Here is a 68134-nt window from a genome sequence, read left to right on the forward strand (position 1 = left end):
CACAGAAAGAATATATTTTAGTTTTTGACACCACGAACGGTTGGATGAAGTAGAGAGGTGATGATTTTGTAACTTAACAGTGCAGAATGAAAGACAGATTTGTTGAATTAGTGCACTTCAACCAATTATAGTTACTGTTCACGAATTTAAATAATATACGATTGAACCACTATACACAAACTTCTCTGTCACACTTAGTTCCATGTAACAGATATAAGCTAATAAAGCAGGAGGATATAAACAGACTCAGGGTTCAAACTTACAATTTGATGATTAACTGCCAAAAGTTCATACAACTGAGTTGAGATGAGATTCACTCACATCTTTTTTCACTCAATATAATCTACGCATTATATTTTCAGGATATTCTGTCTAGACGAGAACGTTCATCACTAGTGTACCCTTACATACATAAACACAACTGAATTAATTCATTGAGATCACTGGAAATGAATTAGTATGTGATTTCATAAAACCTGTTTAATTTACCAATATGTCTTGTCAGTTATCGTCCATATCTAGTACACTCAACACTTTAACGTTTGTACGGTCAGTCTTTATTTATTTACCAGTCACGAAACTCAACTCTATTTCAGAAGCATGAATGTTGTATACTTATTTAATTTTGTGTTATACCTCATTATTATCAGATATGTACGTGTTTTATTGTCGAATATTCCTACCTATCTATATTACTGGACATTCATGTATTAATTACAACAATATGGAAACAGATTTTGTTTTTAACGATTAACAACTCTTTCGTTCGACAGTTTGCAGGACATTCTTGAAGATATATATTATTGCCATGATCGAGGAGACCTGTTTGAATATCTGGGCTACCTGTTCCTATCACCTGGATATTTCAACAAGTTATCTTTTCGCTTGTTTGTTTTAACACATCATTATGCCTATCAGTTTCACAAGCTTTTCAGGTGCATTTGTAAAAAAGTATACGCATATTTCACTGTACAAGTTACAAAAGAGCCCAATCACAGACAACGTGGTTGCTGGCAATATACATCGTAAATAATATAACTTATTCACATATTGTTAAGAACGGGAAATTAAGAAGCCCAGACAATTACGAAAGCTATTTTCTTGGGACGTTATTGCATTTCATTCAAAACCTGTAAAACACTTATATTTATTTTTGTCCCTATCTTATTCTACATAACACGAGCTTTCGCTCTATGTATCATTCACTAGCATACCCTTTTTTGTTCCAAAAATATTGTAATTTAAACATTATATTTTGCACTATATTTTCTACCCTAATTCCCTGTTTCGGGCATAACTGTATTTTTCCAAATTATCGTACGTCGTGGTCAAGATATGCACTTATTTATTCATGTACATTTTTGTAGTAATCGGAATTCAGAGAATCCAGAGTTTAGTGTTCCAACTGTCTTGTCTTCTTTCACTTGCGTGCTTGCCAACCAATCAGGATTTAGAATAGTTCTCTCTACCCCGATCGAACTCACGCGTATTAGACTCAAGGTTAAGCCACTCAGCCTAACGCGTCAAGGTCATAATTTAGACTAGACAGACCAAGGTCAAGTCATAACAAGTATCACGGGGTAAAAGCGATTCAAGGTCATAACAACTGGCGACGAAGAATTTTGTTTTTTCTTTCCTATATTGATTGATCCAGTACAAAATGCCTGTATCATTGGACGACCTTAAAACTATTCTTCAAATGCAGCAAGCACAAAATGATGCAAATCAGACGAAGCTTTTGGATGCATTGGCACGAATGTTCTCATTACAGTCGTCTTCAGCTTGTCAATCAGATAAGCATGAAAGCATCATAAATTCTATTTCTGAATTCCAGTATGATCCCGAAGCTAATGTCATTTTCAGTTCGTGGTTTCACCGTTGTGAAGATATTTTCCGCGTTGAATGCTCGCATCTTGATGACGCAGCGAAAGTCCACTTACTCTTAAGAAGACTGGGAACACAGGAATATAATAAATATGTGAATTTTATCTTACCGCAAAATCCAAGAGAGGTATCATTCAAAGACACAGTTCAGATTCTATCTGATATTTTCGATGAACAGTCCTCATTATTTAATACTCGCTATAAATGCTTCCAAATAACGAAATCTCCAGAGGACGATTATCTCACGTATGCCGGGAAGGTAAATCGACAGTGCGAACGCTTCAAAATAAACGAAATCACAGCGGACCAATTTAAATGCTTGATTTTCATGTGGTCTAAAGAATGAAGAAGATGCAGATGTCCGTACCAGAATGTTGGCACGCATTGAACAAGAACCAAATATGACATTACAAATGGTCACAACCGAATGTCAGCGGTTACTTAATCTCAAGCATGACACTGCGATGGTGCAACAGAGGGTTAAACCTTCCGGTTCTGATTCAATTAATGCGCTCCGATCCGTAAAATCATCGAAACAAAACTGTACAAGCATGAAACAACCTGCCAACCCCCCATCACCATGCTGGTTCTGTGGAGCATGGCATTTTGCAAAATTCTGTCCGTTTAAGAATCATAAATACCGCAAATGTCATCGCATTGGCCACAAAGAAGGTCATTGTCCGTTAAATAAACGCAAGACTAAACATCGTAGTGAAAATTCAAAGCAACGATCAAACAGTCAAATTAAAACCACGTTTGCAACCTTTAAAGTTGAATTTAAAAGTAGGCGGAAATTTGTAAATTTATTAGTAAATGAAAAACTTATACGACTTCAGTTGGACACTGCTTCTGATGTCACGTTGATTTCAAAAAACACATGGTACAAGTTAGGATGCCCATCCATCCGACCGACGGAACATGTCGCCCGAAATGCGTCAGGAGACATAGTAAAGTTGACAGGAGAGGTTCTATGCAATGTTCAACTTATGGGAAGTAAATTTACAGATGTTTGTTATCTAACAAATCGACACGATTTAGATCTATTGGGATTAGATTGGATTGCACATGTTGATACTTTGAATAAATTATTAGATGAGGTATGTTCTCATGTTTCCTATGAGTCTATCCAAATCCCTAATGATATTTCTAAATCAAATGCCTCCGACGAATCATCCTCTCTGGATATTAACGAATTAAATGCTTCTGATGAAACATGTTCTTATGATCTTTCTGAGTCAAACAATTCAAATGTTATGTGTTCTCACCATGTCAAATCAAATACCGCCGATTCATTACCTTCTCATAAAATTTCCAAATCGAATACTTCAGACAAAGTATGCGATGGTGAAACTTCGGAATCTCATGTACTTCTTTCTAATGTTATGTCTACATCAAAGTCTTCTGCTTCCTCTCAATTGTCGTCCGTATCTTACATAAATCATCTTCGACAAAAACATGCATGTGTATTTCAAAACAAACTGGGCTGTTGTAAATTCACCAAAGTATCCTTATCACTAAAGGAAAATGCAAAGCCCATTTTCAGACCGAAACGACCAGTGCCTTATGCTGCTCTGTCAGTCGTTGACCAAGAATTGGACAGGTTAGAAGCACTAGGTGTTATTGAGCCAGTAAATTGTTCATCGTGGGCTGCACCCATAGTGGTCGTGAGAAAAGCAAATGGGACTGTTCGCATATGTGCTGATTTTTCCACTGGTCTAAATAATGCTCTAGAAGATCACACGTATCCACTTCCCATACAGGAAGATTTATTCATCAAACTAAATGGAGGAAAGTATTTTGCTAAAATTGACCTGGCTGACGCATATCTCCAGATAGAAGTTGATCCAGCCTCCCAACCATTACTGACGATTAACACCCACAGAGGTCTTTACCAATATAAGCGTTTACCTTTTGGTGTGAAACCAGCACCAGCTATCTTTCAACAAATAATGGACACTATGTCGGCTAATTTGCCAGGAGTCGCTGTCTATTTGGATGATGTAATCGTTACAGGTTCCAGTAAGTCCGAGTTATTCAATCGACTCGATACTGTTTTAACCAAAATATCTGAGTGTGGATTCTATCTAAAAGAAGAGAAGTGTACATTTTTCATGAACTCGGTGAAATATCTTGGTTTTGTTTTCGACAAGAATGGACGACGCCCGGATCCGGAAAATGTACGAGCTATCCAAAATATGCCTCCCCCATCGAATGTAGCAACTCTGCGTTCCTTCCTTGGTCTTATCAGTTATTACAGTAATTTCTTGCCACAATTGCATCGCCTCTGGGCACCCATGAACCAATTATTATCCAGTAATGTAAAATGGAATTGGTCCACTAAGTGTCAAAAATGTTTTGATGAAGTGAAGTCATTATTAACGTCGGATCTACTTCTTACATATTTTGATCCCTCGCTGGAAATCGTTGTTGCTGCAGATGCTTCTGACTATGGTATCGGTGCCGTCATATCCCATAAGTTTCCAGATGGAAAAGAAAAGGCTATCGCACATGCTTCCAGAACATTGACTTCAGCAGAACGCAAGTACAGTCAAATTGAGAAAGAAGGATTGGCATTAATTTTCGCAGTAAAAAAGTTTCACAAGATGCTGCATGGCAGAAAATTTACCTTAATCACTGATCATAAACCCTTATTATCAATTTTCGGATCTAAGAAAGGTATACCAGTTTATACCGCAAACCGCCTCCAACGATGGGCTACAATGCTATTGGGTTATGATTTCGTTATCAAATACAAATCTACCTCTGATTTTGGCCATGCTGATGCATTATCGCGCTTAATAAGCAATCATAAGCTTGAAAACGAAGATACTGTTATCGCTTCTATATCAGTGGAAGAAGATGTAAGCAGAATGTTGTTTAATTCAACACAAATTCTTCCAGTGACAGCTGCTCGAATCGCTGAACACACTCGCCGCGATCCTATCTTAAGACGATTATCTACATTTATCCAGCGTGGTTGACCCCCACGTATAACATCTCATGAACTGAAACAGTATTATCAACGACGCCAATCTTTATCCATCGTAAATGACTGTATTATGGTTGCTGATCGCGTAGTGGTTCCGTATAACTTACGCTCACTCGTCCTGAAACAACTGCATACAGCCCATCCAGGTACTGGAAGAATGAAAGCTATTGCTCGAAGTTATGTATATTGGCCTAATATCGATGAATACATCGAAGATTTCGTGCGTGCGTGCGTGCGTGCGTGCGTGCAGAAAATGTGCTGAGGTTTCTAAGTGTCCACGAAAAGCTGAACTACATTCCTGGCCATCTCCAGAAGAACCTTGGTCGCGTATACATGTTGATTTTGCTGGCCCATTCCAGGATACGTACTTTCTCGTTTGTGTTGATGCTTATTCAAAATGGCCGGAGATTTTTCCTATAAATCAAATCACTTCACAACAGACTATCATGAAGCTACGGCAGTTATTCTCCCGTTTTGGAGTTCCAGATGTTCTCGTGACAGATAACGGCACTCAGTTTATTTCTTCCATCTTCTCAGATTTCTGCAAGAGGTTTGGAGTCAAACATGTCCGTTCACCTCCGTACCATCCACAATCGAATGGTCAGGCCGAAAGGTTTGTAGATACTTTCAAAAGAGCGCTACTGAAGGCAAAAGGGGAGGGGAAGATAGAGGAGATTCTTGATGACTTTCTCTTGGTCTATAGAACAACTCCAAACCCATCAACACCAAACCAAATGTCCCCAGCAGAAATTATGTTTGGTAGAAAAGTAAGAACTGCTCTCGATGCCATAAAACCACAGCAAGTAGACATCGGAAAAAGAAACAGAAAGATGGAAAACCAATTTGATCGCCATCATGGGGCAAAACGCAGAATTTTCCAAAGAAATCAAAAAGTATACGTCCGCGATTTCCGATATTCACCTCCACAATGGACCAGTGGACGCATACTTAAGAGACAAGGGAACGTAATGTATGTGGTGGAAGTTGAAGGACAGAAGTGGACACGCCATGTCAACCACATACTGGAAAATGCTGGCACTTCACAGAAAACCGAGAAATTAGACTCAATGTGGAGAATCATTCTGGACAGTTTCGACATAAAATGCTCAGCAACTCAGAAGACTGCGCAACATGAACAAGGTCCTATTAGGAAAGCATCACGGAAACGCAGAAGACCAGATATTCTACAGGTAGACCCAAAGAGGAGAACATACGTTTCCGAAGGAAGATATCAATGATGATATCTCAGCACTTACCTGTATATAGTAACTAACCATATATTTTTTTTTTTTTTTTAAAGGGGAAGGTGTTATGAACGGGGAATTAAGAAGCCCAGACAATTACGAAAGCTATTTTCTTGGGACGTTATTGCATTTCATTCAAAACCTGTAAAACACTTATATTTATTTTTGTCCCTATCTTATTCTACATAACACGAGCTTTCGCTCTATGTATCATTCACTAGCATACCCTTTTTTGTTCCAAAAATATTGTAATTTAAACATTATATTTTGCACTATATTTTCTACCCTAATTCTCTGTTTCGGGCATAACTGTATTTTTCCAAATTATCGTACGTCATGGTCAAGATATGCACTTATTTATTCATGTACATTTTTGTAGTAATCGGAATTCAGAGAATCCAGAGTTTAATGTTCCAACTGTCTTGTCTTCTTTCACTTGCGTGCTTGCCAACCAATCAGGATTTAGAATAGTTCTCTCTACCCCGATCGAACTCACGCGTATTAGACTCAAGGTTAAGCCACTCAGCCTAACGCGTCAAGGTCATAATTTAGACTAGACAGACCAAGGTCAAGTCATAACAAGTATCACGGGGTAAAAGCGATTCAAGGTCATAACAACTGGCGACGAAGAATTTTGTTTTTTCTTTCCTATATTGATTGATCCAGTACAAAATGCCTGTATCATTGGACGACCTTAAAACTATTCTTCAAATGCAGCAAGCACAAAATGATGCAAATCAGACGAAGCTTTTGGATGCATTGGCACGAATGTTCTCATTACAGTCGTCTTCAGCTTGTCAATCAGATAAGCATGAAAGCATCATAAATTCTATTTCTGAATTCCAGTATGATCCCGAAGCTAATGTCATTTTCAGTTCGTGGTTTCACCGTTGTGAAGATATTTTCCGCGTTGAATGCTCGCATCTTGATGACGCAGCGAAAGTCCACTTACTCTTAAGAAGACTGGGAACACAGGAATATAATAAATATGTGAATTTTATCTTACCGCAAAATCCAAGAGAGGTATCATTCAAAGACACAGTTCAGATTCTATCTGATATTTTCGATGAACAGTCCTCATTATTTAATACTCGCTATAAATGCTTCCAAATAACGAAATCTCCAGAGGACGATTATCTCACGTATGCCGGGAAGGTAAATCGACAGTGCGAACGCTTCAAAATAAACGAAATCACAGCGGACCAATTTAAATGCTTGATTTTCATGTGGTCTAAAGAATGAAGAAGATGCAGATGTCCGTACCAGAATGTTGACACGCATTGAACAAGAACCAAATATGACATTACAAATGGTCACAACCGAATGTCAGCGGTTACTTCATCTCAAGCATGACACTGCGATGGTGCAACAGAGGGTTAAACCTTCCGGTTCTGATTCAATTAATGCGCTCCGATCCGTAAAATCATCGAAACAAAACTGTACAAGCATGAAACAACCTGCCAACCCCCCATCACCATGCTGGTTCTGTGGAGCATGGCATTTTGCAAAATTCTGTCCGTTTAAGAATCATAAATGCCGCAAATGTCATCGCATTGGCCACAAAGAAGGTCATTGTTCGTTAAATAAACGCAAGACTAAACATCGTAGTGAAAATTCAAAGCAACGATCAAACAGTCAAATTAAAACCACGTTTGCAACCTTTAAAGTTGAATTTAAAAGTAGGCGGAAATTTGTAAATTTATTAGTAAATGAAAAACTTATACGACTTCAGTTGGACACTGCTTCTGATGTCACGTTGATTTCAAAAAACACATGGTACAAGTTAGGATGCCCATCCATCCGACCGACGGAACATGTCGCCCGAAATGCGTCAGGAGACATAGTAAAGTTGACAGGAGAGGTTCTATGCAATGTTCAACTTATGGGAAGTAAATTTACAGATGTTTGTTATCTAACAAATCGACACGATTTAGATCTATTGGGATTAGATTGGATTGCACATGTTGATACTTTGAATAAATTATTAGATGAGGTATGTTCTCATGTTTCCTATGAGTCTATCCAAATCCCTAATGATATTTCTAAATCAAATGCCTCCGACGAATCATCCTCTCTGGATATTAACGAATTAAATGCTTCTGATGAAACATGTTCTTATGATCTTTCTGAGTCAAACAATTCAAATGTTATGTGTTCTCACCATGTCAAATCAAATACCGCCGATTCATTACCTTCTCATAAAATTTCCAAATCGAATACTTCAGACAAAGTATGCGATGGTGAAACTTCGGAATCTCATGTACTTCTTTCTAATGTTATGTCTACATCAAAGTCTTCTGCTTCCTCTCAATTGTCGTCCGTATCTTACATAAATCATCTTCGACAAAAACATGCATGTGTATTTCAAAACAAACTGGGCTGTTGTAAATTCACCAAAGTATCCTTATCACTAAAGGAAAATGCAAAGCCCATTTTCAGACCGAAACGACCAGTGCCTTATGCTGCTCTGTCAGTCGTTGACCAAGAATTGGACAGGTTAGAAGCACTAGGTGTTATTGAGCCAGTAAATTGTTCATCGTGGGCTGCACCCATAGTGGTCGTGAGAAAAGCAAATGGGACTGTTCGCATATGTGCTGATTTTTCCACTGGTCTAAATAATGCTCTAGAAGATCACACGTATCCACTTCCCATACAGGAAGATTTATTCATCAAACTAAATGGAGGAAAGTATTTTGCTAAAATTGACCTGGCTGACGCATATCTCCAGATAGAAGTTGATCCAGCCTCCCAACCATTACTGACGATTAACACCCACAGAGGTCTTTACCAATATAAGCGTTTACCTTTTGGTGTGAAACCAGCACCAGCTATCTTTCAACAAATAATGGACACTATGTCGGCTAATTTGCCAGGAGTCGCTGTCTATTTGGATGATGTAATCGTTACAGGTTCCAGTAAGTCCGAGTTATTCAATCGACTCGATACTGTTTTAACCAAAATATCTGAGTGTGGATTCTATCTAAAAGAAGAGAAGTGTACATTTTTCATGAACTCGGTGAAATATCTTGGTTTTGTTTTCGACAAGAATGGACGACGCCCGGATCCGGAAAATGTACGAGCTATCCAAAATATGCCTCCCCCATCGAATGTAGCAACTCTGCGTTCCTTCCTTGGTCTTATCAGTTATTACAGTAATTTCTTGCCACAATTGCATCGCCTCCGGGCACCCATGAACCAATTATTATCCAGTAATGTAAAATGGAATTGGTCCACTAAGTGTCAAAAATGTTTTGACGAAGTGAAGTCATTATTAACGTCGGATCTACTTCTTACATATTTTGATCCCTCGCTGGAAATCGTTGTTGCTGCAGATGCTTCTGACTATGGTATCGGTGCCGTCATATCCCATAAGTTTCCAGATGGAAAAGAAAAGGCTATCGCACATGCTTCCAGAACATTGACTTCAGCAGAACGCAAGTACAGTCAAATTGAGAAAGAAGGATTGGCATTAATTTTCGCAGTAAAAAGTTTCACAAGATGCTGCATGGCAGAAAATTTACCTTAATCACTGATCATAAACCCTTATTATCAATTTTCGGATCTAAGAAAGGTATACCAGTTTATACCGCAAACCGCCTCCAACGATGGGCTACAATGCTATTGGGTTATGATTTCGTTATCAAATACAAATCTACCTCTGATTTTGGCCATGCTGATGCATTATCGCGCTTAATAAGCAATCATAAGCTTGAAAACGAAGATACTGTTATCGCTTCTATATCAGTGGAAGAAGATGTAAGCAGAATGTTGTTTAATTCAACACAAATTCTTCCAGTGACAGCTGCTCGAATCGCTGAACACACTCGCCGCGATCCTATCTTAAGACGATTATCTACATTTATCCAGCGTGGTTGACCCCCACGTATAACATCTCATGAACTGAAACAGTATTATCAACGACGCCAATCTTTATCCATCGTAAATGACTGTATTATGGTTGCTGATCGCGTAGTGGTTCCGTATAACTTACGCTCACTCGTCCTGAAACAACTGCATACAGCCCATCCAGGTACTGGAAGAATGAAAGCTATTGCTCGAAGTTATGTATATTGGCCTAATATCGATGAATACATCGAAGATTTCGTGCGTGCGTGCGTGCGTGCAGAAAATGTGCTGAGGTTTCTAAGTGTCCACGAAAAGCTGAACTACATTCCTGGCCATCTCCAGAAGAACCTTGGTCGCGTATACATGTTGATTTTGCTGGCCCATTCCAGGGTACGTACTTTCTCGTTTGTGTTGATGCTTATTCAAAATGGCCGGAGATTTTTCCTATAAATCAAATCACTTCACAACAGACTATCATGAAGCTACGGCAGTTATTCTCCCGTTTTGGAGTTCCAGATGTTCTCGTGACAGATAACGGCACTCAGTTTATTTCTTCCATCTTCTCAGATTTCTGCAAGAGGTTTGGAGTCAAACATGTCCGTTCACCTCCGTACCATCCACAATCGAATGGTCAGGCCGAAAGGTTTGTAGATACTTTCAAAAGAGCGCTACTGAAGGCAAAAGGGGAGGGGAAGATAGAGGAGATTCTTGATGACTTTCTCTTGGTCTATAGAACAACTCCAAACCCATCAACACCAAACCAAATGTCCCCAGCAGAAATTATGTTTGGTAGAAAAGTAAGAACTGCTCTCGATGCCATAAAACCACAGCAAATAGACATCGGAAAAAGAAACAGAAAGATGGAAAACCAATTTGATCGCCATCATGGGGCAAAACGCAGAATTTTCCAAAGAAATCAAAAAGTATACGTCCGCGATTTCCGATATTCACCTCCACAATGGACCAGTGGACGCATACTTAAGAGACAAGGGAACGTAATGTATGTGGTGGAAGTTGAAGGACAGAAGTGGACACGCCATGTCAACCACATACTGGAAAATGCTGGCACTTCACAGAAAACCGAGAAATTAGACTCAATGTGGAGAATCATTCTGGACAGTTTCGACATAAAATGCTCAGCAACTCAGAAGACTGCGCAACATGAACAAGGTCCTATTAGGAAAGCATCACGGAAACGCAGAAGACCAGATATTCTACAGGTAGACCCAAAGAGGAGAACATACGTTTCCGAAGGAAGATATCAATGATGATATCTCAGCACTTACCTGTATATAGTAACTAACCATATATTTTTTCTTTTTTTAAAGGGGAAGGTGTTATGAACGGGGAATTAAGAAGCCCAGACAATTACGAAAGCTATTTTCTTGGGACGTTATTGCATTTCATTCAAAACCTGTAAAACACTTATATTTATTTTTGTCCCTATCTTATTCTACATAACACGAGCTTTCGCTCTATGTATCATTCACTAGCATACCCTTTTTGTTCCAAAAATATTGTAATTTAAACATTATATTTTGCACTATATTTTCTACCCTAATTCCCTGTTTCGGGCATAACTGTATTTTTCCAAATTATCGTACGTCGTGGTCAAGATATGCACTTATTTATTCATGTACATTTTTGTAGTAATCGGAATTCAGAGAATCCAGAGTTTAGTGTTCCAACTGTCTTGTCTTCTTTCACTTGCGTGCTTGCCAACCAATCAGGATTTAGAATAGTTCTCTCTACCCCGATCGAACTCACGCGTATTAGACTCAAGGTTAAGCCACTCAGCCTAACGCGTCAAGGTCATAATTTAGACTAGACAGACCAAGGTCAAGTCATAACAAGTATCACGGGGTAAAAGCGATTCAAGGTCATAACAACTGGCGACGAAGAATTTTGTTTTTCTTTCCTATATTGATTGATCCAGTACAAAATGCCTGTATCATTGGACGACCTTAAAACTATTCTTCAAATGCAGCAAGCACAAAATGATGCAAATCAGACGAAGCTTTTGGATGCATTGGCACGAATGTTCTCATTACAGTCGTCTTCAGCTTGTCAATCAGATAAGCATGAAAGCATCATAAATTCTATTTCTGAATTCCAGTATGATCCCGAAGCTAATGTCATTTTCAGTTCGTGGTTTCACCGTTGTGAAGATATTTTCCGCGTTGAATGCTCGCATCTTGATGACGCAGCGAAAGTCCACTTACTCTTAAGAAGACTGGGAACACAGGAATATAATAAATATGTGAATTTTATCTTACCGCAAAATCCAAGAGAGGTATCATTCAAAGACACAGTTCAGATTCTATCTGATATTTTCGATGAACAGTCCTCATTATTTAATACTCGCTATAAATGCTTCCAAATAACGAAATCTCCAGAGGACGATTATCTCACGTATGCCGGGAAGGTAAATCGACAGTGCGAACGCTTCAAAATAAACGAAATCACAGCGGACCAATTTAAATGCTTGATTTTCATGTGGTCTAAAGAATGAAGAAGATGCAGATGTCCGTACCAGAATGTTGGCACGCATTGAACAAGAACCAAATATGACATTACAAATGGTCACAACCGAATGTCAGCGGTTACTTAATCTCAAGCATGACACTGCGATGGTGCAACAGAGGGTTAAACCTTCCGGTTCTGATTCAATTAATGCGCTCCGATCCGTAAAATCATCGAAACAAAACTGTACAAGCATGAAACAACCTGCCAACCCCCCATCACCATGCTGGTTCTGTGGAGCATGGCATTTTGCAAAATTCTGTCCGTTTAAGAATCATAAATGCCGCAAATGTCATCGCATTGGCCACAAAGAAGGTCATTGTTCGTTAAATAAACGCAAGACTAAACATCGTAGTGAAAATTCAAAGCAACGATCAAACAGTCAAATTAAAACCACGTTTGCAACCTTTAAAGTTGAATTTAAAAGTAGGCGGAAATTTGTAAATTTATTAGTAAATGAAAAACTTATACGACTTCAGTTGGACACTGCTTCTGATGTCACGTTGATTTCAAAAAACACATGGTACAAGTTAGGATGCCCATCCATCCGACCGACGGAACATGTCGCCCGAAATGCGTCAGGAGACATAGTAAAGTTGACAGGAGAGGTTCTATGCAATGTTCAACTTATGGGAAGTAAATTTACATATGTTTGTTATCTAACAAATCGACACGATTTAGATCTATTGGGATTAGATTGGATTGCACATGTTGATACTTTGAATAAATTATTAGATGAGGTATGTTCTCATGTTTCCTATGAGTCTATCCAAATCCCTAATGATATTTCTAAATCAAATGCCTCCGACGAATCATCCTCTCTGGATATTAACGAATTAAATGCTTCTGATGAAACATGTTCTTATGATCTTTCTGAGTCAAACAATTCAAATGTTATGTGTTCTCACCATGTCAAATCAAATACCGCCGATTCATTACCTTCTCATAAAATTTCCAAATCGAATACTTCAGACAAAGTATGCGATGGTGAAACTTCGGAATCTCATGTACTTCTTTCTAATGTTATGTCTACATCAAAGTCTTCTGCTTCCTCTCAATTGTCGTCCGTATCTTACATAAATCATCTTCGACAAAAACATGCATGTGTATTTCAAAACAAACTGGGCTGTTGTAAATTCACCAAAGTATCCTTATCACTAAAGGAAAATGCAAAGCCCATTTTCAGACCGAAACGACCAGTGCCTTATGCTGCTCTGTCAGTCGTTGACCAAGAATTGGACAGGTTAGAAGCACTAGGTGTTATTGAGCCAGTAAATTGTTCATCGTGGGCTGCACCCATAGTGGTCGTGAGAAAAGCAAATGGGACTGTTCGCATATGTGCTGATTTTTCCACTGGTCTAAATAATGCTCTAGAAGATCACACGTATCCACTTCCCATACAGGAAGATTTATTCATCAAACTAAATGGAGGAAAGTATTTTGCTAAAATTGACCTGGCTGACGCATATCTCCAGATAGAAGTTGATCCAGCCTCCCAACCATTACTGACGATTAACACCCACAGAGGTCTTTACCAATATAAGCGTTTACCTTTTGGTGTGAAACCAGCACCAGCTATCTTTCAACAAATAATGGACACTATGTCGGCTAATTTGCCAGGAGTCGCTGTCTATTTGGATGATGTAATCGTTACAGGTTCCAGTAAGTCCGAGTTATTCAATCGACTCGATACTGTTTTAACCAAAATATCTGAGTGTGGATTCTATCTAAAAGAAGAGAAGTGTACATTTTTCATGAACTCGGTGAAATATCTTGGTTTTGTTTTCGACAAGAATGGACGACGCCCGGATCCGGAAAATGTACGAGCTATCCAAAATATGCCTCCCCATCGAATGTAGCAACTCTGCGTTCCTTCCTTGGTCTTATCAGTTATTACAGTAATTTCTTGCCACAATTGCATCGCCTCCGGGCACCCATGAACCAATTATTATCCAGTAATGTAAAATGGAATTGGTCCACTAAGTGTCAAAAATGTTTTGACGAAGTGAAGTCATTATTAACGTCGGATCTACTTCTTACATATTTTGATCCCTCGCTGGAAATCGTTGTTGCTGCAGATGCTTCTGACTATGGTATCGGTGCCGTCATATCCCATAAGTTTCCAGATGGAAAAGAAAAGGCTATCGCACATGCTTCCAGAACATTGACTTCAGCAGAACGCAAGTACAGTCAAATTGAGAAAGAAGGATTGGCATTAATTTTCGCAGTAAAAAGTTTCACAAGATGCTGCATGGCAGAAAATTTACCTTAATCACTGATCATAAACCCTTATTATCAATTTTCGGATCTAAGAAAGGTATACCAGTTTATACCGCAAACCGCCTCCAACGATGGGCTACAATGCTATTGGGTTATGATTTCGTTATCAAATACAAATCTACCTCTGATTTTGGCCATGCTGATGCATTATCGCGCTTAATAAGCAATCATAAGCTTGAAAACGAAGATACTGTTATCGCTTCTATATCAGTGGAAGAAGATGTAAGCAGAATGTTGTTTAATTCAACACAAATTCTTCCAGTGACAGCTGCTCGAATCGCTGAACACACTCGCCGCGATCCTATCTTAAGACGATTATCTACATTTATCCAGCGTGGTTGACCCCACGTATAACATCTCATGAACTGAAACAGTATTATCAACGACGCCAATCTTTATCCATCGTAAATGACTGTATTATGGTTGCTGATCGCGTAGTGGTTCCGTATAACTTACGCTCACTCGTCCTGAAACAACTGCATACAGCCCATCCAGGTACTGGAAGAATGAAAGCTATTGCTCGAAGTTATGTATATTGGCCTAATATCGATGAATACATCGAAGATTTCGTGCGTGCGTGCGTGCGTGCAGAAAATGTGCTGAGGTTTCTAAGTGTCCACGAAAAGCTGAACTACATTCCTGGCCATCTCCAGAAGAACCTTGGTCGCGTATACATGTTGATTTTGCTGGCCCATTCCAGGGTACGTACTTTCTCGTTTGTGTTGATGCTTATTCAAAATGGCCGGAGATTTTTCCTATAAATCAAATCACTTCACAACAGACTATCATGAAGCTACGGCAGTTATTCTCCCGTTTTGGAGTTCCAGATGTTCTCGTGACAGATAACGGCACTCAGTTTATTTCTTCCATCTTCTCAGATTTCTGCAAGAGGTTTGGAGTCAAACATGTCCGTTCACCTCCGTACCATCCACAATCGAATGGTCAGGCCGAAAGGTTTGTAGATACTTTCAAAAGAGCACTACTGAAGGCAAAAGGGGAGGGGAAGATAGAGGAGATTCTTGATGACTTTCTCTTGGTCTATAGAACAACTCCAAACCCATCAACACCAAACCAAATGTCCCCAGCAGAAATTATGTTTGGTAGAAAAGTAAGAACTGCTCTCGATGCCATAAAACCACAGCAAATAGACATCGGAAAAAGAAACAGAAAGATGGAAAACCAATTTGATCGCCATCATGGGGCAAAACGCAGAATTTTCCAAAGAAATTAAAAAGTATACGTCCGCGATTTCCGATATTCACCTCCACAATGGACCAGTGGACGCATACTTAAGAGACAAGGGAACGTAATGTATGTGGTGGAAGTTGAAGGACAGAAGTGGACACGCCATGTCAACCACATACTGGAAAATGCTGGCACTTCACAGAAAACCGAGAAATTAGACTCAATGTGGAGAATCATTCTGGACAGTTTCGACATAAAATGCTCAGCAACTCAGAAGACTGCGCAACATGAACAAGGTCCTATTAGGAAAGCATCACGGAAACGCAGAAGACCAGATATTCTACAGGTAGACCCAAAGAGGAGAACATACGTTTCCGAAGGAAGATATCAATGATGATATCTCAGCACTTACCTGTATATAGTAAGTAACCATATATTTTTTTCTTTTTTTTAAAGGGGGAAGGTGTTATGAACGGGGAATTAAGAAGCCCAGACAATTACGAAAGCTATTTTCTTGGGACGTTATTGCATTTCATTCAAAACCTGTAAAACACTTATATTTATTTTTGTCCCTATCTTATTCTACATAACACGAGCTTTCGCTCTATGTATCATTCACTAGCATACCCTTTTTTGTTCCAAAAATATTGTAATTTAAACATTATATTTTGCACTATATTTTCTACCCTAATTCCCTGTTTCGGGCATAACTGTATTTTTCCAAATTATCGTACGTCGTGGTCAAGATATGCACTTATTTATTCATGTACATTTTTGTAGTAATCGGAATTCAGAGAATCCAGAGTTTAGTGTTCCAACTGTCTTGTCTTCTTTCACTTGCGTGCTTGCCAACCAATCAGGATTTAGAATAGTTCTCTCTACCCCGATCGAACTCACGCGTATTAGACTCAAGGTTAAGCCACTCAGCCTAACGCGTCAAGGTCATAATTTAGACTAGACAGACCAAGGTCAAGTCATAACAAGTATCACGGGGTAAAAGCGATTCAAGGTCATAACAACTGGCGACGAAGAATTTTGTTTTTTCTTTCCTATATTGATTGATCCAGTACAAAATGCCTGTATCATTGGACGACCTTAAAACTATTCTTCAAATGCAGCAAGCACAAAATGATGCAAATCAGACGAAGCTTTTGGATGCATTGGCACGAATGTTCTCATTACAGTCGTCTTCAGCTTGTCAATCAGATAAGCATGAAAGCATCATAAATTCTATTTCTGAATTCCAGTATGATCCCGAAGCTAATGTCATTTTCAGTTCGTGGTTTCACCGTTGTGAAGATATTTTCCGCGTTGAATGCTCGCATCTTGATGACGCAGCGAAAGTCCACTTACTCTTAAGAAGACTGGGAACACAGGAATATAATAAATATGTGAATTTTATCTTACCGCAAAATCCAAGAGAGGTATCATTCAAAGACACAGTTCAGATTCTATCTGATATTTTCGATGAACAGTCCTCATTATTTAATACTCGCTATAAATGCTTCCAAATAACGAAATCTCCAGAGGACGATTATCTCACGTATGCCGGGAAGGTAAATCGACAGTGCGAACGCTTCAAAATAAACGAAATCACAGCGGACCAATTTAAATGCTTGATTTTCATGTGGTCTAAAGAATGAAGAAGATGCAGATGTCCGTACCAGAATGTTGGCACGCATTGAACAAGAACCAAATATGACATTACAAATGGTCACAACCGAATGTCAGCGGTTACTTAATCTCAAGCATGACACTGCGATGGTGCAACAGAGGGTTAAACCTTCCGGTTCTGATTCAATTAATGCGCTCCGATCCGTAAAATCATCGAAACAAAACTGTACAAGCATGAAACAACCTGCCAACCCCCATCACCATGCTGGTTCTGTGGAGCATGGCATTTTGCAAAATTCTGTCCGTTTAAGAATCATAAATGCCGCAAATGTCATCGCATTGGCCACAAAGAAGGTCATTGTTCGTTAAATAAACGCAAGACTAAACATCGTAGTGAAAATTCAAAGCAACGATCAAACAGTCAAATTAAAACCACGTTTGCAACCTTTAAAGTTGAATTTAAAAGTAGGCGGAAATTTGTAAATTTATTAGTAAATGAAAAACTTATACGACTTCAGTTGGACACTGCTTCTGATGTCACGTTGATTTCAAAAAACACATGGTACAAGTTAGGATGCCCATCCATCCGACCGACGGAACATGTCGCCCGAAATGCGTCAGGAGACATAGTAAAGTTGACAGGAGAGGTTCTATGCAATGTTCAACTTATGGGAAGTAAATTTACAGATGTTTGTTATCTAACAAATCGACACGATTTAGATCTATTGGGATTAGATTGGATTGCACATGTTGATACTTTGAATAAATTATTAGATGAGGTATGTTCTCATGTTTCCTATGAGTCTATCCAAATCCCTAATGATATTTCTAAATCAAATGCCTCCGACGAATCATCCTCTCTGGATATTAACGAATTAAATGCTTCTGATGAAACATGTTCTTATGATCTTTCTGAGTCAAACAATTCAAATGTTATGTGTTCTCACCATGTCAAATCAAATACCGCCGATTCATTACCTTCTCATAAAATTTCCAAATCGAATACTTCAGACAAAGTATGCGATGGTGAAACTTCGGAATCTCATGTACTTCTTTCTAATGTTATGTCTACATCAAAGTCTTCTGCTTCCTCTCAATTGTCGTCCGTATCTTACATAAATCATCTTCGACAAAAACATGCATGTGTATTTCAAAACAAACTGGGCTGTTGTAAATTCACCAAAGTATCCTTATCACTAAAGGAAAATGCAAAGCCCATTTTCAGACCGAAACGACCAGTGCCTTATGCTGCTCTGTCAGTCGTTGACCAAGAATTGGACAGGTTAGAAGCACTAGGTGTTATTGAGCCAGTAAATTGTTCATCGTGGGCTGCACCCATAGTGGTCGTGAGAAAAGCAAATGGGACTGTTCGCATATGTGCTGATTTTTCCACTGGTCTAAATAATGCTCTAGAAGATCACACGTATCCACTTCCCATACAGGAAGATTTATTCATCAAACTAAATGGAGGAAAGTATTTTGCTAAAATTGACCTGGCTGACGCATATCTCCAGATAGAAGTTGATCCAGCCTCCCAACCATTACTGACGATTAACACCCACAGAGGTCTTTACCAATATAAGCGTTTACCTTTTGGTGTGAAACCAGCACCAGCTATCTTTCAACAAATAATGGACACTATGTCGGCTAATTTGCCAGGAGTCGCTGTCTATTTGGATGATGTAATCGTTACAGGTTCCAGTAAGTCCGAGTTATTCAATCGACTCGATACTGTTTTAACCAAAATATCTGAGTGTGGATTCTATCTAAAAGAAGAGAAGTGTACATTTTTCATGAACTCGGTGAAATATCTTGGTTTTGTTTTCGACAAGAATGGACGACGCCCGGATCCGGAAAATGTACGAGCTATCCAAAATATGCCTCCCCCATCGAATGTAGCAACTCTGCGTTCCTTCCTTGGTCTTATCAGTTATTACAGTAATTTCTTGCCACAATTGCATCGCCTCCGGGCACCCATGAACCAATTATTATCCAGTAATGTAAAATGGAATTGGTCCACTAAGTGTCAAAAATGTTTTGACGAAGTGAAGTCATTATTAACGTCGGATCTACTTCTTACATATTTTGATCCCTCGCTGGAAATCGTTGTTGCTGCAGATGCTTCTGACTATGGTATCGGTGCCGTCATATCCCATAAGTTTCCAGATGGAAAAGAAAAGGCTATCGCACATGCTTCCAGAACATTGACTTCAGCAGAACGCAAGTACAGTCAAATTGAGAAAGAAGGATTGGCATTAATTTTCGCAGTAAAAAGTTTCACAAGATGCTGCATGGCAGAAAATTTACCTTAATCACTGATCATAAACCCTTATTATCAATTTTCGGATCTAAGAAAGGTATACCAGTTTATACCGCAAACCGCCTCCAACGATGGGCTACAATGCTATTGGGTTATGATTTCGTTATCAAATACAAATCTACCTCTGATTTTGGCCATGCTGATGCATTATCGCGCTTAATAAGCAATCATAAGCTTGAAAACGAAGATACTGTTATCGCTTCTATATCAGTGGAAGAAGATGTAAGCAGAATGTTGTTTAATTCAACACAAATTCTTCCAGTGACAGCTGCTCGAATCGCTGAACACACTCGCCGCGATCCTATCTTAAGACGATTATCTACATTTATCCAGCGTGGTTGACCCCCACGTATAACATCTCATGAACTGAAACAGTATTATCAACGACGCCAATCTTTATCCATCGTAAATGACTGTATTATGGTTGCTGATCGCGTAGTGGTTCCGTATAACTTACGCTCACTCGTCCTGAAACAACTGCATACAGCCCATCCAGGTACTGGAAGAATGAAAGCTATTGCTCGAAGTTATGTATATTGGCCTAATATCGATGAATACATCGAAGATTTCGTGCGTGCGTGCGTGCGTGCAGAAAATGTGCTGAGGTTTCTAAGTGTCCACGAAAAGCTGAACTACATTCCTGGCCATCTCCAGAAGAACCTTGGTCGCGTATACATGTTGATTTTGCTGGCCCATTCCAGGGTACGTACTTTCTCGTTTGTGTTGATGCTTATTCAAAATGGCCGGAGATTTTTCCTATAAATCAAATCACTTCACAACAGACTATCATGAAGCTACGGCAGTTATTCTCCCGTTTTGGAGTTCCAGATGTTCTCGTGACAGATAACGGCACTCAGTTTATTTCTTCCATCTTCTCAGATTTCTGCAAGAGGTTTGGAGTCAAACATGTCCGTTCACCTCCGTACCATCCACAATCGAATGGTCAGGCCGAAAGGTTTGTAGATACTTTCAAAAGAGCGCTACTGAAGGCAAAAGGGGAGGGGAAGATAGAGGAGATTCTTGATGACTTTCTCTTGGTCTATAGAACAACTCCAAACCCATCAACACCAAACCAAATGTCCCCAGCAGAAATTATGTTTGGTAGAAAAGTAAGAACTGCTCTCGATGCCATAAAACCACAGCAAATAGACATCGGAAAAAGAAACAGAAAGACGGAAAACCAATTTGATCGCCATCATGGGGCAAAACGCAGAATTTTCCAAAGAAATCAAAAAGTATACGTCCGCGATTTCCGATATTCACCTCCACAATGGACCAGTGGACGCATACTTAAGAGACAAGGGAACGTAATGTATGTGGTGGAAGTTGAAGGACAGAAGTGGACACGCCATGTCAACCACATACTGGAAAATGCTGGCACTTCACAGAAAACCGAGAAATTAGACTCAATGTGGAGAATCATTCTGGACAGTTTCGACATAAAATGCTCAGCAACTCAGAAGACTGCGCAACATGAACAAGGTCCTATTAGGAAAGCATCACGGAAACGCAGAAGACCAGATATTCTACAGGTAGACCCAAAGAGGAGAACATACGTTTCCGAAGGAAGATATCAATGATGATATCTCAGCACTTACCTGTATATAGTAAGTAACCATATATTTTTTTTTTTTTTAAAGGGGAAGGTGTTATGAACGGGGAATTAAGAAGCCCAGACAATTACGAAAGCTATTTTCTTGGGACGTTATTGCATTTCATTCAAAACCTGTAAAACACTTATATTTATTTTTGTCCCTATCTTATTCTACATAACACGAGCTTTCGCTCTATGTATCATTCACTAGCATACCCTTTTTTGTTCCAAAAATATTGTAATTTAAACATTATATTTTGCACTATATTTTCTACCCTAATTCCCTGTTTCGGGCATAACTGTATTTTTCCAAATTATCGTACGTCATGGTCAAGATATGCACTTATTTATTCATGTACATTTTTGTAGTAATCGGAATTCAGAGAATCCAGAGTTTAGTGTTCCAACTGTCTTGTCTTCTTTCACTTGCGTGCTTGCCAACCAATCAGGATTTAGAATAGTTCTCTCTACCCCGATCGAACTCACGCGTATTAGACTCAAGGTTAAGCCACTCAGCCTAACGCGTCAAGGTCATAATTTAGACTAGACAGACCAAGGTCAAGTCATAACAAGTATCACGGGGTAAAAGCGATTCAAGGTCATAACAACTGGCGACGAAGAATTTTGTTTTTTCTTTCCTATATTGATTGATCCAGTACAAAATGCCTGTATCATTGGACGACCTTAAAACTATTCTTCAAATGCAGCAAGCACAAAATGATGCAAATCAGACGAAGCTTTTGGATGCATTGGCACGAATGTTCTCATTACAGTCGTCTTCAGCTTGTCAATCAGATAAGCATGAAAGCATCATAAATTCTATTTCTGAATTCCAGTATGATCCCGAAGCTAATGTCATTTTCAGTTCGTGGTTTCACCGTTGTGAAGATATTTTCCGCGTTGAATGCTCGCATCTTGATGACGCAGCGAAAGTCCACTTACTCTTAAGAAGACTGGGAACACAGGAATATAATAAATATGTGAATTTTATCTTACCGCAAAATCCAAGAGAGGTATCATTCAAAGACACAGTTCAGATTCTATCTGATATTTTCGATGAACAGTCCTCATTATTTAATACTCGCTATAAATGCTTCCAAATAACGAAATCTCCAGAGGACGATTATCTCACGTATGCCGGGAAGGTAAATCGACAGTGCGAACGCTTCAAAATAAACGAAATCACAGCGGACCAATTTAAATGCTTGATTTTCATGTGGTCTAAAGAATGAAGAAGATGCAGATGTCCGTACCAGAATGTTGGCACGCATTGAACAAGAACCAAATATGACATTACAAATGGTCACAACCGAATGTCAGCGGTTACTTAATCTCAAGCATGACACTGCGATGGTGCAACAGAGGGTTAAACCTTCCGGTTCTGATTCAATTAATGCGCTCCGATCCGTAAAATCATCGAAACAAAACTGTACAAGCATGAAACAACCTGCCAACCCCCCATCACCATGCTGGTTCTGTGGAGCATGGCATTTTGCAAAATTCTGTCCGGTTAAGAATCATAAATGCCGCAAATGTCATCGCATTGGCCACAAAGAAGGTCATTGTTCGTTAAATAAACGCAAGACTAAACATCGTAGTGAAAATTCAAAGCAACGATCAAACAGTCAAATTAAAACCACGTTTGCAACCTTTAAAGTTGGATTTAAAAGTAGGCGGAAATTTGTAAATTTATTAGTAAATGAAAAACTTATACGACTTCAGTTGGACACTGCTTCTGATGTCACGTTGATTTCAAAAACACATGGTACAAGTTAGGATGCCCATCCATCCGACCGACGGAACATGTCGCCCGAAATGCGTCAGGAGACATAGTAAAGTTGACAGGAGAGGTTCTATGCAATGTTCAACTTATGGGAAGTAAATTTACAGATGTTTGTTATCTAACAAATCGACACGATTTAGATCTATTGGGATTAGATTGGATTGCACATGTTGATACTTTGAATAAATTATTAGATGAGGTATGTTCTCATGTTTCCTATGAGTCTATCCAAATCCCTAATGATATTTCTAAATCAAATGCCTCCGACGAATCATCCTCTCTGGATATTAACGAATTAAATGCTTCTGATGAAACATGTTCTTATGATCTTTCTGAGTCAAACAATTCAAATGTTATGTGTTCTCACCATGTCAAATCAAATACCGCCGATTCATTACCTTCTCATAAAATTTCCAAATCGAATACTTCAGACAAAGTATGCGATGGTGAAACTTCGGAATCTCATGTACTTCTTTCTAATGTTATGTCTACATCAAAGTCTTCTGCTTCCTCTCAATTGTCGTCCGTATCTTACATAAATCATCTTCGACAAAAACATGCATGTGTATTTCAAAACAAACTGGGCTGTTGTAAATTCACCAAAGTATCCTTATCACTAAAGGAAAATGCAAAGCCCATTTTCAGACCGAAACGACCAGTGCCTTATGCTGCTCTGTCAGTCGTTGACCAAGAATTGGACAGGTTAGAAGCACTAGGTGTTATTGAGCCAGTAAATTGTTCATCGTGGGCTGCACCCATAGTGGTCGTGAGAAAAGCAAATGGGACTGTTCGCATATGTGCTGATTTTTCCACTGGTCTAAATAATGCTCTAGAAGATCACACGTATCCACTTCCCATACAGGAAGATTTATTCATCAAACTAAATGGAGGAAAGTATTTTGCTAAAATTGACCTGGCTGACGCATATCTCCAGATAGAAGTTGATCCAGCCTCCCAACCATTACTGACGATTAACACCCACAGAGGTCTTTACCAATATAAGCGTTTACCTTTTGGTGTGAAACCAGCACCAGCTATCTTTCAACAAATAATGGACACTATGTCGGCTAATTTGCCAGGAGTCGCTGTCTATTTGGATGATGTAATCGTTACAGGTTCCAGTAAGTCCGAGTTATTCAATCGACTCGATACTGTTTTAACCAAAATATCTGAGTGTGGATTCTATCTAAAAGAAGAGAAGTGTACATTTTTCATGAACTCGGTGAAATATCTTGGTTTTGTTTTCGACAAGAATGGACGACGCCCGGATCCGGAAAATGTACGAGCTATCCAAAATATGCCTCCCCCATCGAATGTAGCAACTCTGCGTTCCTTCCTTGGTCTTATCAGTTATTACAGTAATTTCTTGCCACAATTGCATCGCCTCCGGGCACCCATGAACCAACTATTATCCAGTAATGTAAAATGGAATTGGTCCACTAAGTGTCAAAAATGTTTTGACGAAGTGAAGTCATTATTAACGTCGGATCTACTTCTTACATATTTTGATCCCTCGCTGGAAATCGTTGTTGCTGCAGATGCTTCTGACTATGGTATCGGTGCCGTCATATCCCATAAGTTTCCAGATGGAAAAGAAAAGGCTATCGCACATGCTTCCAGAACATTGACTTCAGCAGAACGCAAGTACAGTCAAATTGAGAAAGAAGGATTGGCATTAATTTTCGCAGTAAAAAGTTTCACAAGATGCTGCATGGCAGAAAATTTACCTTAATCACTGATCATAAACCCTTATTATCAATTTTCGGATCTAAGAAAGGTATACCAGTTTATACCGCAAACCGCCTCCAACGATGGGCTACAATGCTATTGGGTTATGATTTCGTTATCAAATACAAATCTACCTCTGATTTTGGCCATGCTGATGCATTATCGCGCTTAATAAGCAATCATAAGCTTGAAAACGAAGATACTGTTATCGCTTCTATATCAGTGGAAGAAGATGTAAGCAGAATGTTGTTTAATTCAACACAAATTCTTCCAGTGACAGCTGCTCGAATCGCTGAACACACTCGCCGCGATCCTATCTTAAGACGATTATCTACATTTATCCAGCGTGGTTGACCCCCACGTATAACATCTCATGAACTGAAACAGTATTATCAACGACGCCAATCTTTATCCATCGTAAATGACTGTATTATGGTTGCTGATCGCGTAGTGGTTCCGTATAACTTACGCTCACTCGTCCTGAAACAACTGCATACAGCCCATCCAGGTACTGGAAGAATGAAAGCTATTGCTCGAAGTTATGTATATTGGCCTAATATCGATGAATACATCGAAGATTTCGTGCGTGCGTGCGTGCGTGCAGAAAATGTGCTGAGGTTTCTAAGTGTCCACGAAAAGCTGAACTACATTCCTGGCCATCTCCAGAAGAACCTTGGTCGCGTATACATGTTGATTTTGCTGGCCCATTCCAGGGTACGTACTTTCTCGTTTGTGTTGATGCTTATTCAAAATGGCCGGAGATTTTTCCTATAAATCAAATCACTTCACAACAGACTATCATGAAGCTACGGCAGTTATTCTCCCGTTTTGGAGTTCCAGATGTTCTCGTGACAGATAACGGCACTCAGTTTATTTCTTCCATCTTCTCAGATTTCTGCAAGAGGTTTGGAGTCAAACATGTCCGTTCACCTCCGTACCATCCACAATCGAATGGTCAGGCCGAAAGGTTTGTAGATACTTTCAAAAGAGCGCTACTGAAGGCAAAAGGGGAGGGGAAGATAGAGGAGATTCTTGATGACTTTCTCTTGGTCTATAGAACAACTCCAAACCCATCAACACCAAACCAAATGTCCCCAGCAGAAATTATGTTTGGTAGAAAAGTAAGAACTGCTCTCGATGCCATAAAACCACAGCAAATAGACATCGGAAAAAGAAACAGAAAGATGGAAAACCAATTTGATCGCCATCATGGGGCAAAACGCAGAATTTTCCAAAGAAATCAAAAAGTATACGTCCGCGATTTCCGATATTCACCTCCACAATGGACCAGTGGACGCATACTTAAGAGACAAGGGAACGTAATGTATGTGGTGGAAGTTGAAGGACAGAAGTGGACACGCCATGTCAACCACATACTGGAAAATGCTGGCACTTCACAGAAAACCGAGAAATTAGACTCAATGTGGAGAATCATTCTGGACAGTTTCGACATAAAATGCTCAGCAACTCAGAAGACTGCGCAACATGAACAAGGTCCTATTAGGAAAGCATCACGGAAACGCAGAAGACCAGATATTCTACAGGTAGACCCAAAGAGGAGAACATACGTTTCCGAAGGAAGATATCAATGATGATATCTCAGCACTTACCTGTATATAGTAACTAACCATATATTTTTTCTTTTTTTTAAAGGGGGAAGGTGTTATGAACGGGGAATTAAGAAGCCCAGACAATTACGAAAGCTATTTTCTTGGGACGTTATTGCATTTCATTCAAAACCTGTAAAACACTTATATTTATTTTTGTCCCTATCTTATTCTACATAACACGAGCTTTCGCTCTATGTATCATTCACTAGCATACCCTTTTTTGTTCCAAAAATATTGTAATTTAAACATTATATTTTGCACTATATTTTCTACCCTAATTCCCTGTTTCGGGCATAACTGTATTTTTCCAAATTATCGTACGTCGTGGTCAAGATATGCACTTATTTATTCATGTACATTTTTGTAGTAATCGGAATTCAGAGAATCCAGAGTTTAGTGTTCCAACTGTCTTGTCTTCTTTCACTTGCGTGCTTGCCAACCAATCAGGATTTAGAATAGTTCTCTCTACCCCGATCGAACTCACGCGTATTAGACTCAAGGTTAAGCCACTCAGCCTAACGCGTCAAGGTCATAATTTAGACTAGACAGACCAAGGTCAAGTCATAACAAGTATCACGGGGTAAAAGCGATTCAAGGTCATAACAGATATCGAGCCCTGAACTGCTAAGATTTAATTGGGAGCCACTTAATATTTATCGCAAGAATCGATCAAGAAATAAGAAAAAGAAACATGTTGAAATAATTTGTGCTGAGAATTCTACAATGTACCCCATAAGTAGTCTGTTGACCCCAGTTGTTTGGTAAAAGTCCAATGACACCCAGTAAAATACATACAATTGACGAAAATAATTTATTTTTAAAAATTAATGATAATTGCACATAGAGAAGGGAGAAATGTAAGTAAAGAAAAAGAGTGGATTTTGTTTAATCAATCTGTATTATACACTGATATATGAACTCAGGCATGAAAGGATTCGTTTTTCATTATCATAATCATAATAATCACTGTTATATCGCACTCAACGGTTTGATTCCCATTAAACGTAAACTTGAAGCAAGTACATTTCTAGACGCTAGAAAGATGAACAGACGTATCTGAAGAAGTAGATAAAGACAAGATATATATATATAATGAGTGCTGGTGGGCGGCCTTTGCTCCTCCACGAGGAGTAACAGGCGTAAGTAAAGTATATATATATATATATATATATATATATGTAATGAGAAGAATCACAGTTAATTATAATTTAACAAAGCAAACTACAAATTAGAACAATCTATTACATTTATTTAAAGCGAAAAATAAGTCATTGAAGTTAAGGTCGTTCTCACAATGATTTAAATACTTAACTGATGTGTTATCTCTTTCTGTTCTTTTAGTCGATCAAGTGATACATATGAAAGAGTAATTTTAACTGAAGATTTCACTTCAACCCTTAACTTTATTTATGCTTTTCATCCAGTATGTTGAGTTGCACAACACTGACATGTTCATAGTTTTAAACGCTTAAAACATTTAGTGGAAATATTCAGCATACACACTCACTAAATCTATGAAAAAATGGTCAACAGCGCCTAGATACAATACAATTATTGAACATTGAAAATGATATTAAACAACCTCATCCTACATTTTATACATAATCCACCAGTTATTAATTGGTTAATTTGTATTGTTATGTCAAATGATAGGCGGTTACAGATATAACGTTTTCAAATATAAGTACCATTTTTATCTTAGAATCATATTAAATCCTTCACATATTGCGAAATTATTCACATCTAATTTCAATACTTATTATTATTATTATATAAACACATAAACATTGGTGCAAGGAGGCACCAAGTAGATACGCGCCACATAAATCATTCGATGTGTGAGAGCTGTGATACTGCCCGGGTGCCCAAACCGAACCAGGTGGTTTTCTTACAGGGCCACACACCGAGCCTCTGATCTAAAGGTCTAACCCACAAGGCAGTGGAGCATCGTGAGGAGATGCAGTCCCATAGTAGCCGGTGACCAACGATTGGTTCATACGCCATTTGTTCCATCAGGATACTGGAGACCATGTGCACCATTGGTTTGGAATCCAGTTAAAGCGCCGGACATTCGATTTTCATCCTCTCAATTTCGTAAACAACACCGGTGCCACGAGAAGGCAATGTGCAGGACTTCCTGGCAGAGGCTGTATAAGCGTGGCCGTATGAGAGCATTTAGAGAGGGAGTGCGGGCCCACCCCACTCTCGGCCATACCAGGGCATTTTATCTTGGAGACTTAGTAGTAAGTCAGTTACTAATCAGGAATTACGTTTCAGATATCATTACTTTTTCCACATATATTATATTATGGTTAGCAAAAATATTCGTACTGTTCAGAATACTCTAAATAATCACCTTAGTGTGACGAATTACTGTTGTGACAATGAAAAGGAATCTCAGCATGTAACTTAAGTACACGTTTAATATATTTGTGGCTTTCTGAGATACATGAGAGTTAATTATACTTACTGGTTGTTAAAACTGAAGCCAATGAAGAGGAGTGTTGAAACTTATGATCTACTAACGTCAGTAGATGATTAAAACATTTTGTATTTCAGTTGTTATCCTAACGGTTGATAAGGAATTTAATTATTTTTAATAATAAACTATTTTCCGAAGTGATCTAAATACATTTATACATTCGTAAATGAGTATATGCGACTAGTTACAGCATCGCTTTGATTAATATGTCAATCATGCCTCCAAATGTCCTGGTACGGTAGAAAGTGGGAGAGTCAGCTCTCCATCGCGAAATGCTCTCCCATGGCCACGTGCATACACCCACTGTCCTACTTACTGCCTTATCGCGACATTACTGTTTGCGAAATTGAGAGGACGATAAACAAATGTCCGGCGCTTTAATCGGGTCGGTGGATATGAAGGATCCACCAAGGAATTTGGAACACCCTAGTTCCAAACCAATGGTCACATGGGTTCCAGGATCCTTAAGGAATAAATGGCGTATGAACCACTTGTTGACCACCGGGACTGTATCTCTTTACGTTGCTCTACTGTCTTGTGGATCAGACCTCTAGGTCGAAGGCTCTGAGTGTAATTCCCTAAGAAAACCACCCGCTTCGGTTTGGGCAACTGAGCAGTATCCCAGTCCCCACACAAATCGAATGATTCATGTGGCGCATATCTACTTGGTGCCTCCTTGTATCAATGTTTATGTGTTTAAATAAATATAAATATGTCAATTATATAATGAAGATGAATTTGATTAAGTATGCATAAGCACTGAATATTTTCTAACTCTTACAGACTATGACTTTGAACCGATTGAACAGAATTACTATGAGGCAGTGTACCAATGTAAGTTTTGTTCGATTTGTTTCAATAGTGACGTTCTACCGTTGCTACAATCTTACGTATTCGATCAACATAGTAAACAGTATGTGAACGAAATGGACTAATTTCATACAAGATGAAATGAACTACCAGTATTGTAGATTTCTCTGCTGATTACCAAAATTTAATGATTTGTCTAACAATGATAAAGAATTAAATTGATTATTCTATTGATATTCATTTCTATCCTTTTGAAAACATTTGAACAAGTTATTTTATTCTAGTCGATTATTTTACTATTAAATTATTATGTACTCACTAGTGACTAACTTCAAGATGGATTTCCTGGAAATTTAATGAGAATCCGTGAGCAGTGTAGTTCAACTGTATCTGTTGTGAGACAGTTACTGACTGACGACAATCATGAACGGTCGCGTAATATCGTGGATTTGTGGAAGTCAGACATTAACACCGTTAGATGTCGGTTCAGTGTTCGCATGAGAGATCGAAGGTCCTGGATTCGTGTCCTGTGTACGGGATCCTGGATGTGCACTGCTCACCAGTCCCCTACTAGGAGGAAACGGCCATCCAGAGCTTCCACATTTTCAATGGTGGTCTAACATTAATCGACTTATGATATCAATCTGAAGTCAACAATCTCCACAACCCTATACTGATATTAAATATATGTTTAATGATGACTAGTACAGGTTCAGACATATGTCAAGACCCAAACAGTTGTCAACAATGATATTGATTGATTGTCAACGCTTTATCACGAATTGATTAAAGTTGAGAGTGTAACGTTGGACGCCAACCTAATGATTAATATTTCGCTACGAGAAGTGAAAGTTCTGGATTTGACCTGTGAAACAGTCGAGAATATGTACTGATGAAAAGTTCCTAACTATGATGAAACAGATGTTTAGTGTTTCCTGATTTTCAGTAATACTCTATGTGAAAACAATCTGTGACAAATATAACCTACATATATTTGGCCAACTGATTAGGGGTTTCGTCCGCAGAAATTTATTCATTTGATGGCTTAGATTTTAATTTCATGAGAAAATTGTCACAATTTAACGAGCTCTGTTACGTCACTAATGTTTTTTATACCAAGTTAATTGTTTCCTTAGTTCTAAAACAGTTCTATTAGAGGGGGAGTAAAGAACATAGCAAAAGAAGAATTAAACAGATATCGATCACACTTACTAGTTGATCTTCTTTAGTTGTGCATGCCAAAACTGGTAAATGCTTCCAAGCTGAGTTTACATCAGAGCTGTAGAAAAATGGTATGAAATATGGACAAAAACAGTAAACAAACTTTAATTGAAGGAGGTTTGTGAAGATTAGTTAAAATTACAGGTTGTATTCGTCACAGACTAGCCTTTATTATAGTATTAATGAAAATCAGGGAAATAGACAAGTGTTTTATCTTAGTATAGGTTAGACAACTGACGGAGCTATAGGTTCACGCTGTTAAGAAGTCTCATACTAAGACTAAAAAGCCATCCAGTCTCCATGATTTTCAATGATAACCCAACTGAGACCAGTTCACAAAGTATGTAACTCATAAATAAAAGGAATTGTTGTTGATAAAAAGCTGATTATTGATAAATTTTCCATGCACACTGAATGAAGCGGATAACTCTATGGGTTAGACCAACCTACTATATTACCCCGATAGTGTACACAAAGCAAAATCAAACGGTCTTTTGCTTGAAAGCTTTTACCGTATTTAACATAACAGAATATTCAGTCAGTCAATTGGCCATAAATAACACAGAACCTGACACATATGTTGACGGCCTTTAGCTGTCGAACAACATAAACACCGCGAACTGGGTAACGCGTTGACGTTCCAAACGAAATGTATTGGTTTTAAGTCCTGGGTAAGCATCAACATTGGTATGCAGGTATCCAAATGACCATTCTCAGATAGGTAGAAACGCACGTCCTAGGGTCTACTGCTAACCACATTCCACCCATTCTATCTATTTTAAAATATACTTTAAAAAATAGATATATTTTGACGTATGAGATATAGGAGACTTACGTAAGTTGTAATGCATATTGTAGTACGTAATGTGGCTCGTATTTTGAATAAGCAGTACGAAGCATAGTAGAAAATCTATCAATAAAGGATAGGTGATAATACAAATTAAAATGAATAGTATCTAGTCAAACAATTAACCTAGTAAATCATAAAGAACTGATGGATCTTTGAATCTGCCCTAGAATCTTCAGTCCATTAGTTTGCTTAAGTAGGCTAGAGGACTTTAATTATAAGTGTCTTCGGATCATTGGGCATGAATCATGGGATGATAAACTGAAGAATCCTAAGGTTAGGTATAGGGTAGTAGATGGAAATGGAAAATAGGCTGATAATATTGCGAATCTCCATCGACCGAGGTATTCGGAACATGTGTTACATATACCTGACAATCGCCTACTTTGACCGAAACGTTAGCTGATGTAAAGGTAAGTTGTAAGGAATCGAAGTGAGCAGCACAATAGATAGGATGACTGTATATGCACAAACAACTATTAAGTTTTATTGTGGATTTGTTGCTATCATGTTCGTTTGAGAAGAGGAATACAGTTGAGAAGGGATGATGAATAACAGATAAGTCCTATCAGCGTTTGTAAGGGTTCTACGTACAAAGGTTATAGCGATCAATTAATCATCATCGTAATAACAATTTAACAGCTTCATAGTTTTGTTACAATGAAATCAAGGTATCAGAGACCCTAACTACACAGCTGTTAGATTTTCGAAAGTGAAAATGAGGAATACCACTAATCACATACACACGTATCATATTCAGTCTTGTGGTATACTACTTTAAAATATAGTTAATGATAATATTGTTTACATTGTCAGCTTTTACTATCAACTAGATAACATTTAAAAGCAACCTGACCTGCACAAGTGATCAGCCAGTTTTACAAAAGATTTTTCATTAATTGTTGTTGAAGGCCACTCTTTAAATTGATCAAATTCATGAATAAGGTGATCCATGTCAAACACAATTGATGTTGGATCACTGCTATTAACCTTGAATGGGAATAGACCGGACGAAATTGAACGAGATTCTAGGCTTTAAATAAAAGGCAAGGAAGTCGAAGTAATAATAATAATAATCAAGCGAATATCACTTTTCATTAAATTATTGGAAATGAATGTATCTCTAGAATAATCTATGTTCAGTCGACTAATTTGGTCTATTATCATTTATTTATTCATTTAAACACAAACATTGGTACAAGGAAGCACCAAATATACATACGCAGCCTTTGAACTAGAAGTCGAATCCACGAGGTAGTGGAGCAATGTTGGGAGATGCAGTTTCATGGTAACCGATGACCAACTATAGGTTCATATGCCTTTAGCGACCCTATATCTGACCCCATCTACATCGTATGGACAGTTGTTGTCAAAATATACATCCTGGCTATTCTCGAATATAATCATCCACTTTGACCGCGTTAGAGAATAACGGAATTAAATAAGTCAAGTATGAGAATGAATTTCAAATAAATACATTTTGTACAACCATTGGTCCAGGTAGACGATCAAAGGTACGAAGCAAAACGAAATGATGCGCGGTGGAGAAGGCATGTGAGCCAACTCCATTTATTCAAGCGTCAATCAATATTTATAGCCAGATAAAAATAAGTTGCGGACATGAGATGAATAGAATAAAAAGTGCGCTCATATAAAAACAGTCAAGGTTGATAAGTGAATAATTAACAAAATCAAGACGTGACTCAAGAAGAAAGGATGAACTGGCCTATCCTGAAGGTAGAATAAGTTATGTGGGCTTAACATAGTAACGGACACTAGATGTCTTTTGTTCCATCAGGACCCTGGAGTTCATATGCACCATTGGTATGGAATCAGGGTTTTCCAACTCCCCTAGATGGATCCTGCATATCCACTAAACCCGGTTAAAGCACCGAACATTCGCTTTTCATCCTCTCAATTTCATAAACAACAACGCCACGAGAAGGCACTAAATAAGACATCCCTGGCAGTGGCTGCGTACGCGTGGCCACGTGAGAGCATCTCGAGGAGCTGACACTCCCCACTCTCTGCCGTACCAGAGCATTTAGAGGTCTTTATCATTAGATAAAAACTTACTTTTGTTGCAACGTGTGTGTGACTGCAGGTTATGCTAAGCAGCGTTTATTTATCGATCGCTTCTGTGACAGTGGACACGTTAACACGTAGCGAATGACCTAGTGCCCCGATTGGCCCTGCTTCGCTGTCTGTCCAGAACACAAGTCACAGCCTCTGAGTTATGAATCATTGTATTTCAAACATACTCTATTTATATACCAAACAAACAAACCACATCGTACCATAAAATACAGAACAACATTTACACAATATTTGACAAGTGAAATAAACATCGACCAATGGGAAATGTACATTTAAGGTCCAAGGCCACCGTAGACTTAACACGATAGTTATTGGTATATTTTCCCGACTATCCTAACACTTTTCTATAAGAGTTGCTATTGTATGTAAAAGTAAAGGTAATACTGATTGACTGAAATATTCCAGGAATCCTGAGAGATCAAGTCAGCTACCAACGAAGTATGGTGTTGATGGGATTATCAAGATTAGTGGTAAACAAACACAACAACTCCACTTTCTATGGTCGGATTAAGAAGTGATTAAATAGTCCGCAATATGAAATGGTATAAGTAGACAAACATAAGGAGATTACACCAATGAAGTTTTATGTCAATCAGTTAGTTATAAATAGTGTAGAACCTGAGCAAATATGTGCATCAGTTGCTAAACCATATCAACACAGAAAGATGAAAATATCAAGAAAAATGCGAGAGTAGTAGAGAATTACCAATGTCATTAGAAAAGATATTAGGCATAGAAAATATGATTCGTGAAGAGAGAATGAATTTGTGGAGTCAAAAATATAATTTTGAAACTCAAGATATGAGAGAAGACAAAGAATGGATGTATGTTTGTGCGATTCAGACTGATTCTGAGTCACATAATCCAACGTCTGTAATCATTTGTTATGATAGTTCTGCGGACACTAACCAGGAAAACTAAACTCAGGTCAGTTGTCAACTTCTTTATGGATTTAGTCAATCATAACCAACGTAGATCTTAACACACATGTGACCTATTTTCCCATGACAAGAGTAGTGTACAAATGTGCTCAGTCTTTGATTGGAGCTATTATGCGGACTCCAACTACTTCATACACCGATGTCACGTCTGAGTTTAGCCATGCTCTTTTATTTACTAGTTTTCTATTCGGAGGTAATTATTAATCTTTTCACTTAAAATATATCGCATTAGATTAGTCAATTACACCAAATTTATTTTCGAATACATACCTGCATAGTCTTGCATGACAATATTGTAGAGTTAATCCGCATAATTCACTTACAGCTGACGATTTCAACAAATGACTATTTTTCATTGTTGTTGATGATGATGTTACTGGTAAACCAAGGAATGTCTGTAAATTAATTGGTTTTTGACGTGGATAAGCAAACATTGTTGTTACCAAACATGTTACACCTAAATGATCAGCTATTTCATTTTGACATAACAATGGTGGATTAACTGATTCATTTTGGGTTATTCGTGTATCTAACGAAGGGAAAGAAAAATCAAACAAAACAATACAAAACTAATAAGCAGAGATGGATGATGACTAGTAGTGGAAAACAGGACATCTAGAGAGACTATTATAAAATAAAATGAGGATGTTGACTATCGATCGTACAATGATTCATTTTTAATGGGGACAAATATTATTAGGCACTTACAACACGGTGGATTGGTGAGGACAACACTCATCAATGTGAACGTAAGAATGAAATGACTGTATAAGTGTAAGTGTAAAAGATTTATGAGATGGAATGATATTGCAGTTTTTGTTAAAGTTAGAACTTAGGTTGGGATTTGTAATAACTGTATAAATGAATTCATCAGCACATTTGTGAGTGGGTAGTCGGATGTGTCCCCACTGTTATATTTGGAGAGTCTTTTGTGCTATGTAAGTATCCACTTTGTTGAGTACGCAGCCTCACTGCTTTACGTGATAATCGGGAAACACTGCAATTCCTCGACCTTACTGTTTATACCGAGGAAACAAGATCCACTACAATTCTCATAACGTGAAGTTAAAACACAGAAGACTGGTGCGATGAAGATTTCTTGACTCTCCAAACAAGTCCCTAAAATTACGTAATCATTACGTGACCGAAACAAGATTACTTCTATACTAATTTTTACACACACGTTTAAATCACACACATATAGGTGGAAATGCATAGGCTTACGATAAAACCACACTGAATATAGTTCACCTAAATTGATACACAGAATATAATTGTTACACTGAACGAGTTCACATTTCTTACATTGAATAAAAGTTGTACTGAATTGATGATACAGGAAAATATTGATTTAAGGTTAGGTTGGAATTAGAATTAGAGTTTGGTGTTGAAGAGTTAGGATCAGGATATAAGATTAGGATTCAAGGTATGGATTTAGAATTAGAATTGAGGTTCCAGTTTAGGGTTAGTGTTTGATGTTAGCGTTAGAGTTAGGATGTGTTTTAACTAATCTCGAATCCTAACCTTAAACTATAACAGTTACAAACCTACAATCAACTTGGAGATGTCCAACAATCATTCAAAATATTCAAAGCAAATTCTTTAATTTCATAAGATAGTTCATTCATTTAATCATATTTGCTGCTTTCGAATTAGCTGAATTTTACCGTAAATCACTGTACAAGTTGTACAAATTCGGTATTCTAATTAAACATTACTGCAATGAACAAATAACATTATAGCCTTTTAATATGATTGAGAAGAATTATAAGGGCCCTAAACATTTCGATTTTAATTTTATTGGAGAATGAGTGACGTAAAAAGGGATTTTCGTCAGTTACTTATAATATCAAATCAACTTTACAAAAGTACTTTGTATAGAAGTATGTCAATTAATCTAAGAGTTTAAGACAATTATCATCCAGCCACATTAGCAATTATCACACGATCAAATCTTGTTGATTCATTCATCTACCGATTAACATTCTACTCATATTTGTTTTATTAACTCTAAACTGGTTCATCATTAAGCATTCATCCTAACCTATAACATCATTTCATTAGAGCCGAAATTAATTAAACAATCAGTGAAAACAAGGAAACAATGAATAATTGTGTTACGTTTAAATTAGGAAAACTTTTTAATATTATACTGTTGATGAGAAGTTTCCGACGAGGATGGAAGTGTAATTGCGGCATACTACTTAAAATTGAATGTTTTCACTGTTAAAGATACTGTTTAACAATTAGGAGGAGGGGAAGAAACTTATTCCATGAGTTATCTTGGGTTTATACAACAGTTTGCAATGAAACCTAACCACTTAAATCAATAATTGAAAGATAATCTGTCACATATACTAGCGAATAACTTACTCTGTTTAATAATACTTTACTAATAATGGTATGTATGTCTAACCACTACCAGTGATAGTGTAGAAGTTAGTAGAAAGCTGTGAGTAACAAATCAAAACAGTTCAAGAATTCATAAGATATGTACGTAGGTGTAAACCATCAATTTAAGGGGTACATGAAAATTGGTGATTGGAAACGTCGAGTTAAATGGCTTAGAACCATTCAGTTGACAGATGGGCACACTTATTATGTTGCTCTAGGTCTTGAGTCACGATATCCTTTTATGCATATCTTCTCACGCTTTCTTTTCAAGCCATATTTTCAATTTGAAATAGAGATGAATGGTGGCTAACAGTGGGATTCAGAACGCGCGTTTGGTCCTATTTGGGAATAAATGTACCTTAATGTTCACTCTAGAACTCGAACCCAGTACCTTTCGCTTCAAATGCCATCGGGTTATCCACTAAGCTACTGATTTGTGCAAGTGGGTGAATTTCGATTCATATTTGTTAGTTGTTTGAATCTTCCCACTGATATTTTAAGACTGCAATTGATTAGTCTCTTTTGGTATATGTGCATTCTGTGTGGACAGCCTCGATATTGCAAGTAAGTCATAAGCATTTGAAGGAGAAACGGGTCTTTAATCTTTGTTATTGCCAATACCACTACATTGTTTCAATTAATTTGGCATTCATCTAGTAAATTATACTGTCGTGTTAATATGATTGTAACTAACTTAGTGATAAGTGGGTAAGACGATTACATTGCTACAACCGTATATATTTTCTCCTATTTACGAAGACTAAAAATAAAAGTATAGTTTGAATGTATAAACACAGATGATTGTTTGCTTACTTTGGGAAGATTTCATTCGATTCAGCATAAATTGTTGAGCATTATTTAAAATATCCAATAGAAATAAACCTTCACCTTTTCTAGTACTCATTCCCATAATTCGACCGAATGGAATATGTAAAAGATTACGAGCACATTGACTACACTGATCATTATCAGTATTATCATCAGCATCATCACCGACCATAGATCTAAGAGCAAAACAAAAACAAGTAACTTTACTTTGACTAAGTAGAAACGTTACTTTTCTGTGACTTATTTAATTATACTGCTTGTAAGTGAACAATTATAGACGTTCTCTGTAAGCTTACATTTCATTCTAATTGATGATTGAAAAATAAGATACCAAAAACTGGTTGTATGTAGTAAGTTACAAAACATAATCTAATCTACAATCACTAAATAATGACTATTGTTATGTTTGTCTAGTCATTAAGTGCTGGTCCAATTCTATAAATTAAGTTGCAAAGCGATCAACGAATCTAAGTGACTTGATATTACATGTTCTACGTTGAAATATTAAGTGGTGTTTGAAGGTAGTTGGTAGGAAACTCGAATCTACTTAGGCTTCGTGTCAATCAGAACCAGTGATGAATATTTTTTGAAAACATTACTCTAGACAAATTTTTAAACGATCTATATATTCATAGGATACAGCCTTTACTAGTGCACGGCGACTGGTTTATTTTCCGACTAATCAGCTCCAGTGAGTATAGTGATACTAAATACCCAAAGCTTCCTATGAGAATATTATACAAACAATAATGCTTTTATCATTTTGTATCTTATACTGGTTGAATCTTCAGGATATACTTCCATCAACTTCCAACTATTGTTCTGACTGGTAACTAGTCGAATCAAAAGACGGGTCCTGTGGTAACTGAAGTGAGTTGATGAACACTAAACATTTCAACTGATTATCCATCAAGGAACGTAAATTGAGATATTCACACTTAAGGTTGACATCAGATGCTGGCGTACCGTAATCACCAGCTCCACTTTATATTATATCAAGACATTTATGTAGAATACTAAACAGTGAAGCTGAGTTCCCGAACATCTCGGACTTGTTACTGTCCCCTTGAATCTAAATTCTAGAAGTACCTTCCGTATAATCAAGTCAACGTAGCATGCATGTTCGTTGTTTGCAAGTTCACATCAACAAGCGAGTCTTCCAAGTATCCACCTGCCTACAGAATACTATACTGAACATATTTCCCAACACTCGGACCACATCGAAAGGGTATTCCCATATTCAGACCCATATATAAATTTAGGGATGCTGTTAAAAACTACATCATTAGAAGTAGATGGAACACTGGATGTCAAACCGAGTCTGTTTTTGTCCTTATTAGAGAATTCGACTAACTTAATCTGCTGACACCCAGTCGAGTAAAATGTTGTGTTCAGGTAATCTGTAGAATTAAGACAGTAACAATGAGAACAAAGAAAACGAATCAAACACATAGATATCGACGGATTAGTTTAATCGAATTCTTTAACGCAGTTGACCGCGACTATAACTCATCAGCTCAATAGCCAGTGTTCCAGTTCAGTATATTTAATAACTACGTAAAATCTACTTACGCTCTGTAATGTTATTATTTTCTTATACATAAACTATCCATTTACGAAAACTATTTTGTGACTGGTCAGGAATTGGTTGAAAATTCCCCAAAATTATTTTAAGCGCTCTTTTATACTAACACATTACCAGAAAATTTACTACACCACCGAGCAATGGGATAAAATGTTTGATTTATAATTCAACCACTAATTGACATTAACAAGGTTTATATAGAAATGAACTTAGGATTAATCAGTCATTATCATTACTAATACCTTACTTATTCGTTGAATAAACCACATTTATTAAAATGCAACATCTATCAACTCGGAATCATCCAAGCACATTTTATTTCTGGTAATCATCAAATCGGACAAACATGATATTGGTCACTACTCAGTTGCACAGAAATTGCAACTATCTGATTCCTACGGGAGGTCGTTCGGCGCCAGAATCTTTTATTCGTAACGTCTCAGATTTTAAGATTAAGCGACGTAGTTCAAAATGATATGGGGAGTATCAATGCTCTTAAGACTGTAGATACATTGATGACAAGCGACAGGTGGTACGGAACGTAAGAACAGTGTATCCTGCTGACTACTTTTAACCACCTAATAGTTGGATATTTGGACTGAATGACCACCCAGAATTAGTCAATTTTTCCGTTATATAATTCTCAGTATGCTGATCAACTTCAATAGAATAAGAAGTGAAACACATCCATATATCTGAAACCAACCGCAGCTTCTACATTGAAGAAAATTCATTTGAATACAAAAACATTGATACTTACAAAACTGGCCAATTATAACCCATTTTTAGGAGAACATAGTTGAGTTGTTGAAAGTGTAAACGCTGTCCGATTTCAACCTTTAAATAAAGTAATAAACAGGATTATGCTGGCTAATAGATAATATAACAAGAATAATTTGGATTACAGAAAACATAATAAAAATCACAAAAAGAGCCATTTTACTTGGCGTTTTAGCATGACATTGAAACATCTGCCAGCCAAAACGTCACATCACAATATGGCCTGTTGATGTAGGCAGTGACTAATGATACGTAAATGAAGTGGTTAATGGATTCAACTATTCTAGCCAGACCAGTACTGAAACAAACTTTAAATTTAGAAGGAGAGAAACTCACACTAAACACGCTTGAATTGCTAATCAAAGTATTCAGAAGACTAAGAACTATGTCAGCGTCTTCACTAAATAAGACCATACCATCTGAGTATTTCCAGTCGACAAGTGGAATTCATGAAGTGTGATTTCTAGACCATTTATAGTGAAATTAACTAAGAAACAGGATATCGGGTAACCCTGATGAACAACATTATGAGACTGATAGTTCTGACGATAGTTCACCATAAGCCTTAACTTGAAAAATAGTACTGGAATGGATAACCTTTACAAGGTTCAAGAACTTCATTAGTACGCCCTTTTAATGACAAATGCTGCTACGAGAATTCTCAGTAGTCAACTGAGTTAACTGGAGTCCTAAAGTCGAGAAACACAACTATAGTCAAGGATCGAAAAATTATATCCAAAATATAAGAGATGAACACATAATTAACAGAGAGTATGAGCTATTCACATGTAGCATAATACTGAAATAATCTTGAAATTTAAGTTATTAACCAAATTCCGACTTACGCACTTAAACTTCAGCAACACAGTACTTGGACATGGGATAGTAATGCCATCCGACCACATGAAGCAAATTAGGTGAAGCGGTGGTCGAACTTATGGATTAATACGTAAGTGTCTTTTAGCCACATAACGTAGTCATGTCAAAAAGTCACCGAACACTACCAAAAATTTAGGTGCTCCGGTCAACCAGTTTTACGGGTTTTGTGAAGATTCGTCAAATTTGTAGCTTCTATTCGTCACAGATTAATCTCAATTGAGGTATCATTGAAAACTATGGAGTGCTAAACAGCTGTTTCGTCCTATTATGTAACTCCTCATGAATGAATATTTATGACGTCACTAAAGGGTATCGCAAGTGATATTAATTATTGGTGAATAAAACCTACTTTGGCCGATTGTCCATTGATTATAGAAATAAAATATAAAAGGTAATCATTTGTTGGACACATGAAACCAGAGTGAGAGAGAGAGCTGTCTGGTGACGAAATTTTTATTTTCAGCAACTTTCGAACTTCCAAGTTGTACTTATGATTGTAAATATAATGGCCGAGGAAAAATGAATTTTACCACTGAATTAATCTTTTGTTGCATAGTGACAAAACCATTAGTACATAAATACATGCATATATATAACAAATATATTACATACCACATAATGTATCCTATCGAAATGGTATTTTTCGTAACGAGAAATTGCCGCCGCTATATCCCTGTGAGTTAAAAAGAAAACTATGCATTATAAAAAAGCAAGCTACATATATACTCTTTCAATAACATCTTCAAACCCTAATCTTTCCTATTACTGCTTATACTTTTACTACCTCTACCACTACGAGATTTGAACCGACAACTGCATCTCTGTACTAATATGGTATGGCGACTCGAGCTGATGTACGTAAGTACGAAGTTCTACGTTGTTACTGACTGACTGACACATAAAAGAGATCCTAGTAACAATATGATGAAGTATAGATAAGCAAGCCTAATTATAAAGAAGTGTTAAAAAATTAATTGTTTAAGTTATTTACCTGGTTAAATATAAAGTTGACTTATCACTTTTTAATAGGATAATATTTTGATTCGAAAAATTCACATCATTATTGTTTGCTGTCGACATACAAGTCAGTCCATCACTGAAAACAAAAATACAATAACACAAAAATGAAATAGATAACCAGTATAACAATGAATTATAGAGTGAAAGTACATTCTACTATTTACCTTACCGTACTTGATCAAATAACTTAATAATAATACAATACATAGTGCATCCTATATGTTGTTGGATTACCACAAATCAGTAATTAAATGGTGAAAACAGTGGAGTTGTAAAAAGATAAGTCTGGAATAAATGAATAGTGTTGACGCCTATGAACGAAACGATGGGTAATACAGGTTAGAATACCTAAGGGTATTATGACGTTTGCCCCTGTCAATTATCACATAATAAAACCACCAGTCAGAAAACCGACTTCTGTGACCTAGGCCTTGTGATAAGTTACCAGCACGAGCAGAAATACAAGCGAGCAGTCAACCGACCATTATAAATTCTCAAAGTCCAATGATCAGATATTATACGTAACAAATCCAGGTATCTACGTGTGTCTATCTCAAATTAAAACGTCTGAGAAAAGTCAAATTTTGACTAAGGATGGAATCTACGATGCGTTTCATCCCAGATGGGACTTGTTAAATGTAAATGAATCCATGTTAATTTTCACACCGATACTCGAGTCCACTGTGTATTCCATCAAATACTGACGCTTTATCTACTGAGATACGGAGTCGGGATGGCCACTAGCTTATGCAACAGCTATACGTTTTGTTTGTAAGGGTTTGCGTTTTCCAATTTTCTGTAACAGTGAGGTTATTTGCTCTGGATATACATATAGTAATAGAGATTTTTCAGATACAATCATCAATATCATCAACGAGAAAATACAAACCTTTACAAATACTATACAGGAAGATTTTTGGTAAAATTATATTATACTATCAACTCTGAATAAACTAATCAGAACCAAGATAAAACCACATATATCTTTCGCACAATTAAAGGCACAGTGCTAGTTAGCTTGTATATTGGAATTAACTAAATAAAAATTAATATCGGAAGGGTTTTTGTTGATATTATAGTAATTTCAATGGTTAAGATCATGAGTTAATTGAAGCTATACCACCGTGGAAAACATGGAAGCACTGGACGGCCATTTCGTCCTATTATGAGACGACTCAGCAGTGCATATCCATGATCCCGCCCGCGAGATTCGAACCCAGGACCTATCAGTCTCACGTGCGCTGAGGAGTCCCACAATAGGATGAAACGGCCGTCCAGTGCTTCTAGATTTTCCATGATGGTTTAGCTTCAATTGACTCATGATCTCAACCATTGAATTTAAATAAAAATTGGCAATAGTTGATTAATAAAATACTTGAAATTGATAAGAAAAATAGCTACTATACAACCAGACAATGAATGTGATATAGTGCTCAATTCTAATTACAAGAAACACCTGTTCCTGACGTAGATTGTGCAGTAAAGTACTTTTTGTGATTCAGTGCACAGTTAAGAGTGTTTGTGTCTCTAGATAATATTCCTGTACTTCAACTCCCAACTCCGAACTTCAAACCAATGGCTTTTAAGCTTGTAAAACAAAGTGTGTTAATGACACATTGAATTAAAGCTCATGACAGTTGTTGACAAGTATCCTAAGCTTAATTCGTAATCCCAGTACGTAATAACACTGGTTTAATTCTTATTATCTAACTCTAACGTTTTTCGAATTATATTTAATGTCACTTGGTAAAAAAGACCCTATAGGGTCATAAATTCAACTCACAGACTCCTGATCGTGTCAAGTTCACTACTTAACTGCAGACTTATTTCATTTTATTGTTCATTGTTTTATAACTAGGCATTGCTTTCTGATTGGGTGATAAGAAGACTAAGGTCGTTAGTGTGAAATACTTTTGTTTAATTTTCTTTAGAAATTATCCCTCATCCAAAACAATGACTAAATTATAAATTATTTGGCAATATATTAAAGTCAAAGCAACTTACGAACTTTTGTAAGCTAACCCATTGGCTAGTAACATGTTAGCAAGTGAATAAGCCTTCTCCACATAATCGGATTCATATTCGTAACTTGTAAATTGAATATTCATACGCTATTAGGATAGTTAGGAAAAACAAAGTTTAAAATGATCAACTCATTGGTATAATTGGAGAATATTGAGACAAGAACAAATGAATTTAGAAAAGGATAAATGTTAACCTCGTTTGCATCATCCGTCTTTTCCCACTCAACTCATTTTTGTGTATTCACGTATACTACTTTTATTATTCAGTAACCCGTTTCATTTCTAATAATTTCTGAATGTATGATGCAGCGTACGTTTATTTCTTGTGTAATATTCTTAACTAAACTAATAATATGCTTTTTTTTTGTCAGAGTAATTATACTCTCTTAACCCTTGTCACAGTTATTTGCAGTTTTTTTCATTCTTCGAATCTTCCAGAGTTGTTGGAGATCTTGTTAAATTAGTGACTATCGATCCACAACTGATTCAGATAATCAACGGATGCTAGGGCGAACAGATTTTGGGATGATGAAAACTACTAGTGGTTATAAAAGCATCTTAGTGAATGACGCCAAGATCGATACTGTTGATACAAAAACTTATGAAATTTGTTTATCCTGTTTTGTAGTTGAATACCTTCCTATTTTTAGTTCATATGGATTACTTTTATTTAAGATACTGTTGTAACTACAAAAATAATAAACACTTTGTCGATACGACAGTAGATAATACACCACTAAACGAGAGATCATAATATACAACGATACAGAATTCAAGAACAACACAATTGAGAACCAGATCATAGGTTAGACAAGTTTCATTAACACAAATACAAGTAGCTCATACACAATGAAACCTAGAGTACATAACAACCGTAAAAATTAATATTCAACTTGAAACTGTCCCATAAATTTAACACACTTGTGTGTCTATTTGTTTACACCCACTAGCCGATCACATATAATTTTACTGACTGCACATTAAAGTTAACTTTTGCAATCAAGAGAAGTATGACGTAATAACAAATAGACCTATAAATATACCACGTATTATTCTGTTCTGCTGGTATGTTGTTTGATGTAATAAAATGAAATGACATTCACTAACCTTAAGGAGATTCGAACCTATGACTTAACCGATTGCAGTTAGCCGTTAAAACTACTTAGTTTCCCTGAACCTAGTTAATTAAAATTCCTTATAGGTTTCCTTATTAAAAGTGTTATTGTTGTTATTGATAAATTAATTATATTTTTCATTGTGAAAATCAGCTCAAAAGGCAATGAGGTATCTAGAATTAATAATCAAAGATTAATATGACGCCATGTGAATTGATCTTGATTTTATTGAAAAGTGAATGACCTATAATTATCATATTCTCTAGTTATTCACATATGTTGAATAACTTCCAATTACGTCTGATCTGTACATTGATGTGTTCCTTTTTAGAAGAAAAATCCTGTTTTATTTAATAGCTACCCTCCTAACTGATATTAATTTATTGTGATAGAAGATTAGAATAAAGATACATAGTTGAAGCATTTTTAATTATTTTTACGTAATAAACACAGAAATATATCAGTCAGCTAAAACGAACGACCAGGCATACATATAGATCAGTTCGAGTTGCTACACCTCATCAGCACAACAACATGAACACCAAATTCATAGAACCAGACACTTCAACGGTATTAATGTGTAAAAGAAAGACTGTATATAAGGATATGATACAGGGATAGAAATCTGTTTGTAGAAAGAAAGGTAAGGCACTTTAATCTCGCGGTTTGAGAGAAGACAAAGATTGTATACACCTACGCAATTGTGATCGATTCTGAACCATGTCACCCAGAGTCTCCAACGATTGGTTACGATAGTCCCGCGGATCCCAGCCAAGTGGTCTGTATCTACCAACATAGCTAAAATCAGAAGTTAATGACTTTGTGGACTGACGCCAAGTTTTTGTTTGACCGCTCCTATATAGCTGAGTAAGGGTTCTATCAACAAGCTTTAATTACAACTACTGAACAGTAACAGGAAACAAGATAATGTGAAGAAGATGACGACAATAATAACATGTATAATGAAATAGTAATACTTTTCTTTTTTTTACCTGGTAATTTGATTGCAATTGTTCACAAGTTACTTCACGAATATATCGCCAGAATTCAGTATCACGAGATTGTATTTCAGTTGTATTATTGAGCATCGGTTTGAAAAAGTTAACTGATTGATTTCCAAGATCAATTCCATATGGTAGATTTTTTTCATTTGATGATTGAATATCACGATTCGCTTGTACATAGACCTGTTGTAGTAAAATAAAATGGTAGAAGACCTATTCTTCATAACGGATATTATTTCCTTATTGTTGATGTTAACGATTATAATTGATCAGTGTCTGTTGGCTATGTGTATCCTCAGAGCATTATTTCGATGTTGCTGTTTGTCGTCAGTTTTAATAAATTTGGACTATGGCTAGTAGCAATAGAATTGAAGAAAGGCGATTTATTCCATCTGAAACTTGTCAGCAGAAAATGCCTGCATCCAATGTTGATGTTCAAAATTGTGAACTGAACCTAGTACCCATAGTTCTAATTGCTAATGTGTTATTCACATTTAATACTTGTGATTAATGTTGAGGCAATCTACTCAGCAAACACGTATTTCAGTAGAGATTGGTAAATTGAAGTCTTTAACATCAACAAAGGAAAAGTATAAACCCTTATGAATAAGTTCACAGCCGTTGAACAAGTTAAAGTCTACTTGAACTCAGTGGTTAACGACTTGATATTCCCTGTTTTCCAGCAGATGTCATTTAATGTTAGGGGCTTAGTCCTGACCATAGTATTCGCTGACAAAGCTCAAACCGCAATACAGTGACTGGTCGATTTGCACCTAATCGGTGGAAGAATCGAAAATATGCTACAAGATTCTCATGTGAATCCTATCGTAACTATAACTTTACTATTCAGATTTACTGAAATATATGTTGTTTTCTTTCAATTTTTGTTTGGATTTTCGAAGAGTGAAATGCAGTATCGTAGCCACAGCTATTAGACGACATTAGCGAAAATACTTCATGGAAAACGTCTGCTTCGCACTATATATCTAACAACCTAACGAGTCGTCCATTTATGTAGTAAGCAGTAACACCAGAGGGGGTCTATGTATTGATTCATTTATTACTCTTATGTCGTTTTAACATTAATTTGACATCGCCCATCTCACTATTAAAAGTTGAAAAAACTGATCAATTCAAAACGACAGTGTTATGAGTGAAATATTCTGAATATAGGTTTGTAAGTCGACAATAAAACACAGATATTTCTAACTAACACATACTTACTTTATATAAATGTTCAATGGGATTTCTTCGCAATTCAACCTGATCCCCATATTTTGAAAATCCCGATGCTAAGATATCTAGGGGTTATTTTTTTATTTATGAAAGTTTATATTATTAAATAGAATGACTTTAAAGAAATTATATAATGCTTAGTTTTAGATAAACTGTCTCACTAAGAACTAAACTATTTAGGTTTTTAGGTGGGGTTTTTGACTAAGAGAGGGTGAAATTCATATGTCGCATAATAAGCAACTCGGTGCCGTACAATGTAACCACAGACATTTGTACGATATTACTTAAATCAGTCGCTAAATTTTTATTGGCATATTTGGCAGTTTTGAATTAAATCTATCGACGAAATAATGCGTTTAGTTACTGGACAATGTAGCACTAGTTATAACCGGATGATTGATTTATGTAACCCATTTCGTTTTCGTTACTTTAAGAATTCTTGCGATTCAGAACCATAAACACACACTGCCTAACATGTTACGGGGATGAAACTAGGTAGAATATATGCTTTTGTCCTTTTACTGGCGGTAAGGTAAGGATATATAAGCTAAGACCTTTGTTAAGTTTAATACCAGGTTGATCCGGTAGTATGGATTTACTTTTCGTCCTATACTTATCGTTTGGCTTTGTGAGCTTAGGTACATGATAAACCTGAATGTTCCCAACTCATCAAATTTATAGAGATGAAAGTTAGTGACGAGATCCACTCATTATCTCATTAGGTTACCCAAGATTGTAACCGCGTTATAACTAAGGATGTTCAATTGCATAATATGAATGTGCAGGTTGAGGCATCAAATTGAAATATTAGCAAACCAATAAGAACCTAATATTTTAAAGCTAGATTACTCGGTTATCGTTTACAGATTTGCATATAACACAATGTACTTTAGCGTTCTTCATCTACGGCTTAATTAAGGATTTAAATAGATGGTATAAACGTATAAAAGTCTGCTGCCTTTTTCTGAGTGCTAGTTACCCTATGGTGCATACAAACTCAATTTATGTAGAAGCAGGCGCAGATATCTCGAATGGTGATGAGTTTCAAAACTAAATTATATAGCTCAGATAATACATAACCGACAAAACAAAAAATAGCAGCTGGAATTCTCTTCACCTATAGCATTTATAAACAGGCTCAATACATTTAGAAAGGTCAAATAAATTAGAAAAAGTGTCCAGAAAGCATACAAAATAGTTACCGAATTGAGTACCCCAATCACCAATGTAATTTATTCCAATTACTTTATTTCCAAAAGCTTCATTGATGTTTTTAACAAAATTTCCTGTTACAGTAGCTCGGAAATGCCCCAGGTGAAATGGTTTAGCAATATTTGGGGAGCTTATGTTAATGAAGGCAGAACGAAGGGAAAAGAGATTGATGAAAATGATAGTTCACTTAAAGAAAAAGTACCTGAAGTCTACAACAACAGTTTCACAGTGATTCGAACTTCCTTCACTACCCATTAGTACTCTTGTAACGGGATTAGTGGACAAAAGGTTTCTCAAACAATTTTTTGATTCTGTAGATGTGAAGAAACAATTAAAATATAAAAACTCACTTTCCATTACAATGGTTCTGATTGATTAGGATTGAAAGTGAACCACAACATAATTGGTACAAATGGTCATGAGGATGATGGTAAAACGTATAACTGTGTCGAAAGTCTAAAACCCAGGAAAAAACTGCTTAGATAAACAGACATAAGAATCCTGATGAATCTTATATTTATTTGTAAAATTAGTTTTCAACAAATAATGATAGATCATAAGGCCAGGTTTTTGTTTGAAGCCGTAAAATATTTTTGAAGGGAAACTAAATGAAAACGCTACATGTAACGGTTCATGCTCTTTAAAATATACCAAACATAATGCTTAATATTGATTAGGAAAGAAATTTTAAAACCAAGTACATCAGCTGATAACTGCACAGGTGTACAGTATACTTTGACCCGTATATGTGTTACGATTTGGTCACTGCTCACACTGATGTGGTGTTGGATAAACCAGGAATGAGGTAACGGTAAAAACACAATGTCGACACAAATAAGCATCACTTTAACTTACCTCATTCTAAATTAGGACACCGAGTAGATACAAAAACAAATTAAATTCTCGCCAATAAAATCAGGATTCATAAGAAACTAAGTTAAAATGAAACCCTGTTTAACATCAACAGAATGTTAATATACATATTAACCACCACATTTATAATTTTGTTAGTTACCATTTTCCGAGCAAACTGAGTCGTCAAGCTTCTATCGATGTACAAAATTCGAGTTTATACAGAAAGAACCTCGTTTCTCTGGACTGGTACATCCACGAAAAGAAGGACAGTAAATTACTCGTGGTGTAACGCACACGTTGAACAATTGGCAGAGTATTGGTAACGGTGTACAAAAGCCAATATTTAGTCGACCTACTATCTTAGCGACATGTGTACAACGATTAGCTTCTTTGCTATTGCTTCTCGTTATTTTGTTACGATTTTAGATTTTAGTGATAGCCAATGGACAGTGAGTGCGTTTTTTCAGGAAGATAGGGATTCAAGGCTCTAGTGGTTATTCAATTACTAGGCAGGAGGTCGACCAAATACAGTGTGAAAAGTAATCAATTATTAATTGGTCTTCAAACAGATGATTAGTTCAAACAATAGACAAATAAGTTTGTTGGTTGATCAGTAACTAAGACTGTGAGCAGATGAAATCGAAAGAATAAGGGGGAACCCGAGGTGATTATGATCGAGATAGAGGACAGTTAATGATATGTTTTAGTGATAACCGTTGTATAACATGTGACATACATTGGATAGTTGTTCAAAGGGGAAGATGTTAATCCATGGGCGAGTACATTTTGATCAAGTAAGATGGTGGTTGGAGGTAGTCGACAGGAAACTCTGGACACGGGTTTCGTGCTACTTGGCACCCGTCAGCAAGACGCACCTGTAATATTGAGGGAACTGATGCTCCCTGACGAATTCGATCCCGTGTCACCCAATTTCACAGTCAGAAACGTTGCCACTGAGCTATTCGAGCCGTGACCGACCTCCTGAAGGACTGAGATGTAATCACAGTTGATTGATCACTGGATGATGATCAATGTCATGTGTGTCAAGTCCTTCTTAGTGCAGATCGAATGCTATCAGGTATCCGCCTTAAGCCTTCAACTAAAGGGGCTGTGGTCATTTCGGCTTAGTGACTATTCCAAATAAGGGCAACTCCTAATGACAAAAAGTGGGGCACCGCGGAGAAGGTTTGTAAGGCAACTCATTTAACCAAAGTGTGGATCGATACTTATAGCCAGCAAAAATGAGTTACAGACATGTAATGAGTAAGATAGGAAATTTACACAGATACGCTCACACAGAGACAGTCAAGGCCAATAAACGAATAAATGACAAGGTTTAAATGTGGTTTCAGAAGAATGAATTGATCGGTCTGTCCAGGGGCTAGAATAACCTATGTGTACGGTAGATTAGTTGTGAGCAATAATCTATGGTTCATGTTATGCGCGTTCACAAACCGAAATTGTACAAATCGTAAGAATTGATAAAAACGCAAATAGCAACAAAATTAACTATAAGAAGCTCTACTTTAACTTTTCCCCACACATTTGTTGAGGTTACAGCTTCAATGTAGTTTTAGTTGTTGTCCAAGCTCGCTATAGTTACTAGCTTAAGGTATTCCTCTGCGGAGAGTTCAGGAGTGGATTTCCATGGAGGGTGTACGTCTTCTGCGTCAAACGAGAGAGTGATCAGAACATGTCTTTTGGTCAGTTAAATTTAAACACACTGTCAACTACTCTTGTCTAGTTTTTTTGAATCTTGTGGCAAGCCCATTTGGCCACTGTATCATCTGTCTATTCATTGTAACTCAGACTCTTAATTTACGATGTTAATTTCGGTGTGTATGATCGAATGCATGTCTGTACATTAACTCTTAAGCTATCCTCCTATTGGTTTCAATGTGCAGATAATCGATAATTTATCCACACCCGATTAACTCTCAAAAATATATACGGGTTTTAAACACACACACTCACTCTGTTTCATCGTGTGCTTGCTCACCGTACGCTTGTGGATTTTTATTACTCATTAACAATAAACTATCTCTATAACTGGTGTTCAGGCTTCTCAATAATCTCGAGTAAATTCGCAATTCTACTAGGAGATAAAGCCTACCTAAAATACTCAGTTACGGGATATTATTTATCGGAGTCAGATATTGAGGACATTAGCCTCCACATATTGGTGACCCGCCTTTAGAACGTGAACCATTTTCCTCCAAAGTCTACTGCATTCTCCTAAAGCGTATCATAGACAACTTCATATTGGAATTATTATTATAAATAATAACAATTCATTGACAGTCATAATAAATTCACTCATAGCATTTTCCCTTTGGAATTATTACTGTATATTCTCATATATATACCCAAAGTGACAATTTTTCTTTTCGGTGAGTCTTATATATATTTTTTTGTTGTTATTTTTGATTTCTTCATATTGTATATTTCAAACCTCAGTTTATTATTATTATTGCTCCTTCGTACCATGTCAGTTGATAATTCGCTAAGCCTATCATCTAAATCTATTTCCGTGGGTGCCATTTCTGTACCTTTACCTATTTTTAATCCACGAAAGGCTGAACTCTGGTTTGCTCGCTTAGAAGGCTTTTGTTGCAAACAAAATCACAAATCAGAGTACGAAATTTAGTTACGCAAACTCACTGCTGCCGGACGACGTCATTGAACAAGTGCCTGATGTCATTTTTAAGCCGGATCCTGACTCACCATTCGATTGTCTAAAAAGAGAGGTCATTCGTGTCACATCTCTCACCGACCAACAGACAATTGATCAACTTTTAGCCAACGTGGAGCTAGGTGACAATACACCACCACAGTTAAAACGCCACATGACAAACTTATTAGGAAATCGTACAGTAGACGAACGTCTACTATATCAATTGTGGCTCAGACGTCTCCCTCAAGACATTCAACAGATACTTGCAATTGGAGACGAAGACGTCGATTTTAATAGGCTAGCAGACATAGCCGACAGAATTTACGAACGGTCCAAGACTCACCTTGTATCTCAAATCCAATCAAGCTCAGCTGACGAGATCGCCGAGTTACGACGATCAGTTGATACCCTTACGAAACAGATAGCTCAGATCCAATTATTGAATGCCTCCCACAGTAAGCGTAGAGGAACATCCACAAGCCGTAGACAACGTAGTCCAAGCACTGCTAGACACAACATTTGTTGGTACCATAGAACATATGGCAAACAAGCTAGAAAATGTACTCCGCCTTGTAACTTTGCAAGCACACAGAAAAAGGAACGTCAAGACCGCAGGTTAATGACGACTGCACTCACTGACCACAACTTTCAAGACAGTCGTCTATTATATGTTACAGACAAAAGGACCGGCACACAGTTTTTAGTCGATACTGGGGCAGAAGTTAGTGTAGTACCACCTACTGCACTCGAGAAAAACACACCTGACCCCAAACTAAAACTACAAGCTGCAAACAGGTCTGACATCAAGACGTACGGCAGAAGGCGGTTACAATTAAATTTCAGTCCTAAATCTAATTTTTCATGGAGTTTCATCATAGCGGATGACCTCGTTCCTATAATCGGCATTGATTTTCTGCAATTCCACAAAATACTGTTAGGCGTCAGAAATAGGAAACTTGTCCTTGCCGAAAAGAGTAAGGAAATTTGAGGAATTATATCAAATGAGACTTCGATACATTTATTAGACAAACCTCATGACGATAACGACAAATACGTCAATTTACCTAATCAGTTTTCGGACTTATTACGACAGAGTTTCAAACATAACAAACCGACGCAGACCGTCGTACAGCACATAAAGACAGGGGTCCACCAGCGTCCGCACGTCCGTTCGTTCGCCATATGCGGTACTCAAAATCTGGTCACCCTCAACGCCCACAGCAGACATCTGGCACCCTGTAGCAGCAGCGCACCATGGCATACCTGGCCCCAAAAATTCAGAAAATGTACTCTCCAACCAACTTGTGGGGTCCAACTGACATCAGTCAGGCTACAAACTTGGGTCCCATGACAACTCATGATCATTCGGCCACAGGGAAGCTTAACAACATGCCTTACACGATTCCTATTCCACTCTATGGGTCAGTAACCCAGACTTATCAACAATCGACGTCATTTCTAACACCGGTTAGATATCCGCACTTCACGATATGATAAAACCAAACTTCGGTTTGGATGTTGAAGAATAGCCGACCGGGGACTTTAGACACACGCCCTTTCCCGTCGAAATCAAAACAAGTAATCGGGTAAATAGCGGTTCTATAATTCATCATAAATTTAAATGTAAATCGTTACCTAAACAAATATTACCACCCGGCTATTCAACCAATAATTGTTCAATCAATCAAATCTAAATTACAATAAATAAAGAAGTTGATAGAAGATGAGGGAAAATTACCAGTCAAAACAAATGAACGTTATTCTATCCTGACTGGATAGAACACACACAGGAAAGGAGGAGCAAATCAATATGGCTACCGCCAAGAACAAGTGTCAAGTAAAACAACACAGATGCAGTTCAGGAAGAAACACAAACTTAGTGAATGCGTAAGAAAACAAAAACTATAATAAAAAATACAAGTATTAACAATTCAAATGTAATCAAAATACAACAATGTACAACTAAGGGGATCAATAGGAACAAAGTACAAGTATATACATGGAGGGATTTTCACCAGCACACAAAACCTTCGAAATGGATCTTACACCGGCCCCCAAAATCCCTCCATACCACACAAGCTACCTTGATGCCTACGGTCATGGTTCATTATATAACATATCACACCATAGGAACGAGTAGGACTTACAACAGTACGCCTACTCGACCTAACTACATTAATAACAACAAAGACTAATCTAAAGCTTCAAGGAGACCTGCTTCACCTGTTCTCTGGTGATCAACAATAACAGTCGTGATATAGACCTAATCACTCTTCCCCAAACTCCACCCATGCTGTTGGATGAGGGCCTCGCTGACAATTCAATGTTCATCTTCTGATTCGACTGCTGCACAAACCTGCTTAACTCAGAAACTGTCACCACGAAGCTTGACGCACTGTCACTGTAAATCTCCAGAGGTTTCCTTCTTCTTCCAACAAAACGTAATAGAGCCATTAAAATTGAATCAGTAATCAAACTACACATCATTTCAATATGTACTGCCTGTAAGATTAATTTCGAAGGTTTTGTGTGCTGGTGAAAATCCCTCCATGTATATACTTGTACTTTGTTCCTATTGATCCCCTTAGTTGTACATTGTTGTATTTTGATTACATTTGAATTGTTAATACTTGTATTTTTTATTATAGTTTTTGTTTTCTTACGCATTCACTAAGTTTGTGTTTCTTCCTGAACTGCATCTGTGTTGTTTTACTTGACACTTGTTCTTGGCGGTAGCCATATTGATTTGCTCCTCCTTTCCTGTGTGTGTTCTATCCAGTCAGGATAGAATAACGTTCATTTGTTTTGACTGGTAATTTTCCCTCATCTTCTATCAACTTCTTTATTTATTGTAATTTAGATTTGATTGATTGAACAATTATTGGTTGAATAGCCGGGTGGTAATATTTGTTTAGGTAACGATTTACATTTAAATTTATGATGAATTATAGAACCGCTATTTACCCGATTACTTGTTTTGATTTCGACGGGAAAGGGCGTGTGTCTAAAGTCCCCGGTCGGCTATTCTTCAACATCCAAACCGAAGTTTGGATTTTACAGTTCTAAACAATTATTACTTGGCCGAAGTCCTTTGGTAATCGTTCGCGGATTTTCTGGAAATAATTGGTCGTTTCGTTTATAATGCCAGTTAATCGTCGAAGGAAATCAAGCTCAAAGTTCGTCGATGTTAATGAAGAATCCCCTATTGTCAAGCAAGTGCCTTTTGACGTCCTTAAGGGTCATGGTTCAGACTCAAATAGGGTTGATTATCATGGTAGTGATTCTAGTCTTAATTCGATGTCAGATGACGTAAAAAATCTTAGTTTAAAGGAGAAGCAAAGGCCTGAATTACCAGGAAAGAGCATGTTGCCTATAGTTCATGTTGTTTGCCCAGAACTACCAAAGGTTGAACTGAGTTATTTCGATGGAGAGCCAAGAGGATACTGGAAGTTTATAAGGCAATTCGAGACGTATGTAGCATCAAGAGTCACGGATGATAACCAGCGCTTGCTCTATTTGATACACTATTGTAAGGGCAAGGCTAAAACAGCTATTGAAGGTTGTGTCATGATGGAGGCATCCTCTGGCTATAAAGGAGCAAGGGAAATTCTAAAACGTTTTATCGGTCAGTCTCACGTAATCGCTCGAGAAACACTAGAGAAGTTATTCAGTGCTGTGAATTTTGAGTATATTGACGGGGACCAACTATCAAACTTGGCTATTAAAATGGAAAACTGTGCTATGGTCTTGGAACAGATGAATTATACTTCTGATCTAAATTCCTTAGTTACTTTGGAAAGAATAGTGAGACTCTTGCCTCAACCTATGCAAGCCCAGTGGGCGGACTGGGTGGATAAATTGACTGAAGATAACAGGGAACCGACCTTCGACGAGCTCACTCAGTTTATCGCATCGCGTGCGAGAGTGGCTTGTAGTAGATTTGGACGGTTAGCAAACCGTTCAAGAAAAGGGCATAACGTAAAGACGAACTGTCACGTGCAATCAGAGCAAGGGAATAGTTCGACAACGAAAACTAAATGCAGTATGTGTTACTACGACCATGCCATTGATAAATGTCCACAGTTCTTAGCGCTTACAGTTCAAGACCGATGGTCTTACGCTAAAAGCAAGGGTATCTGTTTCGTCTGTCTTAGACAAGGACATAGAGTTAAGGAATGTAAGCTGACGAAGCGTTGTAACGTTGAGGGTTGTGAAAAGAAACACCATTCTCTGTTGCACAGCGAGAGTGAGAAACCTAGTATCTCGAATTGTTGCGGATATACTAAATCACTAATCAGTCAAGTGTGTTTAGGCATGATTCCCGTACGGTTGAAATCGCGAAAGGCCGAGATTGTGGGTTATGCTCTGTTGGACAACGGTTCTGATGTGACACTGATAAAATCAAACTGTTTGAGGTCTCGGGCTGAGCAAAGACGAAGCATCAGTGGTAGTTGAGACTGTGGGCAGTAATAGAACAATGAAGGTCACGAGTGCGCCTTTTGAGGTATATTCTTTAGATCGATCTGAACATGTTACGATTGAAGGAGCTCTGATTGTGGCAGGTATACCAGGTCATAAGCCAACAAAGTCAGCGATGAACAACCTAGTTAAGTGGCCGCATTTAAGTGATGTGCCAATAGATAGCCTAGATTCTGAAGAAGTTTTACTGTTGATTGGTTGCGACGTACCAGAAGCACATTGGGTGTTAGACCAACGGTTGGGTGGAAGGAAGAACCCGTACGCTGTGGAAACGTTGCTGGGGTGGACGGTTTTCGGACCTGCGTCGTATTCGGAATATAGGAAAAGAGTTGTTAATCATACCAGTAAATTACAGACTTTGGAGAACGAAATACGTAAACTTTATGATGTAGAGTTTTCAGATGCTTATTCAAGTGATAAATCATTATCAGTAGACGACAAGGCGGCTATAAAGATTGTGGAAGTTGGCACGCGCTTCGACAACGGTCATTTTGTAGTTTCTATACCGTGGAAAAAGAATCCAGATATGAAAGTGGATAATTATGAAGTAGCAAACCGTAGATTACAAAGTTTGAAGGGTATGTTGTCGAAGGATGTCAGTCTGCACATCAAGTATATCAAAAGTACTGAAAGTGATTTTACTAAGACTTATGCGAAGAGGGTCTTTGAAATATATCTGCAGTCTTATCGCCCTCGATGGTATTTACCTCATCATGCAGTATTAAACATGAAAAACCAGATCTTAGAGTGGTCCTTGATTGTGCCGCCCAGTTTGCAGGGGTTCCCCCAAATGATATGATTTATCAAGAACCCGATACCACCGCTGAGTTAAGGTGTATATTAATAAGTTTTCGCAAGGAGGCAGTTGCAATCCCTGCAGATGTTGAAGAAATGTTCATGTAAGTGAAGGTCCCTGAGTCTGATCGAGGAGCTTCAAGATTTCTGTGGTGGCAGGAGGGAGACATGTCGAGGGAACCATCCGAGTTTCAAATGACATCCCATCCATTTGATGCCACATCATCGCCATTTTGCGCGAACTTTGCCCTGAATAAGACGGCCCAAATATTCTCTGACGGTTGTGATGGTTATGTTGTAGATGATGTCAAGAATAATTTCTATGTTGATGATTGCTTGATATCCGTTCCCACTTGTGATCAAACAAAGAGTTTCGTTAAGCATATAAGTGAATTATTATGTAGAGGAAGTATACAGAAAATGACCGATCTTGAATCTTGGTTCAAATGTCCTACTTTATTGCATGGCGAATTTTATATAACAATCACTGACTGTCCGGAACCTACTCTTGACGATATTGAGTTTAGAAAAACTGCTGTGGTTAACTTGAGTAGTATAAAGTACAGCAAGACACCTGTTCTCTCTTATTATTCCGAGTGGTTGAAATTGGTCAGAGTTGTAACCTGGTTTAGAAGGTTCATCGAATTCCTGATGGTACTTCGTTTACCGAGTTGCGAAGGATCCGTTCATCTAGGATGTTTAAAGGTCAAAGAGCTTGAGATTGCCAAGCGTAAGATTTTATTGATGGTTCAGAGAGAAGTGTATGGAGAATTACTTAGTGAATTTAAAAACAGCAGTAAAGTAGTAAGCCATGATGATCTGAAAGGTTTATCGTTGATAATGCTTGATGGGTTACTCTGCGTTGGAGGTCGACTAAGATACTCAGATTTCCCAAATGCTTTTAAATATCCAGTAATTTTACCCAGTCGACACTTAGTGACGGAACTGATGATTAGACATTGTCATAAAGAACAAGGACACAGGAAGATCATTAGAAAAAGGGTATGGATATGTGTTTACTTGTTTGCAAACATGGGCAGTACATATTGAAATGATGTGTAGTTTGATTACTGATTCATTTTTAATGGCTCTATTACGTTTTATTGGAAGAAGAAGGAAACCTCTGGAGATTTACAGTGACAGTGCGTCAAGCTTCGTGGTGACAGTTTCTGAGTTAAGCAGGTTTGTGCAGCAGTCGAATCAGAAGATGAACATTGAATTGTCAGCGAGGCCCTCATCCAACAGCATGGGTGGAGTTTGGGGAAGAGTGATTAGGTCTATATCACGACTGTTATTGTTGATCACCAGAGAACAGGTGAAGCAGGTCTCCTTGAAGCTTTAGATTAGTCTTTGTTGTTATTAATGTAGTTAGGTCGAGTAGGCGTACTGTTGTAAGTCCTACTCGTTCCTATGGTGTGATATGTTATATAATGAACCATGACCGTAGGCATCAAGGTAGCTTGTGTGGTATGGAGGGATTTTGGGGGCCGGTGTAAGATCCATTTCGAAGGTTTTGTGTGTTGGTGAAAATCCCTCCATGTATATACTTGTACTTTGTTCCTATTGATCCCCTTAGTTGTACATTGTTGTATTTTGATTACATTTGAATTGTTAATACTTGTATTTTTTATTATAGTTTTTGTTTTCTTACGCATTCACTAAGTTTGTGTTTCTTCCTGAACTGCATCTGTGTTGTTTTACTTGACACTTGTTCTTGGCGGTAGCCATATTGATTTGCTCCTCCTTTCCTGTGTGTGTTCTATCCAGTCAGGATAGAATAACGTTCATTTGTTTTGACTGGTAATTTTCCTCATCTTCTATCAACTTCTTTATTTATTGTAATTTAGATTTGATTGATTGAACAATTATTGGTTGAATAGCCGGGTGGTAATATTTGTTTAGGTAACGATTTACATTTAAATTTATGATGAATTATAGAACCGCTATTTACCCGATTACTTGTTTTGATTTCGACGGGAAAGGGCGTGTGTCTAAAGTCCCCGGTCGGCTATTCTTCAACATCCAAACCGAAGTTTGGATTTTACAGTTCTAAACAATTATTACTTGGCCGAAGTCCTTTGGTAATCGTTCGCGGATTTTCTGGAAATAATTGGTCGTTTCGTTTATAATGCCAGTTAATCGTCGAAGGAGATCAAGCTCAAAGTTCGTCGATGTTAATGAAGAATCCCCTATTGTCAAGCAAGTGCCTTTTGACGTCCTTAAGGGTCATGATTCAGACTCAAATAGGGTTGATTATCATGGTAGTGATTCTAGTCTTAATTCGATGTCAGATGACGTAAAAAATCTTAGTTTAAAGGAGAAGCAAAGGCCTGAATTACCAGGAAAGAGCATGTTGCCTATAGTTCATGTTGTTTGCCCAGAACTACCAAAGGTTGAACTGAGTTATTTCGATGGAGAGCCAAGAGGATACTGGAAGTTTATAAGGCAATTCGAGACGTATGTAGCATCAAGAGTCACGGATGATAACCAGCGCTTGCTCTATTTGATACACTATTGTAAGGGCAAGGCTAAAACAGCTATTGAAGGTTGTGTCATGATGGAGGCATCCTCTGGCTATAAAAGAGCAAGGGAGATTTTAAAACGTTTTTCGGACAGTCTCACGTAATTGCTCGAGAAACACTAGAGGACTCATTCAGTGCTGTGAATTTTGAGTATATTGACGGGGACCAACTATCAAACTTGGCTATTAAAATGGAAAACTGTGCTATGGTCTTGGAACAGATGAATTATACTTCTGATCTAAATTCCTTAGTTACTTTGGAAAGAATAGTGAGACTCTTGCCTCAACCTATGCAAGCCCAGTGGGCGGACTGGGTGGATAAATTGACTGAAGATAACAGGGAACCGACCTTCGACGAGCTCACTCAGTTTATCGCATCGCGTGCGAGAGTGGCTTGTAGTAGATTTGGACGGTTAGCAAACCGTTCAAGAAAAGGGCATAACGTAAAGACGAACTGTCACGTGCAATCAGAGCAAGGGAATAGTTCGACAACGAAAACTAAATGCAGTATGTGTTACTACGACCATGCCATTGATAAATGTCCACAGTTCTTAGCGCTTACAGTTCAAGACCGATGGTCTTACGCTAAAAGCAAGGGTATCTGTTTCGTCTGTCTTAGACAAGGACATAGAGTTAAGGAATGTAAGCTGACGAAGCGTTGTAACGTTGAGGGTTGTGAAAAGAAACACCATTCTCTGTTGCACAGCGAGAGTGAGAAACCTAGTATCTCGAATTGTTGCGGATATACTAAATCACTAATCAGTCAAGTGTGTTTAGGCATGATTCCCGTACGGTTGAAATCGCGAAAGGCCGAGATTGTGGGTTATGCTCTGTTGGACAACGGTTCTGATGTGACACTGATAAAATCAAACTGTTTGAGGTCTCTCGGGCTGAGCAAAGACGAAGCATCAGTGGTAGTTGAGACTGTGGGCAGTAATAGAACAATGAAGGTCACGAGTGCGCCTTTTGAGGTATATTCTTTAGATCGATCTGAACATGTTACGATTGAAGGAGCTCTGATTGTGGCAGGTATACCAGGTCATAAGCCAACAAAGTCAGCGATGAACAACCTAGTTAAGTGGCCGCATTTAAGTGATGTGCCAATAGATAGCCTAGATTCTGAAGAAGTTTTACTGTTGATTGGTTGCGACGTACCAGAAGCACATTGGGTGTTAGACCAACGGTTGGGTGGAAGGAAGAACCCGTACGCTGTGGAAACGTTGCTGGGGTGGACGGTTTTCGGACCTGCGTCGTATTCGGAATATAGGAAAAGAGTTGTTAATCATACCAGTAAATTACAGACTTTGGAGAACGAAATACGTAAACTTTATGATGTAGAGTTTTCAGATGCTTATTCAAGTGATAAATCATTATCAGTAGACGACAAGGCGGCTATAAAGATTGTGGAAGTTGGCACGCGCTTCGACAACGGTCATTTTGTAGTTTCTATACCGTGGAAAAAGAATCCAGATATGAAAGTGGATAATTATGAAGTAGCAAACCGTAGATTACAAAGTTTGAAGGGTATGTTGTCGAAGGATGTCAGTCTGCACATCAAGTATATCAAAAGTACTGAAAGTGATTTTACTAAGACTTATGCGAAGAGGGTCTTTGAAATATATCTGCAGTCTTATCGCCCTCGATGGTATTTACCTCATCATGCAGTATTAAACATGAAAAACCAGATCTTAGAGTGGTCCTTGATTGTGCCGCCCAGTTTGCAGGGGTTCCCCCAAATGATATGATTTATCAAGAACCCGATACCACCGCTGAGTTAAGGTGTATATTAATAAGTTTTCGCAAGGAGGCAGTTGCAATCCCTGCAGATGTTGAAGAAATGTTCATGTAAGTGAAGGTCCCTGAGTCTGATCGAGGAGCTTCAAGATTTCTGTGGTGGCAGGAGGGAGACATGTCGAGGGAACCATCCGAGTTTCAAATGACATCCCATCCATTTGATGCCACATCATCGCCATTTTGCGCGAACTTTGCCCTGAATAAGACGGCCCAAATATTCTCTGACGGTTGTGATGGTTATGTTGTAGATGATGTCAAGAATAATTTCTATGTTGATGATTGCTTGATATCCGTTCCCACTTGTGATCAAACAAAGAGTTTCGTTAAGCATATAAGTGAATTATTATGTAGAGGAAGTATACAAAAATGACCGATCTTGAATCTTGGTTCAAATGTCCTACTTTATTGCATGGCGAATTTTATATAACAATCACTGACTGTCCGGAACCTACTCTTGACGATATTGAGTTTAGAAAAACTGCTGTGGTTAACTTGAGTAGTATAAAGTACAGCAAGACACCTGTTCTCTCTTATTATTCCGAGTGGTTGAAATTGGTCAGAGTTGTAACCTGGTTTAGAAGGTTCATCGAATTCCTGATGGTACTTCGTTTACCGAGTTGCGAAGGATCCGTTCATCTAGGATGTTTAAAGGTCAAAGAGCTTGAGATTGCCAAGCGTAAGATTTTATTGATGGTTCAGAGAGAAGTGTATGGAGAATTACTTAGTGAATTTAAAAACAGCAGTAAAGTAGTAAGCCATGATGATCTGAAAGGTTTATCGTTGATAATGCTTGATGGGTTACTCTGCGTTGGAGGTCGACTAAGATACTCAGATTTCCCAAATGCTTTTAAATATCCAGTAATTTTACCCAGTCGACACTTAGTGACGGAACTGATGATTAGACATTGTCATAAAGAACAAGGACACAGGAAGATCATTAGAAAAAGGGTATGGATATGTGTTTACTTGTTTGCAAACATGGGCAGTACATATTGAAATGATGTGTAGTTTGATTACTGATTCATTTTTAATGGCTCTATTACGTTTTATTGGAAGAAGAAGGAAACCTCTGGAGATTTACAGTGACAGTGCGTCAAGCTTCGTGGTGACAGTTTCTGAGTTAAGCAGGTTTGTGCAGCAGTCGAATCAGAAGATGAACATTGAATTGTCAGCGAGGCCCTCATCCAACAGCATGGGTGGAGTTTGGGGAAGAGTGATTAGGTCTATATCACGACTGTTATTGTTGATCACCAGAGAACAGGTGAAGCAGGTCTCCTTGAAGCTTTAGATTAGTCTTTGTTGTTATTAATGTAGTTAGGTCGAGTAGGCGTACTGTTGTAAGTCCTACTCGTTCCTATGGTGTGATATGTTATATAATGAACCATGACCGTAGGCATCAAGGTAGCTTGTGTGGTATGGAGGGATTTTGGGGGCCGGTGTAAGATCCATTTCGAAGGTTTTGTGTGTTGGTGAAAATCCCTCCATGTATATACTTGTACTTTGTTCCTATTGATCCCCTTAGTTGTACATTGTTGTATTTTGATTACATTTGAATTGTTAATACTTGTATTTTTTATTATAGTTTTTGTTTTCTTACGCATTCACTAAGTTTGTGTTTCTTCCTGAACTGCATCTGTGTTGTTTTACTTGACACTTGTTCTTGGCGGTAGCCATATTGATTTGCTCCTCCTTTCCTGTGTGTGTTCTATCCAGTCAGGATAGAATAACGTTCATTTGTTTTGACTGGTAATTTTCCCTCATCTTCTATCAACTTCTTTATTTATTGTAATTTAGATTTGATTGATTGAACAATTATTGGTTGAATAGCCGGGTGGTAATATTTGTTTAGGTAACGATTTACATTTAAATTTATGATGAATTATAGAACCGCTATTTACCCGATTACTTGTTTTGATTTCGACGGGAAAGGGCGTGTGTCTAAAGTCCCCGGTCGGCTATTCTTCAACATCCAAACCGAAGTTTGGATTTTACAGTTCTAAACAATTATTACTTGGCCGAAGTCCTTTGGTAATCGTTCGCGGATTTTCTGGAAATAATTGGTCGTTTCGTTTATAATGCCAGTTAATCGTCGAAGGAGATCAAGCTCAAAGTTCGTCGATGTTAATGAAGAATCCCCTATTGTCAAGCAAGTGCCTTTTGACGTCCTTAAGGGTCATGATTCAGACTCAAATAGGGTTGATTATCATGGTAGTGATTCTAGTCTTAATTCGATGTCAGATGACGTAAAAATCTTAGTTTAAAGGAGAAGCAAAGGCCTGAATTACCAGGAAAGAGCATGTTGCCTATAGTTCATGTTGTTTGCCCAGAACTACCAAAGGTTGAACTGAGTTATTTCGATGGAGAGCCAAGAGGATACTGGAAGTTTATAAGGCAATTCGAGACGTATGTAGCATCAAGAGTCACGGATGATAACCAGCGCTTGCTCTATTTGATACACTATTGTAAGGGCAAGGCTAAAACAGCTATTGAAGGTTGTGTCATGATGGAGGCATCCTCTGGCTATAAAAGAGCAAGGGAGATTTTAAAACGTTTTTTCGGACAGTCTCACGTAATTGCTCGAGAAACACTAGAGGACTCATTCAGTGCTGTGAATTTTGAGTATATTGACGGGGACCAACTATCAAACTTGGCTATTAAAATGGAAAACTGTGCTATAATCTTGGAACAGATGAATTATACTTCTGATCTAAATTCCTTAGTTACTTTGGAAAGAATAGTGAGACTCTTGCCTCAACCTATGCAAGCCCAGTGGGCGGACTGGGTGGATAAATTGACTGAAGATAACAGGGAACCGACCTTCGACGAGCTCACTCAGTTTATCGCATCGCGTGCGAGAGTGGCTTGTAGTAGATTTGGACGGTTAGCAAACCGTTCAAGAAAAGGGCATAACGTAAAGACGAACTGTCACGTGCAATCAGAGCAAGGGAATAGTTCGACAACGAAAACTAAATGCAGTATGTGTTACTACGACCATGCCATTGATAAATGTCCACAGTTCTTAGCGCTTACAGTTCAAGACCGATGGTCTTACGCTAAAAGCAAGGGTATCTGTTTCGTCTGTCTTAGACAAGGACATAGAGTTAAGGAATGTAAGCTGACGAAGCGTTGTAACGTTGAGGGTTGTGAAAAGAAACACCATTCTCTGTTGCACAGCGAGAGTGAGAAACCTAGTATCTCGAATTGTTGCGGATATACTAAATCACTAATCAGTCAAGTGTGTTTAGGCATGATTCCCGTACGGTTGAAATCGCGAAAGGCCGAGATTGTGGGTTATGCTCTGTTGGACAACGGTTCTGATGTGACACTGATAAAATCAAACTGTTTGAGGTCTCTCGGGCTGAGCAAAGACGAAGCATCAGTGGTAGTTGAGACTGTGGGCAGTAATAGAACAATGAAGGTCACGAGTGCGCCTTTTGAGGTATATTCTTTAGATCGATCTGAACATGTTACGATTGAAGGAGCTCTGATTGTGGCAGGTATACCAGGTCATAAGCCAACAAAGTCAGCGATGAACAACCTAGTTAAGTGGCCGCATTTAAGTGATGTGCCAATAGATAGCCTAGATTCTGAAGAAGTTTTACTGTTGATTGGTTGCGACGTACCAGAAGCACATTGGGTGTTAGACCAACGGTTGGGTGGAAGGAAGAACCCGTACGCTGTGGAAACGTTGCTGGGGTGGACGGTTTTCGGACCTGCGTCGTATTCGGAATATAGGAAAAGAGTTGTTAATCATACCAGTAAATTACAGACTTTGGAGAACGAAATACGTAAACTTTATGATGTAGAGTTTTCAGATGCTTATTCAAGTGATAAATCATTATCAGTAGACGACAAGGCGGCTATAAAGATTGTGGAAGTTGGCACGCGCTTCGACAACGGTCATTTTGTAGTTTCTATACCGTGGAAAAAGAATCCAGATATGAAAGTGGATAATTATGAAGTAGCAAACCGTAGATTACAAAGTTTGAAGGGTATGTTGTCGAAGGATGTCAGTCTGCACATCAAGTATATCAAAAGTACTGAAAGTGATTTTACTAAGACTTATGCGAAGAGGGTCTTTGAAATATATCTGCAGTCTTATCGCCCTCGATGGTATTTACCTCATCATGCAGTATTAAACATGAAAAACCAGATCTTAGAGTGGTCCTTGATTGTGCCGCCCAGTTTGCAGGGGTTCCCCCAAATGATATGATTTATCAAGAACCCGATACCACCGCTGAGTTAAGGTGTATATTAATAAGTTTTCGCAAGGAGGCAGTTGCAATCCCTGCAGATGTTGAAGAAATGTTCATGTAAGTGAAGGTCCCTGAGTCTGATCGAGGAGCTTCAAGATTTCTGTGGTGGCAGGAGGGAGACATGTCGAGGGAACCATCCGAGTTTCAAATGACATCCCATCCATTTGATGCCACATCATCGCCATTTTGCGCGAACTTTGCCCTGAATAAGACGGCCCAAATATTCTCTGACGGTTGTGATGGTTATGTTGTAGATGATGTCAAGAATAATTTCTATGTTGATGATTGCTTGATATCCGTTCCCACTTGTGATCAAACAAAGAGTTTCGTTAAGCATATAAGTGAATTATTATGTAGAGGAAGTATACAAAAATGACCGATCTTGAATCTTGGTTCAAATGTCCTACTTTATTGCATGGCGAATTTTATATAACAATCACTGACTGTCCGGAACCTACTCTTGACGATATTGAGTTTAGAAAAACTGCTGTGGTTAACTTGAGTAGTATAAAGTACAGCAAGACACCTGTTCTCTCTTATTATTCCGAGTGGTTGAAATTGGTCAGAGTTGTAACCTGGTTTAGAAGGTTCATCGAATTCCTGATGGTACTTCGTTTACCGAGTTGCGAAGGATCCGTTCATCTAGGATGTTTAAAGGTCAAAGAGCTTGAGATTGCCAAGCGTAAGATTTTATTGATGGTTCAGAGAGAAGTGTATGGAGAATTACTTAGTGAATTTAAAAACAGCAGTAAAGTAGTAAGCCATGATGATCTGAAAGGTTTATCGTTGATAATGCTTGATGGGTTACTCTGCGTTGGAGGTCGACTAAGATACTCAGATTTCCCAAATGCTTTTTAAATATCCAGTAATTTTACCCAGTCGACACTTAGTGAGGGAACTGATGATTAGACATTGTCATAAAGAACAAGGACACAGGAAGATCATTAGAAAAAGGGTATGGATATGTGTTTACTTGTTTGCAAACATGGGCAGTACATATTGAAATGATGTGTAGTTTGATTACTGATTCATTTTTAATGGCTCTATTACGTTTTATTGGAAGAAGAAGGTAACCTCTGGAGATTTACAGTGACAGTGCGTCAAGCTTCGTGGTGATAGTTTCTGAGTTAAGCAGGTTTGTGCAGCAGTCGAATCAGAAGATGAACATTGAATTGTCAGCGAGGCCCTCATCCAACAGTCATGGGCGGAGTTGGGGAAGAGTGATTAGGTCTATATCACGACTGTTATTGTTGATCACCAGAGAACAGGTGAAGCAGGTCTCCTTGAAGCTTTAGATTAGTCTTTGTTGTTATTAATGTAGTTAGGTCGAGTAGGCGTACTGTTGTAAGTCCTACTCGTTCCTATGGTGTGATATGTTATATAATGAACCATGACCATAGGCATCGTAAGGTAGCTTGTGTGGTATGGAGGGATTTTGGGGGCCGGTGTAAGATCCATTTCGAAGGTTTTGTGTTGCAGAAAATCCCTCCATGTATATACTTTACTTTTGTTCCTATTGATCCCCTTAGTTGTACATTGTTGTATTTTGATTACATTTGAATTGTTAATACTTGGTATTTTTTATTATAGTTTTTGTTTTCTTACGCATTCACTAAGTTTGTGTTTTCCTGAACTGCATCTTGTGTTGTTTTACTTGACACTTGTTCTTGGCGGTAGCCATATTG

The 68134-nt window shown here is 37.8% G+C and overlaps 1 protein-coding gene across 2 annotated transcripts; it reads right to left on the reverse strand.

Moving 5' to 3' along the window:
* Positions 1 to 27239: 27239 nt before the first annotated feature.
* On the reverse strand, positions 27240 to 49432 carry RARS2_1 (Arginyl-tRNA synthetase; the record flags this gene model as incomplete). 2 transcript variants are annotated; one of them, XM_051212690.1, is made up of 15 exons in its annotated part: positions 27240 to 27656; positions 31105 to 31171; positions 31949 to 32023; positions 32817 to 32993; positions 35269 to 35527; positions 38206 to 38396; positions 40566 to 40642; positions 42077 to 42137; positions 42456 to 42560; positions 44489 to 44595; positions 46616 to 46810; positions 47852 to 47928; positions 49066 to 49205; positions 49278 to 49386; positions 49426 to 49432. In XM_051212690.1, the coding sequence occupies 15 exons, from the start codon at positions 49430 to 49432 to the stop codon at positions 27570 to 27572; spliced, it is 1734 nt and encodes a 577-aa protein (XP_051064051.1). In that variant the 3' UTR covers positions 27240 to 27569. The 2 variants fall into 2 exon arrangements, with proteins under 2 accessions (XP_051064051.1, XP_051064050.1); XM_051212689.1 differs by lacking the exon at positions 49426 to 49432 and having other exon boundaries at positions 49066 to 49386.
* Between the last annotated feature and the right edge of the window lie 18702 nt (positions 49433 to 68134).

This window comes from Schistosoma haematobium, assembly GCF_000699445.3.
Source record: "Schistosoma haematobium chromosome Unknown HiC_scaffold_239, whole genome shotgun sequence".
NCBI classification, from domain to species: domain Eukaryota; kingdom Metazoa; phylum Platyhelminthes; class Trematoda; order Strigeidida; family Schistosomatidae; genus Schistosoma; species Schistosoma haematobium.